This window comes from Malaclemys terrapin, chromosome 21 (assembly GCF_027887155.1).
Source record: "Malaclemys terrapin pileata isolate rMalTer1 chromosome 21, rMalTer1.hap1, whole genome shotgun sequence".
NCBI classification, from domain to species: Eukaryota; Metazoa; Chordata; order Testudines; family Emydidae; genus Malaclemys; species Malaclemys terrapin.
The window spans coordinates 17,500,164-17,571,604 of record NC_071525.1 but is presented as its reverse complement, the minus strand read 5'-3'; the positions used below and the strand labels follow the sequence as shown (position 1 = coordinate 17,571,604).

General features: G+C 49.4%; 3 long non-coding RNA genes across 4 annotated transcripts; all 3 read right to left on the bottom strand.

Annotated features, from left to right (window-relative positions):
- Positions 1-18,449: 18,449 nt before the first annotated feature.
- On the bottom strand, positions 18,450-22,461 carry LOC128827017 (uncharacterized). The gene is made up of 3 exons (XR_008442925.1): positions 22,415-22,461; positions 19,938-19,970; positions 18,450-18,474 (listed from the first exon to the last, which is right to left on the bottom strand). It is a non-coding gene; the product is annotated as an uncharacterized LOC128827017 (long non-coding RNA).
- A 4,275-nt stretch (positions 22,462-26,736) lies between these two features.
- LOC128827451 (uncharacterized) lies at positions 26,737-31,636 on the bottom strand. The gene is made up of 3 exons (XR_008442959.1): positions 31,515-31,636; positions 28,471-28,500; positions 26,737-26,770 (listed from the first exon to the last, which is right to left on the bottom strand). It is a non-coding gene; the product is annotated as an uncharacterized LOC128827451 (long non-coding RNA).
- A 4,280-nt stretch (positions 31,637-35,916) lies between these two features.
- Positions 35,917-41,469, bottom strand: LOC128827446 (uncharacterized). 2 transcript variants are annotated; one of them, XR_008442957.1, is made up of 4 exons: positions 41,167-41,469; positions 39,473-39,659; positions 36,990-37,118; positions 35,917-36,575 (listed from the first exon to the last, which is right to left on the bottom strand). It is a non-coding gene; the product is annotated as an uncharacterized LOC128827446 (long non-coding RNA). The 2 variants fall into 2 exon arrangements; XR_008442956.1 differs by having other exon boundaries at positions 35,917-37,118.
- Positions 41,470-71,441: the final 29,972 nt, after the last annotated feature.

Genomic DNA, 71,441 nt, shown 5'->3' with positions numbered 1-71,441 from the left:
AATTTCTCTTTGAAATGTCCATTGGACTTGGGTTTTCTCTTTTGTGTGTATTTTTCCCATTTGTTATATTTCAGCTCTGTCGGCTATTTCAAATCATGTCAGTAACCGTGGAGCATAATATTCACTAGACTCCGAGATTCCAAGGCAGAAGGGACCATTGTGATCATCTCGTCTGACCTCCTGTGTCACACGGGCCTGAGAACGGCCCTCAAATAATCCCTAGAGCAGATCTTTTAGAAAGACGTCCCATCGTGATTTATACATTGCCAGTGATGGAGAACCTTCCCCCCACCCCCGCCCTGCTTGGTACGCTATTCCAGTGATTCATTATCCTCACTGTTAAAAATCTGCACCTTTCCCAGCTGAATGTATCTAGCTTCATCTTCCAGACATTGCATCATGTTACACCTTCTCTGAGAGATTGAAGAGCTCGTTATCAAACGTCTAATTCTTCCAAGATTCCTCGCAGGCTACAACAGGTGCTTATAAACAACTCCGGGCATGTCACCATGGGACAGAGCAGAGCACGGGACGGATTCTATCCTGAGAACACGACACAGTAGCTGAAATCATCCATTCGTTTTATTTGATTTTGCTCCTAAACTCCATCAGGGCAGCTGCTGCTCAGCGCAGATCGGACACCGGGCCTCTCCTGTCGCTCGGAGCGGCTGCACTCTGGTCTCAGGTGCTAGCTCGCTCCGCGCTCAGGTGGGGACGGCTCTCGAGTGGGGAACCACCCCCCTGCCCGGAGTGTCTCCTGTTCTGTGTGACGGTGAACCAGTGGGGTGCTTTGACACAGATTTCCCATGACATAGTCTCCTCGCAGGGATCGGATCCAGGTGGATCAGCAGAGCAAATGGGCTGTGTTGTCTAGGTCCCGGTTGGAGTGGCCGACCGCGAGATCCCAGGGCTGAGCTAGCAGGGGGCTGTGGGTCGGGAGTGAGGGGCTCCGGCAGAACTGGTTGGGGGCGGGGAGCGTAGAGGAGACCATGTCGAATGTCTCTACCTCGCAGGCTGTCAGAGACCTGAGCTAATAAAGCGGAGCCACGGGCACTGGATTTACACCCTGACAGGATGTGATCAGCCCCCGCCGTAGACAGCACAGCAGGGCAGGGGCATGTGGGCTCGGCAGCGCAAACCAGGGTCCTGCCTTAGGGGGGTAGTGCAGGCCCCCAGCTCTGCGGCTCTTCCAGGCACTGACAATCCCTCTGATACCAGAGGGGTCACACTGCGAATAGGGCTTGCCCCACTCTTTTTTGGCCAGCAACCGCAAGGGGTCCTGAATCCAGGGATAGAGAACCCAGGAGTCCTAACTCCCAGCCCCACCCCCACTAGATCCCATTCCCCTCCCAGAGCTGGTGCTAGGCCAGACTATCAGCCCCTCCCCGACACCCAATGTGTGGCATTCCCAGATTTGCAGCCCCAGAGCCAGGATCTCGGCCTGTTACTGGAACATGCCTGGTTAACGATTAACCCCTGAACCCGCCTGGGAGCCAGGCATGGGCCAGGAGGCTGGATCCTTGCTCTCTGCCCCTCACCCGCTCCCCGCAGGGTGTCGGAGAATTGGGGCCCCCTGGCCTTTGAATTTAGGGGTGTCTGGGGATCTGGGATGTTTTTAATCCAAAGCTAAAGGGGTGAATTTCCCCCCCCCCATCTATGCTGGCTGTGGAATGGGGAGCAGGCTGTGATATCACTTCTGTACATGGCATTAGTCAGAGTCATGGGGCACCCCAACTAACTCCCGGGGTGGGCGGGGGAGATCCACAGGTTAACCCTGCTACTGTCCAGTGACAGGAAGTTCGGGAGTTAACCTCACTGATACCCAGCAGCAGGAAGTCCAACAGGTTAGCACTACAAATATCCAGTGTCAGGGAGTCACGTGAGTTAACCCACTAATACCCAGTGGAAGAGGATCCCACCGTTAAGAGCACCAGTGCATACTGGCACGGAGTCTCACAGGCTAAGACCACTAATACCCAAGGAAAGATAGTCCTGCGATTTAACAGCACCAAAATGTAGTGGGAAGGAGTTCCACAACTTAACCCTGCTAATACTCTCTAGTACCCAGTGGCAGGGAATCCCATGGGTTAACTTCCTAACACACAGAAGCAGCCCTTGAAATCTGAGCATGGCTGGCAGGTGGCCCTGAGCTCAGTCACTGCCACGCGCTCCAAGGCCCCGCGCTGGCCCTACACTGCAGGTGAAGGCGCTGCTCAGCATTTCAATAACTGTGTCAGTCTGTGGTCGAGCTCCGGGCCGACGGGGCCGGGGAATCGCACCGCGGGGCTGCGGGCTGGGGCTGTTTATCAGCCAGACCCTTGGCTGAGCTGTTACAGTGCCGGGGCGGCCTAGATTCACTCAGAGATAGCGAGCTCAGCACAGCCCCTTCAGTGTGAGCATGAGACGGGGGCAGGGTAGAGGACGGGGGCAGACCAGGGCCAGCTGCACCTAGACCCTTCCCTGACTGCAGCCGTCTCTGAGCCGCCCCCTCCCCGAGGGGGAACTCACAAGGCCTAGACTTCACGCCCGGTGGATGAGCTGCATTTGCTCTGCAGACCCGACGGGATCCGATCCCTGAGAGGAGACGTGTCTGAAAGAGCGAGTGTCTCTGGCTGTGTCTGGGCAGAGCCTAGCACAATGGAAACCTGATCTGTCGGGGTCTATCCGGGCACCTCTGTAATATAACTAACGACAAGTCCCCGCAGCACTGGAGTCTGGGGGAGCAGCACCACTGGGAATCTTTTCCAAGCTGATCCAGCTAAATATGGAGTCTGTCAAAATCTGCGACGAACGTCTGAAAATGTTGCCCTGTGTCCTGCAAACAAGAAAGCCAAAGCGTGGAGTGTCTTAAAGAGTGCTCCCTATCCCATCAGCCCAGCTGGGGGGCGGGATTTGCCCCTTGAGCTTTGGCTTAAAAACGTCCCAGATCCCCAGACACCCCTAAATTCAAAGGCCAGGTGGCCCCACTTCTCCGACACCCTGCAGGGAGCGGGTGAGGGGCAGAGAGCAAGGATCCAGCCCCCTGGCCCATGCCTGGCTCCCAGGTAGGTTCAGGAGTTAATCGTTAACCAGGGATGTTCCAGTAACAGGCTGAGATCCCGGCTGTGGGGCTGCAAATCTGGGAATGCCCCACACAGGGTGTTGGGGAGGGCCTGGGAGTCCGGCCTAGCCCCAGCTCTGGGAGGGGAGTGGGATCTAGTGGGGGTGGGGCTGGGAGTCAGGACTCCTGGGTTCTCTAACCCTGGATTCAGGACCCCTTGTGTGCTGGCCTAGAAAGAGCAGGGAAAACCCTACTCGCGTTGTGACCCCATCTGGTTACAGCGGCCGGGATTGTTAGTGCCTGGCAGAGCCGCAGAGCTGGGGGATGCACGTCCCCTCTAACCCAGGACCCCGGTTTATGCGGCTGAGCCCACACGCCCCGGTGGTTGAGTGGGATTTGCTCTGCAGACACGACAGGATCCGAGTCCTGTGAGGAGACTTGTTAGAAACTCGGAATTTCCATGTCACGGGGAACTTTTGTCAAAGCGCCCCCTGGCTCACCGCAACAGAAAACAGAGACACTCTGGGCAGATCCGGGCATTACTAGGAGCATTGCCAGCAGATCCAGGGAAGTGATTATTCCCCTCTATTCGGCATGGTGAGGCCACATCTGGGGTATTGTGTCCAGTTTGGGGCCCCCACTACAGAAGAGATGTGAATACATTGGAGAAAGTCCTGCGGAGGGCAACGAAAATGATTAGGGGCTGGGCACATGACTTATGAGGAAAGGCTGAGGGAACTGGAGTTGTTTAGCAGAAGAGAAGAGTGAGGGGGGATTTGATAGCAGCCTGAAGGGGGGGTCCAAAGGGAATGGAGCTCGGCTGTTCTCAGTGGTGGCAGATGACAGGACAAGGAGCAATGGTCTCAAGTTGCACGGGGGGGAGGTCTAGGTTGGATATTAGGAAACACTATTTCACTATGAGGGTGGTGAAGCACTAGGATGGGTTACCTAGGGAGGTGGTGGAATCTCCTTCCTTAGAGGCTTTTAAGACCCGGCTTGACAAAGCCCTGGCTGGGATGATTTAGTTGGGATTGGTCCTGCTTTGAGCAGGGGGTTGTCCTAGGTGATCTCCTGAGGTCCCTTCCAACCCTAATCTTCTCTGAGTCTATGATTCTATGATCTGCACTGTGAGCTGGATGGGTGGTACCCAGCTTGGAGAGCCGTCCCCAAACAAGTGCTGAGCGAGCTGGTGCACTGAGAACAGAGTGCAGCCGCTCCGAGTGACAGGAGAGACTGGGTGTCCGAGCAGCACTGAGCAGAAGCTGGTCTGATGGATTTTAGGAACAAAATCAAGTAAAATAAATGGACGATTTCAGCTACTGTGTCATATTATCAGAATAGAATCCATCCTGTGCTCTGTTCTGTCCCATGGTGACATACCCGGAGTCGTTTATAAGCACCTGTTGTGGCTTCCGAGGAGTCTTGGAAGAATTAGATGTTTGATAACGAACTCTTCAATCTCTCAGAGAAGCTGTAACATGATGCAATGGCTGGAAGATGTAGCTAGATACATTCAGATGGGAAAGGGGCCGAGTTTTAATAGTGAGAATAATGAATCACTGTAATATTTTACCAAGGGGGTTGGAGATGGGACGTCTTTCTAAAAAAGCCGCTCCAGGGATTATTTGGGGGCCGTAATCAGGCCTGTGTGACACAGGAGGTCAGAAGAGATGATCATGATGGTCCCTTCGGCCTTGGAATCTCAGAGTCTAGTGCATATTGTGCCCCGCAGCTACTGACATGTTCTGAAATAGCCGACAGAGCTGAGAGAACAAAAATAGAAAAAATACAGACAAGAGAAAACCAAGTCCAACCGACATTTCAAAAAGAAATTTTGGAATGACATGAAATGAAGTGAATTTCTTTGTTTCAAAATGTTTCCTCAGCTGCGGTAGGGACTATGTCTGGGCAGCGCCCTGCCCAATGGGACCCTGATCTGTTGGGGTCTATCCGGGCACCTCTGTAATATAACTAATGACAAGTCCCCACAGCACTGGAGTCTGGGAGAGCAGCACCTCCGAGAATCTTTTCCATCGTGTCATCTTGGTTCCAGCAGCAGGTCTGCGAGGGAAGTGGGGTGTAATGGGTCAGAGGAGCGGGGGCTGAGAGCCAGTACTCCTGGGTTCTCTAGGGATCCCAACCCTCCAGGATGTCTCCTGGAATTGAAGATTAAGCTTTAATGAAAGATTATGTCATGTGATGAGACCTCCAGGAATACGTTCAACCAAAATTGGCAACCCTCGTTTTACCCCACTTTGGGGGGGTCTAGCAGACCACTCAGACCACCTGCCTTTCAGACCACCCCCCTCCCATCCTACCAACAACTCCCTCCTTTGAGAATACTCAACAAGCTTTTGGCTGAGTTTTCTCATATTCTATGGACAAGATACGATTGAGTGCCATGGAGCTGGGGTTCTCAATGAGAGGGTATGCCGGGATTTTTGGGGAACGGGGGGCACAAAGCTTACGGAAGAGCATCTTAAAACAAGCCATCAGGAGGAGGGTGACCAGGCACAGTACCACACCTGTGAGAAGGAGACGCACAAGGCTACCCCCCAGTCCTCCTAGGTCAGAGAACCAACTCCAAAGAGAATAGAAAACTGTGGGTTCCCTTTCCTGGGCCTTCCACTGCTCAAAAGCCTGTTGGGCTGACAGGACGTGCTTGTTAATGTCCTGTGAGTTTTCCGGGACATAAGTAGAACATTCACTCCCAATAAGGGCACACACTCCGCCCTGGGAGGCTAAAACATAATCTAAGGCCTGTCTGTTTTGCAGGGACAGCAACCGGAGCTGGTAAAGCTCTGAGTTAGTGCTCTTCTCTGTGGCTAAGGTCTCATTGACAGACTTGGTGAGAAACACAGAGAGTCTATGATAAAATTGGGTTAGCCGTCCCACCCCATAGGATGGGAGGCGGATCATACCCAACCTGTCTCCTTCCGTAATGGGCTCTGGGGTGGCATACAAAGATCTACGCTGTCTGGGGCAGCCAGGGGGCAGTTTAGGGAGGACACGAAGGGGAGGGGCAAGATATCCTAGATAGCAGCTTCCATACCACCGATGCGGTAGCCACTTATAGGCGGAGGTACCGCCTATGTAATGTAAAAGGAGTGGACATTCCCTACCAAGCCATTATAACCGCTACTCCACCTATCTGTTTGTCTGTCATTAAACAGTCCGAACCGGGCGGTAGAGTCGGATTTGCCGTGAACATAGACAGGGATGGAAGCGTCACTGTCAGGGGATAAATAATACTGACAGGTGCTATTCCCAGCGGACGAGGTGTGATGGCTGGACTTGAACTGTCTATAGCACACCAACCCGGGGGCCACTGACCGCAGCCTAATAGGGGAAGGGGTATGCGTTGAGTTGGCCTGCGGCTTCCAGGGGTCGTTCCTTAATGCATACTGGGATTCAATGGTACAGTTTTGTGACAACGGGGTACCCGAGGTATTTCTTCCCCTACTGAACCATCCCCAACAGATATCTGACCAATTTTGGGGGACCACCCTCCAAGGTAACCTTGCCACGTGGTGCGGGATTTGAGAGCATACCCACCAGTTAGAGAGGTTAAACTCTTGGGCAAAGCAAACCTTCAGGGCCTCATACGTATTTGTTTCTAAGATTTTAGGGATTCCTTTCCATCCCGCATGTGCCTGGGGGGAAATGGGAGTCAATGAGAGGAGTGCCTCTATGGCAAAGAGTAACACAGTGGCAGACCCTGGACCTGATTTCATTTTGGGCAGGTGACCCTGGGGTCTAACAATTACAATTCCCCAAATACCCACAAAATAACAATTACCAATAGCAGGCAGACTAAAAACAAAAGGGACTAGGCCACCAGGTTAGGCCGGCCCTGTGAAAATAAACACAACCAATGCTCAGAGTTTTTGCGGGGAGTGTGCTGTGGCTGTCCAAAGAGGTCACAGGGTATTCCCAGTAGACCTTATTGTCTTTTGAATAACAGTTTAAGTCCCAGGTCATCGTTGGCAGTCTTTTCCGTAGGCTGGATGGTCCACCATTCAGGAGCGGGCACTGCCTTCAGACGGGAGTGATGAATCCGGTTCTTGTGTCCCTCGACCTTTGCTGCTGTATGGGAGACCAGCAGGATGGTGTGGGGTCCCTTCCACTTCTCTTGGAGAGGCTCGTCCTTCCAGGTCCAAATAAGAATGGAGTCACCAGGTTGCAGGGAGTGGACGGGGCATCCAGCGGGAGAGACTGCAAATCTCTGGTATACCTGTGGAGAGAACAGAGAACAGCAGACAGAGCACATATAATGAGACAAAAAGCCACAGCCTACCTCCCACTCCCCTGCCAGAACTGGTGTACCGTTCATAGGCCATGTCCTTCCAAACATAATCTCGAAGGGACTAAGCCCTAATCTGCCCTTAGGGAGAGCGCGAACTCAGAGCAAAACAAGGGGCAAAGCATCAGGCCACTGTAGGGAAGCCTCTCTGCCAGTGTGGGTGGTCTGATGTAGTTTCTGTAGCACTAGCCGTATTAGATTCTTTGGTAGGAGGATTTTTCCTTCCATGGAGCGGAGCCATCCCTCCTTTGTCCGTTTGTAACAGTACTACTGCCGTCGGTGTACCACTCATAATCAGCATTCGGGAGGGGTTGATCTTTTAAATCCGGGCGGCTGGAGTATTGGGCATCTATGACCTCCAAACAGTCATGTTCCTGCTCCGGTAACAGGGTGGCTGGGTTAAGGGAGGGACAGGACTGTAGGGTAACTTCAGGATTTTCTAACAGTTTAGCCTGATACCGAGCTACCCAAGCCTGTGTGAGCCAGAGACCACCCTTAGTGTCCAGCAGGGCTTGGACCACATGGGGAGTATACACTTGCACAATTCCCCCCAGTGTCAGTTTCTCAGCTTCCCCAAGCACTAGAGCAGTTGCTGCGACCACCGGTAAACATGCCGGCCACCCCTTGGCAACTTGATCCAGTTGTTTAGAGAAATATGCCACGGGACGTTTCCAGGTGCCTAATAACTGAGTAAGCACTCCCAGGGCCACCCTTTTCCTTTCATTCACAAACAGTTGGAACGGCTTAGTGAGGTCCGGCAGACCCAGGGCTGCTAGGGTCTTTGGTGAGCACTTCTTTTATCTGTGAGAAAAGAAACCTAACACATTTAATTAATGCCTGGCAGTATTTTGCAGATCTCATAGTTGCTTGGGCACATTCAGGCCCCCCTTTTCTTGGTTGTCAGCCAAGTCTTAGCTGTGAACAATGTCCTTAGATGGGGCCAGCATCTTATCTTTGGACTGAGCTTGCTAGCTATATTTTCCAGTTAACTCGTTCTGTTCTTTTTCCTTCTCCCCTTCTTGGCTTCTTTTAACCTACAAAGGAAACTTCCACTCTTCACTCATACACCTTTTCCCAACAATGAACACATACACATTGCCATTATACACCCTTCCAGTAAAATAACTTCAATACAGAGCTTTGGAGCAACAAACCAGGACGAGCACACCCACTATTGAGGATTCCACTCAGTACAACCTCTGGTGTCCAATAGCTTTCCTTTTTAAAACCTTAAATGCCTTGTCGGCTTCTGAGGACCAGTGAATGGGGTCATGATCCGCTCCCTTAACGCATTCAGACAAGGGTTTAGCCCACAGTCCAAACTCTGGCATCCATATTCTGCAGAAGCCTGCCATACCCAGAAACTCCCTGAGCCGTTTACGATTGCTTGGGATAGGAATTTGACAGATAGCTTCCTTCCTTTCGTTTGAAAGCTGACGCTCCCCCTGCCTTATGTGAAACCCTAAGTACAGTAATTCTGGGAGGGCGATCTGAGCCTTACTCTGTGCTACCTGATATCCTCGGAGTCCAACAAAGTTCAGGAGACTCACAGTGGCTTTAAGGTAAGGGATTAGACCCACAGCGGCAATTAACAAGTCATCTACATATTTCAGGAGGAGGACCTTGTCCTCATTGTCCCACTCCTCCAAGTCTCTGGCCAGGGCCTGGCCAAAAAGGGTGGGGGAATTTTTAAATCCCTGGGCCAACACTGTCCAGCAAAGCTGCTTTCTAACCCTCCTTTTGTCCTTCCACTGGCTCCACTCTGGGGCTTGCATGGCTGAGGGCTCAATTGCAAGGATCATTATCCACGCTTTCTCGGGGGGTAAGGTGAGTGTTATTTCATCTTCTTTGACCTCCTTAAATGGTCTCTGCCAAATTGGCTTGATATTGTTCATAAGCTCCCAATCCCAGTTTTTTTTCCCTTCCTTCTCCTCAACAGCAGGGTCCTCACGAGGATATTACAGTTATCCCAGTCAGGCTTATGGCTAGCCAGGCACCCCTCAAAGACCGAGATAAACTTGCTTGGGTTCGTAGAGAATTCCCCTGCCTGTGCCTTAAAGGCTGCTAGGTCCACTGGGTTAAAAGGCACATGCGTATAGACCTGCATAGTAGTGGCCTGATTCCTATCTGAGCCATGTCTGGACACCATGGTCTCGGTGATCAACAGATAAAATTTCACCGAAGGGGCAATCTCTGGGACCTGAGACACCTTGTCTTTATATGGCGTGAGTGTGATAGCCGAAGGGGTCACTGGACCTGCCATTACAGCTCTGGGGTGGGGGGGTTCTGGGGACTAACAGTAACTACTACCGAACCTGTCGGAGTCAAATTACACTTTTGCAAAATATCTGACCTATCTCTTAGCAACATAAACAACTGTACATACATATCAACAGAGGGTCCTGTGGCATCTTTAAGACTAACAGAAGTATTGGGAGCATAAGCTTTCGTGGGTAAGAACCTCACTTCTTCAGATGCAAGACTTGCCCATGAAAGCTTCTGCTCCCAACACTTCTGTTAGTCTTAAAGGTGCCACAGGACCCTCTGCTGCTTTTTACAGATTCAGACTAACATGGCTACCCCTCTGATACTTGTACATACATATGTTCATTCCATTTACCCGTTTGCTGACAAAACAGAAGTAATTGAAGGATCGTGTTATAATTAAGTGATCCTTCCAGTGGCCACCTTTCCTGGTCCTCTAGCTGGTACTAAGGCCAATCTACTGTACAGAACCTTTTAAAACTACTTTTAGTCAACGGATCCAATTCAAACACTTTCCAATTCACCAGAATGCATTCTAAGGGCGTACACATTGCCCCAGTACTCTGTCGCTGCCCCATACCCTAGGGAGACACTGGGCGTCTCCAGGTCAAAACAGGTAAAAGTCCACACCACTGGACTGTTCCTACCTTATCCAAGGGACCGGTTATGCACTGTCACCCTATCCATGGGACCGGTTCTTCACCGTCGCCCGCAGCTGCTTCTCCACTACTCGAGCGCGTTGCACGGTTGTGCCCTCTGGGGTCGACCAAACCACATCTTCGCCGAGGCCCCCGATGAAGTCACCGGTGCGCGCTGGGCGTCGGTCGTCGCCGCAATCCGTCGGCCTCCGAGAGGGGTCGGGCAAGGCTAAATTTCAGCCTCGAGCCCCACGTTGGGTGCCAAAACAGTTGCCGGCACAGAGTGCCCGAGGACAGCAACAGTTGGGTCCGTTGCCCGGTGTGCTTCGCGCCAATGAGCACACCAGGGTGGAGAAGCAATCAAAGTTCATTTTGGATCCCAAAGTGGTGCAAGGAGACAGGCACGTCTCAGATCAAGCACACCAACATAAGCAACCTTTATCTTTTATACATTTTGCAGCTAAGCCTTTCCCTTCTTCCCCCGCCCTTTCTCACCCCTCCTCCTCCATTCGCACCTCTCCCCCTTTCTTCCTCTGGTTACATTACACGATCTTGGCAGTGCAGCTTGTTCTCACTGTTTCTTTCTGCAAGTAATCTTGTCCTCTAGCTAGAAGCATGTAGGTTTCCCTTATCACTACTGCTTCCCAGCTGCTGGCCTGTCAGGTTAGTAAAGTTTAACATGCAGGGGCTTTGATTCACTTTGGCCTAGAGCAGGGGCGGGCTTCATCGACTCTCAGGTCTTCCAACCACCCGAGTTACCTAGGGTGATGCCTAGTGACACCAACAAATATATTTGAAAATGTAGAACACCTCCAAAATATTTAAATAAACGGTATTCTGTTATTGTTTAACAGTGCAATTATTTGTGATTAACTTTTTTAATCGCTTGAGAGACCTCGTTATTACACATTATGTGAACTTTGGTTCCATTTTGAATTTGCCTCCATTCCATTTCATTGAATAACCTCTTGTTCTTGTATTACAGTTAAATGGGCTTGTCTTCACTGCAAAGCTAACTTGAATTATCACTTGAGTGTTGCCCCAACTCAAGTCCAGACCACACACAAATACCCTTACCTTGAGTGTAGTGAGCTTTTCATTGGAGCTGGCTGGCCTGTCATGAGATATAGGCTAAAGCTAGAGTTAGTGCAACTCGCCAGCTGCTAACATGACGTCTCTGTAGTGACGCAGGCTACTCAAGTACTGCTCATCCTCCAGCACCTTCCCACGGTTCCCCTGGTGTGCCAAGAAGGGACAGACAAGTTATCCCACAATTCACTAGGAAGATATCCAAAGAGCAGGTTACTACAGGTCAAAGAACCCTGAGATGTGTCCCCAGCAGCCCTAGCGTCACACAGGGGTGAGTGCAGCGTCAGTGTGGATATAGCGGTGGGAGGGGGATATTACAGCGTGACAAGTCGAGATGCGTAACTTGCATATTCATAACTCAAGTTAACCCTGCAATAAAGATACAATTTAAGGTCCTTTTGAGACTAATGGTGACATAGAATCAGGGTTGGAAGGGACCTCAGCAGGTCATCTAGTCCAACCCCTGCTCAAAGCAGGACCAATCCCCAGACAGATTTTTGCCCCAGATCCCTAAATGGCCCCATCAAGGATTGAACTCATAACCCTGGGTTTAGCAAGCCAATGCTCAAATCATTGAGCTATCCATCCCCCGCTTATATCAAGGAGTATTGAAGAGCTGCCTCTTGAAGGATACCACAGGAGAAATTATCCCTCCTAACCCTGCCCAGGGACTTGAACCATGGACTTTCAGATTAAAAGTCTGATGTTTTACCAACTGAGCTAAACTCATTCCCATTCTAAGGCCCTTAGACAGGAAGCCTTGTCCAGTGGTTAGGGCCCTCACCAGGAGTTGAATTCTTTGCTCTGCTACAGAGCTCTTGTGTGACCTTGGGCAAATCACATAGGCTCTCTGTTTGCCATTCACAAAATGAGGGTAGCAGCACATCCCTACCTCATGGGGATGTTTTCAGGAGAAATACATTAATACTAGCCAGCTGGGGATCGCAAACAGGGGAGTTTGACAGGGTGAGGTGATCTCCCTGCTGAACGAACAATGGGCGAGTACTCATCTTGGGGTGAGTCAGGTTGTTTGGCTGTTCGTATTTCTCTTTCTCTTTCGGGTTATTTAAGTTACAGGGTCAGTTGGGATTGTGTGTCTGAGGACTGTTTGAGCTTTTTTCCCTGGATCATCCTTGATCAGCTTCAATCAGCCTTGTGATCACGCTCCCCTTGTGTGATTAACGAGGGGGTAGGGCTGACCTAGGACAGAAGGCCTTAAAAGCCAGAGGCTAAGTGACCACGGGGAACTAGCGAACAGAGGTGTTTGAGAGGGAGTTTGTGGGAGGAGACGTAATATAATCGCTATGGTTAGGAAGGACCACATCGCCAGTGCCAACGCTGCTCCTGTCTCCTCCACCTGTGCCGGTATCCAGACAGAGAACATAACCATGGATGCCTCTACCCAGATCCTGCTGTGCATTTTCAGAGGCTGTGACCTGCATTTCCCAGTCATAGAAAGCCAGATAATATGAGTCAAGAGTGTAACACTGTTGCAAAAAAAGCGAACATCATTCTGGGATTTATTAGCAGGAGTGTTTTAAGAAAGACATGAGAAGTGATTCTTCCGCTCTACTTTGCTCTGATTAGGCCTCAACTGGAGTATTGTGTCCAGTTCTGGGCGCCACATTTCAGGAAAGATGTGGACGAATTGGAAAAAGTCCAGAAAAGTGCAACAAAAATGATTAAAGGTTTAGAAAACATGGCCTATGAGGGAAGACTGAAAAAACTGGGTTTGTTTAGTCTGGAAAAGAGAAGCCTGAGAGGGGACATGATAACAGTGCTCAAGTACATAAAAGGTTGTTACAAGGAGGAAGGAGAAAAATTGTTCTTAATCTCTGAGGCTAGGAAAAGAAGCAATGGGTTTAAATTGCAGCAAGGGAGGTTTAGGTTGGACATTAGGAAAAGCTTCCTAACTGTCAGGGTGATTAAGCACTGGAATAAATTGCCTAGGGAGGTGGTGGAATCTCCATCATTGCGGATTTTTAAGAGCAGGTTGGACAAACACCTGTCAGGGAAGGTCTAGATAATACTTCGTCCTGCCATGAGTGTCGGGGACTGGACTAGATGACCTCTCGAGGTCCCTTCCAGTCCTATGATTCTAAGATTTTGGAGAGCAAAATGGCATCATCAGCACAGCATGACTCACATGTATGTTGCATGCGACATCACGCCTCATAGACGATGCCAATTTGCTCTACTAAATGGCATCTTCCATGCCGCATGACCTCATACGTGTAGTATGTGCAGGGTCCTGCTGTGTGGAGGATGCCACATCATAGAGCAAAATGGCATTCTCAATGTCTCATGACTTCACATGCATCGTCCATGCAAGTTCACGTTGTGCAGAGGAAAATGGATTGTGGCACCTCTATCTGCTGATGCCTGGGGTCGTGATAAATAGTTAGGGAACCGCTGTGGGGAAGGTTGAAGGCACTTTTCTGGGGAGGGACTAATAGGGCTGTGTTGTTACCTTAAATAATTGATATGGGTGAGATGAGGCACCTGGAGATTTTTCTTTGGGCATTGGTTTTATCATTATTTAAATGTATTTTCAGAAGTGACTAGTGATTTTGGGGGCACAACTCAAAATGCCTTTTGCAGAGCATCCAACCTGTGAAAATCAGCTCTCTTTGAAGGCATGTCAATTTGGGCTTCCCAGAATCACTAGTTACTTTTGGAAAATGTTGGCCTGATATAAAGGGCACTTTAAAATGCCCTCTTTGTGCGAAGATACCTTGTACGTATAAATCACAAATACATGGAGTGTCACCAACAATCAGCCACCACTAGAGGGAGCAGAGAGCCACAATGTCTAATAATGGTGATAATACCCTCATCACCATGAGCTAAAAGCTGCCCTGGCTGCGAAAGCTTGTCCCAACTTTCCGAGTTCCACTGCACCTCAAATCCTCATATGGACCATCTCTTCTGACAAAACTCACCAGGGAAGGAGCCATCGGGGGGGACTGAACCCTGGCTAGCTACATCTGAAATCATGCCAGAGCTGAAAGAGTTATATTTGTTTGTGCAAAGTCAGTTGCTGACTAATATACCTGTATGTTGTCCTGCTGCTAGAGGGCACACAGCCACACAGGGTAGGCATGGGTCCCCAAAGGATTCCCAAGGGAAGGGTGAAACAGAGTGAAGGGCATTGTGTTTAGGATGTTTGTGGGTTTCTATATGATCTGCTCTCTCTGTGTATTTCTTGTGCTTAAGTGAAGTGCAATAGTATTTTAGAATCCCATGCAAAGTCTGTCTCCATGTTACATGTTTCACCTTATCATGGCCCCCCTGGGAGAGTTAAACTGGAAGGCTCCTATCTTCGGTGGGATTTTGGAAGAGGGTGAGTTTAAGCTACGGGGGAGTCAGAGGACTCCGCACTGATTCTAGCAACGGTGTGGTTGGACCCTGTTTGCAACTCTCAGGAGGGGGTGCTAGATAGATCAGCACCCTGGGTGTGTGCATAAGGACCCCAAGACAGGGCCAGTCTCTCGCTCCTGTCTGTTCAGACTCTGGAGGCTTGAAAGACGTGGAAACCAGTGACTGTGTCCCCTCACAGCAGTCTGATGGGGCACCGGATCAAAGCTTTGACAGCTTCCTAACAGGTTGTGTGGAAGTGGCTGCTTTTGCAGTCCCAATCCAGTAGAGTCATGCAAATGCGGAGAGGGTTCAGGAAGAGCTGCCACTTTTATTTCCAGCAGCGGTCGACATGTTGTGAGTGGAGTGATCAAAAAGAGCAGCCCTGCTCCCATCTGCTTTGCAAACTATTATTCTGTTCCCTAGGTTGGGATTTGCAGACAGACCGAAGGAAGTTTGGTATCCAGCTCCCCTAACTGCTTTAGGATTCTTTGCAAAGCCCAACCCCAGTGTCTTTTGGGGAAGAGATATTGTGTCTCACATGAAGGATAGAGGGTGACAGTCCGGACGTAGGGAGCTGGGCTGGAAGAGGCTGAGAAGCCAGTGAAAGGTGCTGAAGCCCGAAATAACTCAGAACAAATTAAACCTTCATATGAATTTATCCCTAATCTGTGTCCTTTGAAGAAGCAAGACTGAGGTGCAGTTTATGGGTTGATTTAATGGGAGTGGTGTCTAGTCTGATGTTCAGGCCAAAAGAGTGTAACTGTTCTGGAAAGGGATCGTTTTATGGAGTGCAAGGAGGCACCTCTAGACTTTAGGGATTGTGTGCTGGAACATCTAACCTGAAAGGAAAACTTGCCACACGTTCTCTCAGTCACAGCCCTGGTAGTGTGGTTCTGTAGCTCAGTTTACAGATACTCTTCCCTCCTGCTCTTCTGGGTTTGTGTGTCACTCCATTATTCATTTTCCCCAGTGCTGCTCCTGTCCCGGTTTCCCCACTGAGGGAGAGGGAGCAATACTGGAGAACAGAGTGTCTTTCCCCCCCGCATACAGTAATCATTGCCTACAAAGAGTTGGGAATTGACTAACAATAGTGTCAGCGTTTACAGTGGAGCAAATCCTATGCCAGCCTGGAAGGAAATTTAATTTACTAAAAAGTAAAAATAAAAACCCAGCTACTGAACATTTTTTGTGCATTTGTATTTATTTTATTTTTTGCAAAGCGCTCGCCATCCCCCAGGGCAGCTGCGGGACAGAGCTCAGTGTCCCTCCGCTCCCTGTTACAGCAAAAAGCATAAAAAATCAAGGACTGTCACAGTAATCAGCTAGAGGCCCATTCAGTATGATTCATGATTTTCAGTCAGCATTTGATTGGTGGGAGAGTTGTGAAGCAGCAGCACAGGAAGCGTAATGGCAGGTGTCGTCATCGAAGTCAGCCAATCCGGTTTCGTCAGCGTTTGAGTTATTAATTCATGATTCTTAGGCCTGGGGAGAGATGGCAAACGGTCATTATGGTCCCAGAAATCCACAGGGAATCAGACAAGAGCCCTCCCCCACTCTCTGAAGGAGTTTAGTCCCTTTCTAGCCCCGTACAGCTGTGTGTGGCAGCCAGCATTTCACTTACAGTATTGTGCATTGTACAGCAGTGTCCTTTACAAACTGCTATTGATGGCATTGGATGGGGAAATGAGCGGGGAGAGGGCAAGGGGAGATTTGGGGGGGCTGGAACTGAGCTCTTGGATTTGTTAAAGGGAAGGGTTATTTTAGAAATTAAAACTTTCTTTGGGGGATTTGAGCTACCACTGGGATTTATGCGCTGGTTCCCACACTCCTCAGATCCCTGCCAGTGTGTCAGTATTTACACACAGTGGGAGGGTTTACTCTGTCTGCCATGGGGATGCTGTTTCAAGGAGACAGCATTGCACTTCCCAGCATTGCATTCAATGGAGAGGGTGACAGGCGGGAAGGGGAAGAAGCCGTGTGTGCTTGAAGGGGGCAGCCCAGTGATGTTGAGAGTAGCCCTCTGCCCTGCTCCTGATCTGTGGGGCATGAACCTGGTGGTGAAGTGGCTGCTGTGAGATCAGGAAAACTGGTTGTGGAGAGGAAGCATGTCACAAAGCCAGTGCAGTACATTCTTCCAGGTTTGGCTAATGGAAGCCCCAGAACACCCACGGAATTGGCGCCTATGCTCCTGAGAGGCAACAACCACACTGTTCCCCAGTTCTTCTGGGCCCCTATTCTAGGGCCTCCACATCTCCGGTGATTCTCCATCCTTCTAACCTCTCTTCTTCCACAGCCCTCAGTTCAGGTCTTCTGCGAGAGGGCTCCCCACAGTGTTCCACACTTCAGGCCCCTTTGCCTGTGAGTCCTTCCCCTGCTAAGCAACATCTCCTGAGAGCCTCGATCTAGAAACAACCCTCTGCTTCTTGGCTCAGCCTACCCTGACTCAGCTAGTTTGTCCCCTTTACCTAGGGACCTCTGCACACACCTTCTGTCCACGAGGGTTTCCCTGCTCTGGCCAGTTCTCTCCAATGGCCTCCATCCACAGCACTATGCTAGCAGCTCTCGGAAGTTCTCTCTCTGCACAGGTCTCTTCCCCAACATCTTCCACTGCTGCCTTCTCAGATCTCAGACAGTTCTCTCCTAGCAATTCTTAATAGCTCCCTGCTTCTCCAACCTGACTCCTTTCTCAACTGCTGCCTGAGTCTTTTTAGAGGCCAGGAGCCCTCTATCAGGACCCACTGGGAGGGACTTAACTAGGAACAGGTGAACTGGAGACATTCCCTTTTACATGAACACAACCATCAAACGGGGAAGTTACCAAGGGACAAGGTGGATTCTCCATCACTTGAAGTCTGTCAATCAAGTCTTGGCATAAAATTTGCATGAGCAACTAGGTGACATGCATCCGAAGAAGTGGGCATTCGCCCACGAAAGCCCATGCTCCAAGACGTCTGTTAGTCTATAAGGTGCCACAGGACTCTTTGCTGCTTTTACAGATCCAGACTAACACGGCTACCCCTTTGATAAGTGACTTAGGAGTCCAAGTCCAAGTCCCACATTCAAAATTGACGTAAGCATTTAGGATCCTGAGTCCCAGTGAAAGTCCGGGGATATGAAGTGCTGAAATGAACCTCACTTTTGAAAACGCAACTTACAGTCTTAAAACATGTAGGCGCTGGTGAGGACTTTACACAGGATATCTTTCTTTAAGGTGTGCCCTAGCTCACCTAGAAATCATGGGCTTGTTGCAGGAATGACTGGATGAAATTCCCTGGACTGTATTATGCAGGAGGTCAGACTAGCTGAATGGAATGGTCCCTTCTGGCCTTAAAATGTATGAACAAAATCTGTGAATTGTGCTAGTGGTGTTCTCTGTTATTAACATGAATTTGAGCCTGGCACTCACCCATCCCCTCTCTAACTACAGACAAGCAGGAAAATGACCCCTCATAAACTAAAAGGTAAAGCTTTGTTTCTGCTCGCTAGTTGTTACTCCTTGGCATGGACTAAAGGCAGCAGCTGAAACAAACAGTTTCAAACCATTCACAGATGCTGCTCGGTGGGGGACCCTTCTGTGTCATGGCTGGTGGGCAGCAGCAAGAGAGGGGGCACTTCTTTCCTTTCACTGAGGTTGTACTGTGATATATACTAAGGGTGCCTCCTTTAACTCAAATGGCTCCAGTCTCAATTCCCATTATGAGAGCTGCCAAGATAATGCAAGAGATTCTCCAAGAGAAAGAACTTGAGATACTCACCAAAGATCATTTCCACCAGAAACGCTTTAGAGAGAAAAAAAACAAGAAAGTTATTTGTTTCCATTGACTTCCTGTGTCATTGGGATGAGGCTGGTTAGCTCCTATTCCTGGCAGAAGCAGCTGAGGTGCTTGTGTCATGGCAAATTGTCCCAGAGCCCCTACTGACTTCTGCTGTAGCCCAGGGTGCTTGGCACCTTTTGAAATCGAGCCTCAGGCATCTGTACTTGAAACCCACAACTGTGAGACCCCCTAAATGAGTGACAACTTTTCCTCCTGTTGGACTAAATGCATAAGGGAAACGGCATAGTAAGCTAATGTCAGTCAGTGAAGGCCTCAATATGGGGATAGTTGAAATCCACCATTATTATTGAGTTGTTTTTTTTTTATAGCCTCTCTAATCTCTCTGAGCACTTCACAGTCGCTACCACTATCTTGGTCAGGTGGTTGGTTGTATATGAAATTACTATCCATAGAGATTCTATGGTTTGGTTCATTTAAGATTTTTACTTCATTTGACTCTGTTTTTTTCACATCTAGTGCCACTCCCTCACCAGCACGACCTGTTCTGTCCTTCCGATATAAGAAATAGTATTTTTCAATTCACCTCATACAAGGGCTGTAATGCAATCTCTTTTGTGTGAAAGTGCAACTTTCAAATGTAGATTTTATTTTAAAATAACTGCACTCAAAAACAAAACCATGTAAAACTTTAGAGCCTACAATTCCACTCAATCCTACTTTTTGTTCAGCCAATCGCTAAGACAAACAAGTTTGTTTTCATTTACGGGAGATAATGCTGCCCACTTCTTATTTACAGTGTCACCTGAAAGTGAGAGAGGTGTTCACATGGCATTTTTGTAGCCGGCACTGCAAGGTATTTACGTTTCAGATATGCTAAACATTCGTATGCCCCTTCATGCTTCAGCCACCATTCCAGAGGACATGCTTCCATGCTCATGACACTTGTTCAAAAAAAATAACGTGTTAATTAAATTTGTGACTGAACTCATTGTGGGAGATTGTATGTCTCCTGCTCTGTTTTACCCACATTCTACCATATATTTAATGTTATAGCAGTCTCAGATGATGACCCAGCACATGCTGTTTGTTTTAAGAACACTTACATTGCAGATTTGACAAAATGCAAAGAAGGTACCAATATGAGATTTCTAAAGATAGCAACAGCGCTCGACCCAAGGCTTAAGAATCTGAAGTGCCTTCCAAAATCTGAGAGGGACGAGGTGTGGAACATGTTGTTAGAAGTCTTAAAAGAACAACACTCAAATGTGAAAACTACAGAACCCGAACCACTCAAAAAGAAAATCTACCTTCTGTTGGTGGATCTGATTCAGGTGATGAAAATGAACGTGTCAGTCTGCATGTTGCTTTGGATCATTGTCGAGTAGAACCAGTCATCAGCGTGGAAGCATGTCCTCTGCTGTCAAGCTGTTCTATATAATCATTCCAAAGTAATTTTGAGTACTCACCCCTACAAGACCTTCAACTGGATCCACAACCGCCTGTAAGGAAATAGAGCAGGATCAAGAAGCTCCTTCTCCAATCACTTCAAGGTTGTGAATTCCTCCCAATGGCAATAGCGTTACCAGCCAGTTCTACACTAGGAGCGCTTTGCCAGTGCAGATCTACCAGTGTACTAGTGTGCTTTTGCTGGTATCGCCTATTCTCCTCTGAACGGGAAATGAGGCCCTGTCTACACTACAGAACCTGTGCCTGCATCGGCCCTAGGGGAGAGGATCCACATGCTGATATAAACTTTTTTACATCCCATAGAGATGGAGCTATGCCAGCAGAAGTCTGTATTGTAGACATGGCCCCAGAGAGTTCTGTGAAAGGAAACAGCCCCCCTATCCTTGCTTCACAGGGGTGAGTTTAACCTCCAGAATATGGACTATGGAAGCTTCCTTTCGTGACTCTGATCCCTCAAGATAAGAATTAGAGATGATCAACATTTTTCGTAATGAATTAAAAAAAAATTTTAGTTTTTTTTCCAGAAAACTAATTAATACTTTTTTAAACAAAAGTTTTACTTTTTTTTTTTCATTTACTTTCACCCCCTTTTTTTTCTTCTTTTCTGGAGCTCTTTGAAAAATTATAAAGGTGTAAATTTCAAAGAAAGATCGCATTTCAAAGAAAAATAGCATTTCAACTCTAATTGGAAATTGGACCGTGGGGAATGAAATGACAAAATTCAAAACTTGTTTTGGTTTTTATTTTCATTATTTTCATTGAAAAAAATCAGAAAAAATGGAAGAAACTTCTTTCATTAAAATTTTCATATTGAAACAAAATCTTTTTTTCATGAAAAATAAAAAATATATTAAGTGACAAATTTTCAACTTGCTCTGCATTTTTCTCATTTCAAAAATGACGAAGCATCCAGTTTCTAGCTTTCAAAAAAGATAAGAAACATATGAGGGGAGCTCAATGCAGAGCTGAGTGTAGTCACCACTTTTGGGAATGAAGTCTAAGTCATCTCTGCTTGAGCCCACGAAGAATGAGATCCCCTAGATCAAGGGTCTCAAACACGCGGCCCGCGGGCCGGGGCTCTTCTGTGCGGCCCGCCAAGCTCCCTGCGCCCCCACCCCTATGCCTATATCCAGGCCAGGGCTCCCTGAAGTGGCTGGCAGAATGTCCCTTCGGGCTGGGAGGGACAGGGGAGGAGGCAGAGGGCTCCTGCGTTGCCTCGCTTCAAGGTACCGCCCCCACCAGCTTCCATTGGCCAGGAACAGGGAACCGCGGCCAGTGGGAGGTACCTGGAGGAGCAGCAGCAGGGAGCCCTGTACCCACCCCTGCTCTCCCAGGGGCCGTGGTTCCGGCTGCTTCCTGGAGCTGAGCAGCGCAGGGCCAGGAGCCTGCCCTGGCCCCGATGCGCTCCGCTGCCACCCCGGCGCCACTCTAGCTAAGTGGCGCCAAGCCGGAGCTCGCAGCCCGCACCCCTCCTGTACCACAACCCCCTGCTCTGAGCACCCTGCCACATCGCACACCCATCCTGCATCCCAATTCCCTGCCCTGAGCCCCCTGGCACATCCGGCACCCCTCCTGCACCCCAACTTCTTGCTCTGAGCCCCCTGCCACACCCCACACTCCTCCTGCACTCCCTGCCCTGAGCCACCTGCTGCACCCTGCACCCCTCCTGTACCGCCTGGTGGCAGGGAAGGGGCAGCGTTGGGGTGGGGACTTTGGGAAATGGGGTGGAAAGGGGCGGGAAAGGGGTGGGACCTCATGGAAGGGGTGGAGTGGGGGCAGGGCCGGGGGCAGTGAGGTGGGGGTATCAGTGATGTGGCTCTCGAGCCAATGCACTAGTCCTCATGTGGCCCTCATGGTCATTTGAGTTTGACACCCCTGGACTAGAGTCTAAACAAACGAGGAAAACAAGATATCAGAATGACCTATGTATGAACAAAATGCAGCTGTTGCTCATTATTGTCTGTAACAAAAGGTATACATGCTTGCTGTAATTGTTTACCTGTGGAGAGACCTGTTTAGCTCTCTCCCTCTGCGCAATTGCTTGAGAAAATAAAGTATCTTACTTGTTGTACCCAAACAAAAAGTGAGAACTCTGTTATTCTCTGACACTGTCCATAGTGATACTATTATCCCCGCTCCAGATGTGCAGAATGACAGCATTTGTTGCCAATCACAGCTCCCAGTGTGTATGATCCTACTAGGCAGTGGTTCTTAACGTGGGTATAAAGAACAGGTCCCACGGAATCCCCACAAAATGGCTACTAGTAGAATAGAAGAATTGACACTGCAAAGGACATTTGGATTGATTCTGACACACCCTTTGGGATTTAGACACCTATTCCTTCGTCTCTTGCTCCAATCCTGGCAAATCTGTCCAGGCTATTCCAACTGACCACTGGCTTAGGGTCCAGGTTTGCTAAGAGCCACTGCAGGAATAGAAAACAGCCTGACAGCAAATCAAATTTGGAATACTCACCCCAGGACTGCTCCCAAGTACGTCCTCAGCAGTCTGTAAGGAAAAAGCTGGGAGTTATTTGATCCTACACTTTCTCCAGTATCATTAAAATATAGCTACTTCCCTCCCATTGTCCATAGGTTAACCACACCGTGTCAGGAGCACCTTGTCAGTACAGCTATCCCAGTGTACTAGTGCGATTTTCTGGGTGTAGGTTATACTAGCGCATTCTGAGCTAAATAATCGCTACAGGGAAAAGTACAGTTTTGCTACTATAACTGTGTCTGCACTAGGGGCTTTTGCCAGCAGAGCCTTGTCAGCCAAGGACCAAACATCTACACACCCCAGACCAGCACCGCTTTGCCAGGGAAGTCTGTAGTGTAGACATGTCTCCAGACAGCTCTGTGATGGGCAGCCTTCCCACTGCCCTTCTTTCTCAGTGCTGGGATTCACTTCCAGAGTTTGGGGATTTCCTTACTGCTCGGGATAAGAATTAGAGCTGATTGAAGTTTATCCACATGAATTTTTTTAAAGCAATTGTCAATTGTTTTTCAGCTTTTTGGACAAAATCAGAAATGAAAATGGTTTACAATTTCCTCATTTAAGCTTCCAACCCCCTTTCCTAGATTTTCACTCCATATTTCCCTTTGACTAGAGCTGTTTGAAAAAATGGTGTGGTTTAGGACATTTAGTACACAAAATAATTGCGTACGTCAACATTTTTGAAAGTGTTTTTTTTAAAGAAAAGCTGAAAATTTCCTGCCTTTACTTTCTCACTGAAAAAGTGGTTAAAACTGGGGGGAAACGGTGTGTGAAGAGAAATGGAGGATTAAGAACCAAAACTTTACCCATGTTCAGGGCCAGTGCTACCATTAAGGCAAACTAGGCAGTTGCCTAGGGAGCCAAGATTTGGGGGCGCCAAAAAGCTGGGGGTGAGCTGGGGTGGGGAGCTGCTGCACGGCTCCCCGGCGGGGGAGCTGCCGCGGGGGCGGCCCCTCAGGGCGGAGCGGGGGCGGGGAGCTGCCGCAGGGCTGGGGGGGCGCAAGGTGGAAGTTTCACCTAGGGCTTTCACTTCCCTCCCATTGTCCATAGCTTAACCACACCATGTCTACACCAGGAGCACACTGTCAGTACAGCTATCCCAGCGTACCAGTGCGCTTTTGTGGGTGCAGGTTATACTAGCGTATTCTGAACTATATAATCTATAGGGGCACAAGCAGAGTTTTGCTGCTATAACTGTGTCCCGGGGCTTTTGCCAGCGCAGCCGTGTCGGTCAGAGATCAAACATCTTCACACCCCAGACCGACACCGCTATGCCAGCAGAAGTCTGTAGTGTAGACAAGGCCTCAGATAGTCAACATTCCCACTGCCCTTCTTTCTCAGCGCTGGGATTAACCTCCAGAGTTTGGCAGTTTCCTTACTCCTCCAGATAAGAATTAGAACTGGTTGAAATTTTTCCAAATGAATTTATATAAATATATTGTCCATTGTTTTTCAAATTTTTTTCTTCTTTGGAGAAATTCAGAAGTGAAAAACGTTTGCAGGTTTTTTATTTATGATTCCCACCCCCCTTTTCGTTTCAGCAATTATGTCCCTTTTTTTGGAGGGGCTCGAAAAATGATGTGTGTTTTAGAAATTAAAAAATAATTGCGAGTTTCAACATTTTTTACAAATTTTTTTGGAACTTTGTTTTTTTAATGAAAAACTTAAAATTTTCCCCCTTTACTTTTCCACTGACAAGGGCGGGAGATCTAAAACCAAAGCTTTCCCCATGTTTTGGTTTTCATTCTTTGTGTTAAAAATCAGAAGAAATTGGAAGACACAAATTTTTCCACGAAACTTTTCATATTAACCAAAAAATGTATTTGGTTCACTAGAGCTGGTTGAAATTTTTTCATTCAAATAATTTTTTGACTTAAAAGTTGTTTTTCAGACAAGGTTTTGTAGAAAAAAAACCATTTAGATGAAAAATATGAAACTAAAAAAATTGGGTGAAAAATGTTGGTGATTTTGGTTTTCAAAAACTAAATATTTGTACTGAAACTTTCATAATGTGTTTTGAAAACCAAAACTGTATGGTTCTCTTTTTCAATTAAGAAACCAACAATATTCCCTGGGCTCTTTTTAAAACTAGAAGAAAAAGATGAATTTAGAAGCTCTTTTATTGAACTTTATTTCTCCTGAGGAGAGATGACGGTCTTTCCTGGACTCTCACGGAGGCTAGGAGGAGATTTTGAAAAACACAGTGAGCAGTTATGCACCCAGCACTCCTCGGGGGCAGTGTCGTTCAGTGGCTAGGTCACTGGATCATGAGTTAGGAGAGCTGTACAGGTGGTACTGTCATACAAATAATAATAACTGACTGCCCAGGTTACTCCAGCCAAACACCGGGCTCAAGATTGGGGCTTCTTAGAGACAGCACGATAATATAAGTGTTCCTGACAGCGAAGTAATTTCTGAATAGTCATTTGCAGGCACTAGGGATATCCCCACCATCTGACAAGAAATCAAACCAGAATGAATTGATCCTGCTCTTTCTGCATTATCATCCAAACAAAGCTAATTTCCGCCCAGTGCAGGCAGGAAACGTTGGTTTTAGAAACATTCCACCTCCCCATTATTCTTCCCATCAGAATTAATCGCTAGGATCTATGAGAACTGGATCTCTTTTATTTAGTCTGACATCCCATGGTGAGAAATAATATTCCTAGGTTTTAAGGCCAGAAGGGGTCATTAGAATCATCTAGACTGACCTCCTGCATAACAGACTCTACCCAGTGACTCCTGCATCTAGCCCATAACTTCTGTTTTATTTAGTGCATTATTTTTAAAAAGATCCCATCTAGATTTAAAGATTTTCAGGGATTAAGGCCACGTCTACACTCCCACTTATGTCAGAAAAACTTATGTCTCTCGGAAGTGTAAAATAAATACCCACCCCCCCCCCCGAGTGACAGACATTTCGCCAACATAAGCGGCAGTGTGCACAGCGGTATGTTGGTGGGAGAGCTTCTCCGGCTGACATCTCTACCGCCGCTCGTTTGGTGTGCTATAATTACAACAACAAGACAGATCTCTTCCATCGCCATAGAGCAGCTACATGACCTGTTACGGTGGCACACCTGCATTGGTACAACTGTGCCCCTGTAAGGTCTCTAGTGTAGACATAGCCAGAGACTCCACCACCTCCTAGATTAATCGTTCCAAAGGTAATTTAATACTGTTAAAAACTAGCACCTTCTTTCTTGATTCAATTTGTCTAGTTTCAGGTTTAGATGATTGGATCTTGTCTTCCTTTGTTTGATTAAAGAGCCATCTCCCATCAGAAATCTCTTTCCCCTGCAGTTAGGTGTATACCAGGATCAAGTCAACTCTTAACTCTCTCTGTGGTAAATTAGATTGCACTGCTTGTGTTTGCAGTCCCCAGGCTCTCTCAGTTAGCCTAACCTCTGACCCACCTCTGGAGGCCAATGGGCTTCCTATGTTTAATCTGGCTAATGTAAAAGCTCCAAAGGAGAGTAAATTCTGAATACTCACAGACAAATCACCTTCATGGCTTAAATCAGCCTAAAAGGAAAAAAAAAACTATTACTAAAACATTAATTCCTTGTTGCTGCTCTTTCTCTGGGAGCAGTGAAATGAAAATGATCTCCTGAAAGGAACTGGACTCAAAACATCTGCCAGTTGGGAAAGGGAGCCAGTGTGGTCTGGTAAAAAGGGAGCTGGGCTGGGAGACAAGAGCTCGGGGATCTGTTCTGGGCTCTGCTGCTGACTTTCCTGGTGAGTTTAGGTGAGTCACTTCCCCTCTCTGTGCCTTCCTTTCTTCTCTTTGCCTTCCTTCATTTAGTCTGATCGGTCGCAGCTAAATGCACCAGAATCACGTTACAGACTCTCAGAGTCAAGTGTCTTTGGAGAGCACCAGGAGCAGGGCTCAATGTGAATTTTTTTCTAGACTGACCTCCTGAATGACACAGGGCGAATCTCAGCCAATGATTCCTGCGTCTAGCCCATAACTTCTGTTCTATTTCAAGCATAACTTTCCTAAATATATCCCATCGAGATTTAAAGACTTTCGGTCACTAAGGCCATATCTACATTACCGTTTATGCTGGCAAAACTTATGTCACTCAGGGGTGTGAAAAATATACCACTGTGAGTGACATAAGTTTTGCCAGCAGAAACAGTAGTGTGCACAGAGCTATGTTGATGGGAGAGCTTGGACTCCCTGGGCTCTCTCAGCTAACCTAACCTCTGAATCCACCTCTGGAGGCCAAGGGGCTTCCTATGTTTAATCTGAATTAAGGCTAATGTAAAAGCTCCAAAGGAGAGTAAATTCTGAATACTCACAGACATTCTCTGTCTAAATCGTCTAGGAACCTACAGGAAAAAATCAAATTAGTAAAACATTAAATACTCGTTGCTGCTCTTTCTCCGGGAGCAGTGAAATGAAAATGATGTCCTGAAAGGAACTGGACTCAAACGTCTGCCGGTTGGGAAATGGGAGCCAGTGTGGTCTGGTAAAAAGGGAGCTGGGCTGGGAGACAACAGCTCGGGGATCTGTTCTGGGCTCTGCTGCTGACTTTCCCGGTGACTTTAAATGAGTTGCTTTCCCTCTCTGTGCCTTTCTTTCTTCACTTTGCCTTCCTTCATTTATTCTTATTGGTCACTGTTAAATGGGACTCCAACTGGCAGGGCTGTGCGCATGGGGGAGCAATCAGGGTCACAGCCCTCCCCCCCAATAATCATTGGGGTCACAAAACTTTTCTGGCGCAGGGCCACAGAGGCAGGGAATATCGAGTTCCTGCCAGGGCTGGGGCCGGGTGCAGGGAGGGGGGGCAGGAAGATCCTCCCAGGGCCAGAGAAGATTTCTGCCCCCAATGATTATTGGGGGGGAGGGGGACTGTGACCCTTATTGCCCCCCCCATGCACACACCCCTGCCAGTTGGAGTCATAGATACCAGCGTCGTGTCAGTATGGTGATCCCAGAGTACTACTGCACTTTTCTCAGTGTAGCTTATTCTAGCTGACTCCCAGTGAAATAATCTCTATGGCAAATGCACGGTTTTGCTGTTATGAATGTGTCTCCACAAGGGCAATTTGCCAAGGGTCACAGCCCTCCCCCCCAATAATCAAATATCTTCAGTTCCCAGACCGACACCACTTTGCCAGCTGAACTCTGTAGTGTAGAGACTACTCCAGACAGTTCTGTGATGGGCAACGTTCCCACTGCCCTTCTTTCTCAGTGCTGGGATTTATCTCTAGAGTTTGGCAATTTCCCTACTGCTCAGGAGAAGAATTCAAGCTGGTTAGAATTATTAAATTTTTTTTCTAGACTGACCCCCTAAATGACACAGAGCACAGAATCTCCTTTTCTGAAGATATCCCATCAAGATTTAAAGACTTTCAGTCATTAAGGCCGTATCTACACTACCATTTACATCGGCAAAATTGATGTGGCTCAGTGGTGTGAAAAAAATACCTCCTGAGTGACATACGTTTCGCCAGCACAAACAGTAGTGTGCACAGCGCTATGTTGGTGGGAGAGCTTCTCCCGCTGCTCGTTGGGGGTGGTTTAATTACGTGGATGGGAGAGCTCTCTCCCGTCAGCATAGAGTGGCTACATGAGATGTTACAGTGGCAGAGCTGCATTGGAACAGCCGTGCCGCTGTAAGGTCTCTGGCATATATGTAGCCAGAGACTCCACCACATCCTGGGTTAATCGTTCCAACGGTTAATTAATACTGCTAAAGGTTTTCACCTTCCCACTTGATTCAATTTGTCTAGCTTTAGCTTTAGACGATTGGATCTCGTCTTCCTTTGTTTGATTAAAGTGCCATCTGCCATCAGAAATCTCTTCCCCCCGCAGTTACGTGTATACCAGAATCAAGTCACCTCTTAACTATTTCTGTGGTAAATTAAATAGATTGTGCTTCTTGTCTTTGGACTCCCCAGGATCTCTCAGTTAGCCTAACCTCTGACCCACCTCTGGAGGCCAATGGGCTTCCTATGTTTAATCTGATTTAAAGGTCCCAAGCTAATGTAAAAGCTCCAAAGGAGAGTAAATTCTGAATACTCACAGAAACGCCCCCTCCAGATCCTCCATCAGCCTACAGGAAAAAAAGGAAGTTACTAAAACATTAATTATTTGTTGCTTCTCTTTCTCTGGGAGCAGTGAAGTGAAAATGATGTCCTGAAAGGAACTGGGCTCAAATGCCTGCTGGTTGGAAAATGGGAGCCAGTGTGGTCTGGTAAAAAGGGAGCTGGGCTGGGAGAGAAGAACTTGGGGATTTCTTCTGTTATTCCCTGTAAGCCAAGTCAGGATGAGCTCTACCCTGACATCTGGTGGTGAAATATGGCGAGTATGGAAAAGAACTCCAGGGGCTGATCTTGTTTGCATAGGCACACCCACTCGCCTGGCATGAAACAACAGCAACTGAAAATGGTTACTTCGGCTGGTGTGGGATCCCCAGTTTCTCTGTTATTGGGGCAGGGAGAATAAAGTTTTGTTACCCTGATTCTGTGAATCAAGGCCAGTGGAACTGTTGTATGACAGAAGGACTCACCATTACCTAAGTAGCACTTGCTTGACAAGGGGCATGGGTTACAAAACTTAGTGAATTGAGAGAGGTTGGGGGTGGGTATTTGTACTGGGTGGTGTGGGTGTCTTTTCTGAGCCTGAAAAACCAATTGTATCTCTTTTCTTGCCACTGTAGAATGTCAGAGCTAACTTTGATTCCATTAGGAGTCTAGATAGAGGCTGCTGAACTCATATGGGGCCACTAGTGCACCAGCACTGGGGCTCCCTTACTAAGAGCTGAAATCACAAAAGAGCTAAAGTTACCAAGAGCTGAGATCACTGAGGCTGTGTTAACTAGTGGGGGAACTTGAAGCTATATTGCTAAGTGGCTGGCAGAGTAGTTTGCGGAGACAGCTGGTGGAACAGCTAGCAGAGTGGAGCCTTGTGGGGTGGTTGGAGCACAGCGGAGCTGAGCAGGGCGGCTGGAGGAGCAGCTAGCAGAGTGGAGCCTTGTGGGAGTGGCCCAAGGGACAGCTGAAGTGGAGTGGAACTGAGCGGCGCACAGATTGGTGAGCAGAGCAGAGCAGCTGGCAGAGCAGTTTGTGGGACGGCAGGATCGGCTCACGGGACAGCTGGTGGAGTGGAGCGGCTCATGGTGAAGGCTGCGGTGGAACCCCATGGAGAGGCAGCCGGTCGGCCTCGGATCACGTAAGGTGCCCCTTAACACACTGCACGCCCCCCCTTGAACTCTGGGGCTGCACTGACCAGGGACAGAGACTTTGGGGGGTTGTTGGACTTTTGGGACTTTGGTGATTCTTGGGTTGCTGGACCCAAGAGACTTTGGGGTTGTTGAACTTTTGGGACTTTGGTGATTCTTGGGTTGCTGGTTTCAAGAACCAACGGGAAAGGACACAGCCCAATCTGCTGGGGTGGGTCTTCGCTCATAGTTTGGTCTATGAACTCTAGTTGTGGTGTTTTCCCAATTTAATGCTATGTCATTTACCTCATGTTATTAAACATTTTCTGCTACACCAAGGCTCTGTGCTTGCGAGAGGGGAAGTATTGCCTCTTCGAGGCGCCCAGGGTGTGTGTAAGATTTTCCCAGGTCACTCGGTGGGGGCTCGAGCTGGTTCTGTGTCACGCTGTTGGGAAGGGACCCCTATGTACTGAACCCGGCCCTTGCTGCTATCAACTGGCCTGGCAGAAGGGTTACATTCCCTCTCAGATGACATGTGGCAAAATTAATCTGATAGCGATGGAGTCAGCCTAGATATCCTTGATAAGATACAGTTTACAGTGAGTTCCTATGACTGTTGCCAAGAGCAGTGCATTCTGTGTCACTTTGGAAGGATCTCCTGTGAGATATTTAGTGGGTACCCAAAGGAATTGTGGAACACTTCATGCGTGTCCAGTGGACTTGTAGAAGAAGAGATCATCCTCCCATGAAGCCCCAATCAGGGCACAGCTGACCCTATAAGAGGGCTGGGCAGCAGGTGGCATTTCTAAATTGCCTTTGTAACATGGAAAAACTGCGGGAAATGCTCCTTGCTTGGTAACCTTTACCAGACAAGAAACCAGCTGGAGCAGGGTTGATTGACCTGATATGTATAAAGCTGCATGAGGTGAGGAGGGAATCACATGATATTTATGCTGTTGTCATTAAAGCTGCTATTACCAACTTTGTCGTTATTGAAGCTACCCGAGCCCTGTAAAATGAGGGGTATTTATTATGTGTATTACACACTGCTGACACTTCCATTTAGGTGACCTAGGCGGTCGCTTAGAGCACCAGGATTTGGGGGGGCGGCATTTTGCTGCCCTCGGTGGCAATTCGGCGGCAGGGGGTCCTTCCACGCTTTGGGTCTTCGGTGGCAATTCTGCGGCGGGTCCTTCACTCGCTCCGGGACCCACCGCCAAAGTGCCCCGTGTACCGGGAGTGTGGAAGGACCCTCCCACCGCAGAATTGCTGACGACAACTGGGAGCGCAGAAGGACCCCCGCTTAGGGCGCCAAAAACCCTGGCGCCGCTCTTGGTATTACGGTAACTTCTAGAGGCCCCCTCCTGACTATCCATTGACCAAATGGAGCTACAGACAATTTACATCATCTGGGGGACCTAGCCTCATCGACTCCAGTAGTTCTATGGACCATTTACAACAGCTTGGCCGTGCTCCTAAAATCATTCTACCCAATCCTGGAAACCTGTTCAGCCCCACACCAGGCTACCAGAAGTCAGGTCATGCAGTAACTTAAGAACTGCTGTTCTAGATGAGACCGATGGGCCAGTGTAGCCTGATATCCTGCCAGGTCTGAAACGGAGGAATGGGCCCTTTAGTCTGGTATCCTGCCCAAACATAGGCCAGTTTTGCAGTGCTGCCCTCATGGTGTGTCTGTGCAGCACCTGGCATAAGGGGCCCTGATTCCAGTTGGGTCCAGGTCTGTCCCTCGCTGTGTCTGTTGAACACACGGCACAGTAAATCCTCACCAGAGTGTGGGCAGGGACTGTCTCTCCTGTGTCAGGGCAGCGCCCAGCAAAACGGGGTCCTGATTTCAGATGGACCCTCTAAGTGCTACTGTAATACAAATAATAAGTACATCATCTCACCAATGGAGCTGCTCTGGTGCTCGCCAGGGAGAGGAGCCCTATGAGGAAAGCAGCCACGTACGACACCTTCATCTTTGCGTCTTTACTCTCTCTGGAGCGGAGTTGTTTCTGGTCTGGCACGCTCAGTGAGAGATGGCAAGGCTGAGCACTGTATTTATACTGTATGCTGGGCTGGGCACTGCACACCTGACTGTTCCAAGCCCAATAACGTGATTGCAGTGAGAGACAATTTCTTCCTTCTCCTCCCCTAGTCCCTCCCATTCCCCCTTCACCCCATCACATCCTCCTTCCCTCTTAATCATTGCTCCACCACACCCTGCTGTAGCCCAGACTTTCATACTCACTTTTTCATTCTGCAGCAGTCCCAGGTTTTTGAGACTCTAGAGAGGCTGAGCTAGGTCAGACCGTAGGAAACAAGTCACAACCCCAGGATTCGTTGGTCTGGAGCACACAGTTGAAAATGGGAAGTAGGTTCCTAAGTCGCCCGGGCACTTTGTGTTGATATAATTGAAGTGGTACAACTCCCCTAATGGTGTTGCTTATTACTATACGGAATTATTATGTAAGCTATGTCTACACTACTGCCTATGTCAGCAAAACGTATGTCGCTCAAGGGTGTGAATATTCCACCCCTGAGTGACATAAGTTACATTGACATAAGCGCTAGTGTGCACGGCGCTACATCAGTGGGAGAGTTTTTCCTCCTGACATAGCTTATGCTGCTCGCGGGAGTGGTTTTTTATGCTGGCAGGAGAGCTCTCTCCCGTCGGCATAGAGTGTCTTCACCACACATAAGTGTAGACATGGCCTAATTGTTCCTTCTCACTCCTGGAATAAGTGGTTTTATGAGACTGTGACGTTGCCATCTATATGTTTATGGAAATATGCTTATGAGTGTAAATATAACATAACTGAAGTATACTTTGGGCTAGATATGCCATGTAACGTATCTTTGCAAAGGTTATGATCTACTGAATATATTCATCCTATTTGTAGGCATGTATCCTTTTTATATCTGAAGTTAGGAGTGTTGGCTCTATGCTTGTATTTGAAGTGTTTGCTGTAAGGGAGGTTTGGCCAACATATTGTGAAGGGACAATTCAAGTATTGGGTGTACTTAAATAACAATGAACTTGGAGAGACATCAATCCACATCTGAGCTTTCCTGGCAACGTTCAACCTAATATGTAAATAATGGCATCAGCCTGCAAAAAGCTGAATCATTCATGGACATGTGACTTGCCCAGGTAGCTACAAACTCCATCTTGTTGTTGTGATTTTGCACAAAAGAACAAAGGGGTTTCTGTCCACAAGAAAGAGAATATAAAAGGCCCTGGAAGCCTCTCCATTTTTGTCTTCAGCTGGCTCAAGAGATGGTCTCTCCACCCCAAAGAGATGCCTGAAAGAAACTGGAAAAAAAGGACTGTAACTACGGGGGTGTAAGTGATTGCTGGACCCAGGCCATAAACTACAATGTTAGCCTCAAAAGGATTGTACCTGAGATAACATCTAGGGTGAGAAGTTAGTATTTGTAACTAGATCCTTAGTGTATTAAGTTAGCCTTGCATATTTTTTTTTATTTTGCTTGGTAACTTACTTTGTTCTGTCTGTTATTACTTGAAACCACTTAAATCCTACTTTTTATACTTAATGAAATCACCTTTGTTTATTAAAAAGAAGAACAGGAGTACTTGTGGCACCTTAGAGACTAACAAATTTATTAGAGCATAAGCTTTCGTGGACTACAGCCCACTTCTTCGGATGCATATAGAATGGAACATATAATGAGGAGATATATATACACACATACAGAGAGCATAAACAGGTGGGAGTTGTCTTACTAACTCTGAGAGGCCAATTAATTAAGAGAAAAAAAAAAAAAACTTTTGAAGTGATAATCAAGCTAGCCGAGTACAGACAGTGTGATAAGAAGTGTGAGAGTACTTACAAGGGGAGATAGTCAACGTTTGTAATGGCTCAGCCATTCCCAGTCCTTATTCAAACCGGAGTTGATTGTGTCTAGTTTGCATATCAATTCTAGCTCTGCAGTCTCTCTTTGGAGTCTGTTTTTGAAGTTTTTCTGTTGTAATATAGCCACCCGCAGGTCTGTCACTGAATGACCAGACAGGTTAAAGTGTTCTCCCACTGGTTTTTGAGTATTTTGATTCCTGATGTCAGATTTGTGTCCATTAATTCTTTTGCGTAGAGACTGTCCGGTTTGGCCAATGTACATGGCAGAGGGGCATTGCTGGCACATGATGGCATAGATCACATTGGTAGATGTGCAGGTGAACGAGCCCCTGATGGTATGGCTGATGTGATTAGGTCCTATGATGATGTCACTTGAATAGATATGTGGACAGAGTTGGCATCGGGGTTTGTTACAAGGATAGGTTCCTGGGTTAGTGGTTTTGTTCAGTGATGTGTGGTTGCTGGTGAGTATTTGCTTTAGGTTGGGGGGTTGTCTGTAAGCGAGGACAGGTCTGTCTCCCAAGATCTGTGAGAGTAAAGGATCATCTTTCAGGACAGGTCTGTCTCCCAAGATCTGTGAGAGTAAAGGATCATCTTTCTCTGATCCCACTGAGGATTACCTAAAGAAACTACACCATCTGCTAAAAAAACTCCCTGACAAAGCACAGGAACAAATCCGTACAGACACATGCCTAGAACCCCGACCAGGGGTATTCTATTTGCTACCCAAGATCCATAAACCTGGATATCCTGGACGCCCCATCATCTCAGGCATTGGCACCCTAACATCAGGCTTGTCTGGTTATGTAGACTCTGTCCTAAGACCCTACGCTACCAGCACTCCCAGCTATCTTCGAGACACCACTGACTTCCTGAGGAAACTACAATCCATCGGTGATCTTCCAGAAAACACCATCCTGGCCACTATGGACGTAGAAGCCCTCTACACCAATATTCCACACAAAGATGGACTACAAGCTATCAGGAACAGTATCCCTGATAATGTCACAGCTAACCTGGTGGCTGAACTTTGTGATTTTGTCCTCACCCACAACTATTTCACATTTGGGGACAATATATACCTTCAAGTCAGCGGCACTGCTATGGGTACCCGCATGGCCCCACAATATGCCAACATTTTATGGCTGACTTAGAACAACGCTTCCTTAGCTCTCGTCCCCTAACGCCCCTACTCTACTTGCGCTACATTGATGACATCTTCATCATCTGGACCCATGGAAAAGAAGCCCTTGAGGAATTTCACCATGATTTCAATAATTTCCATCCCACCATCAACCTCAGCCTAGATCAATCCACACAAGCGGTCCATTTCCTGGACACTACTGTGCTAATAAGCGATGGTCACATCAATACCACCCTATACCGGAAACCTACTGACCGCTACACTTACCTACATGCCTCCAGCTTCCATCCAGGACACACCACACGATCCATTGTCTACAGCCAAGCTCTAAGATATAACCGCATTTGCTCCAATCCCTCGGATAGAGACAAGCACCTACAAGATCTCTATCAAGCATTCTTAAAACTACAATACCCACCTGCTGAAGTGAAAAAACAGATTGACAGAGCCAGACGAGTACCCAGAAGTCACCTCCTACAAGACAGGCCCAACAAAGAAAATAACAGAACACCACTAGCTGTCACCTTCAGCCCCCAACTAAAACCTCTCCAGCGCATCATCAGAGATCTACAACCTATCCTGAAAGATGATCCTTTACTCTCACAGATCTTGGGAGACAGACCTGTCCTCGCTTACAGACAACCCCCCAACCTAAAGCAAATACTCACCAGCAACCACACATCACTGAACAAAACCACTAACCCAGGAACCTATCCTTGTAACAAACCCCGATGCCAACTCTGTCCACATATCTATTCAAGTGACATCATCATAGGACCTAATCACATCAGCCATACCATCAGGGGCTCGTTCACCTGCACATCTACCAATGTGATCTATGCCATCATGTGCCAGCAATGCCCCTCTGCCATGTACATTGGCCAAACCGGACAGTCTCTACGCAAAAGAATTAATGGACACAAATCTGACATCAGGAATCAAAATACTCAAAAACCAGTGGGAGAACACTTTAACCTGTCTGGTCATTCAGTGACAGACCTGCGGGTGGCTATATTACAACAGAAAAACTTCAAAAACAGACTCCAAAGAGAGACTGCAGAGCTAGAATTGATATGCAAACTAGACACAATCAACTCCGGTTTGAATAAGGACTGGGAATGGCTGAGCCATTACAAACGTTGACTATCTCCCCTTGTAAGTACTCTCACACTTCTTATCACACTGTCTGTACTCGGCTAGCTTGATTATCACTTCAAAAGTTTTTTTTTTTTTTTCTCTTAATTAATTGGCCTCTCAGAGTTAGTAAGACAACTCCCACCTGTTTATGCTCTCTGTATGTGTGTATATATATCTCCTCATTATATGTTCCATTCTATATGCATCCGAAGAAGTGGGCTGTAGTCCACGAAAGCTTATGCTCTAATACATTTGTTAGTCTCTAAGGTGCCACAAGTACTCCTGTTCTTCTTTTTGCGGATACAGACTAACACGGCTGTTACTCTGAAACTTTGTTTATTAATTAACCCAGAGTAAGTGATTAATACTTGGGGGAGCAAACAGCGGTGCATATGTCTCTATCAGTGTTACAGAGGGTAGACAATTTATGAGTTTATCTTGTATAAACTTTATACAGAGTAAAACAGATTTATTTGGGGTTTGGATCCCATTGGTAGCTGGATGTCTGGGTGCTGGAGACAGGAGCGCTTCTTAATCTGTTTTCAGTTAAGTCTGCAGCTTTGGGGGCGTGATTCAGATCCTGGGTCTGTGTTGCAGCAGGGTAGCGTGTCTGGCTCAAGAAGGCAGGGTTCTGGAGGCCCAAACTGGCAGAGAAAACGGGCTCAGAGGTAGTCTCAGCACATCAGGAGACAGTCCCAAGGGGGTCTCTGTGACCGAACCCATCACAGTGGCGTAGTCGGCAGGATCTATGCACAGCTGATTGCTTTGAGATACTGGTAGTGATATTAAGTGAGTTTTGAGTGTGGTGGCTGGAGAACAAAGAAAGTGGTTACTGGTTTATTATTTTCTGTTTGTTTATTTCTGGTAAGTGAAATTAACACAAAAAATCAGGAAAATGACTACCAGTGAGGCAGCTAGAAAACTAGAGCTGGCCAGAGTGGAAGCGGAACAGAAGGCAAAGGCCCGTGAGTTTCAAATGAGGCTAAAAAGAAGCAGAGGCAGCCAGGGAGGAAGCTGCTCACAAAAGAACAATGGACTTAAAAGACAAAGAAATTGAGGCACAGAAGCTGCCCAGGAGGAGAAGGAAAGAGAGATGCAATATGCTCAGGAGGAGAAGGAAAGAGAGAGGCAGCTAGCCCTGGAGTTAAAAGACAGAGAAATAGAGGCCCAAATTGAGACCCAGAAGCATGAACTGGCTGTAATGGAGTGGAAGAGACAGAAACCTTCAGCAGCTGGCTGTGCTTCCCCCAAAATCCACAAATGGGAACAATTCTGGCCGCAGGATGATGAATCCAGTGATATTGCTGAATATTTCATCACCTTTGAGAGACTGTGCACTCTCCATGCGATTCCTGAAGATCAAAAATGACTACCTGAGTTGCAAACTTGACTGGGAGAGCTCTGGACATATTCAATAAGATGCCTATTGCTGATTCTTCAAACTATGGTAAATTTAAGGAACTGGTTTTGAAACAGTTTCAGATTACACCTGCAACCTACAGGGTTAAATTCAGGAGTCTTAAGAGGGGATCTGGATTAAGTAATGTGGCCTATTGAAATGAAATGAGAGATTTGTTAGACAAGTGGGTGAGGGGAAAAGGCATTACAAGCTTTGAAGTAATATGTGATTTGGTTACTCAGGAACGGTTCCTGAATATGTGCAGTGGTGATGTAAAACAGTATTTGTGGGAGAAAAAGGTGGGCGCAGTGGGGGAATTAGCTGAGTTTGCACACTCTTACGAGCAGTCACAAGCTGCAATTAAACAAACCACTGGCAGAGGGAAACCACTTGTCCCAAGTCTCCTGTACAAGCAGAGGAGCCCAAGAGGTGCTCTCATTGTAAGTCCACTGAGCCGCTGAGAACTAAATGTCCAAGGCTAGGTGGGAACAGGCAGCAAGTAACACATGAATCTGCTGCTTCTCAGAGCACAGGGGTATCCCGGGCTACTGCCTCTTTCCACACAGGATTTATAAAGGTTGCTTCTACACAGCCAAGCAGGGAGCATATGCATGCTGTTAAGTGTCATGGCAAAGTGCTCCAAGGATGGAGAGACACTAGTGCAGAAATTTCTGTGCTCAGGAGGGACCTGATCCAGGAGAAGGAGTTGTTACCAGGAAAAATGGCAGAATTAGATCAGCTGGGAGGTTACAAAGTCCTTGCACCTTTAGCTAAGGAACACATGGACACTGGTGATTAGCAGGCTGAACTGACTGTTGCAGCGGTGGCACACATTTTAGCACCGCTTCTACTGGGGAATAATTTTTTTGATGTGGCAGAATCTGCCCCAGGGTTTGTTATCAGGAAGAAGGAATCTTGTCCTGAAAATCCCAGAGGGGAGGGTAAAGTCACAAGTGCTGCTGGGGGAATAGGAGAGTGTTTCTTTAATTCCTCGGTAGCAGCAATGATGGTGGTAACCAGTTCCTACAGCCCTGGGGCTCAAGGCAGGTCCCTGCAGGAAGGGCTGGATAGAGCCAGCTCCTGTCCTGTGATCGTCTCCTTGGAGGAGGGGAATGTTCCTCCTTGTAACATGGAGGCCGTCCCAGCTGCTGACCGCCAGGAAGTTGCAGGTCAGCATGGGACAGGTCGTGCCATGGGGTGCACAGAGACATGTATCCCAGAGATGTAAGTTGGGGTCTCTTCCCACCACAGTGGTCACCAAGGGCACTGTACCTGGAAGCAAGCCCAACCTGAGGGAAAGGGGGGGATTGTGCTAGCCAGTGAAGGGTCTGTCATAGCTGGTAGCTGTGAAACCACAGCTGGATCAGGGTCACCTTCCCTTTTCGGGGACACAGGGGTGTCTGCATCAGAGGGGAGCCCAGAGAGGAAAGTCCAGAAGGAAGGTGAGGGGGGACAGGAGGGTCTGCCCACCTTTTGTATGGAGGCTTTTCCTCAGGAGGACAGTGAAGGATCTGCATTTAAATGCCAGACCCCTCACCTGTGGGTCAGGTTTTAAGGGATCAGATCTCCTGGAGGGGAGAGTTCTCCCAGCTGCCATTTTGGGAACAGAGAGTGGGGTAACGGAGGGGATCTTACTGATCCAAAGCACTCCATTAAAAATGTTGTTCCTGCTACGCTTGTAAAAGATAACACTTTGCATTTGGGAAGCTTCACAAGGGAGTGGGGTCCAATCCAACAAAATTTCAGAGGGTGGGGCCGAGGGCAGGCATGGTTGCTGTGAACCCTTTCTTCACCAAAACCTCAAACACATGCCTGAATTGAGAGCCTTCTCCAGAAGGGCAGGAGAATCTGTGTCTGAGCCCCCATCATGGTACACAAAGGGATTAAAATATACAGTGGACAGTGGGCAAGCCGGACTGTGTAAACGGAATCTGTCCATCATAAAATGGCAGTCAAGACAAAGGAATTAATACTGTAGAAAGGTCACGGGGCCACGTGCCACATTACCCATCCCCTGGCTCAGGCCCAGCTCCCATCCAGCTCTCCCTGGGGCTCCCACAGGCCCCCGCCCCGGGCAACGAGCAACGGGTCACCACAACTCCCCACTGCCCTTCCCTGCCATGCAGCAGGCAGCCAGCAGGGGCAGGGGCAGGGGCCGGGGCAGGGGCAGGGACAGCCCTGCTCAGAGCATGTCTAGCTCGGGGGCTGCAGAGGAGGCAGCAGGAGCGGTGGGCAGGCGGTGCCAAGTGCCTCAGTGTGGATCTGGTACAATGACCCAGGAGACTGGACTGTACCAGAGCCCCTTACCCCTGGGCATCTGCTGAGGGTCCAGAAGGGGCAAGCAGGGTCCCATTCACTCAGGACGTGTCCATGGAAGGCCATGAAATCCTCGGTGTGAAGAGGGCAGAATGTGCGTCATCCACAGGCTGCATCCGGATCTGGTTTCCCTTCCTGGCCGGGTCACCTGCTGAGTCACCTGCAGAGTTCCCTGAAACTGAGCGAGAGGGAAGGACAGAACCGAGCTGTGAAACGTGTCAAGGGATTTCGCTCCTACCCACCTGAGAGCTCTGAGGAACTGCACCCGGACACTAACTCATCTGTGTCCAGGCAGGTATCAAACCGCTCCCTTCTGGGGAATGCAGGACATTGCTCTTGGAAAGGAGACAGTCTCACTGCTCCCATAGGTGATGTTTCTGGGCTGCTGCAGCTCCTGGGGTGCGAGATGCCCCTTCCCGCTCGGCTGCTGTTCAATGGGGGAGGTATTAATTGGGGAAGTCTCACCCCAGCCTGCCAGGGCCCCATAACCCTCGCCATGCCCGGAATCCCCCTGCAGCACTGGCTGTGATGTTCCTAGGCTTGCAGCTCTACATCACCCTGCGCCTTCAGGCTCTGACCTCCAGGGCAGCGTGCCAGGTGGGCAACCCCAGAGAGACAGACCCCACGACCTTCCCTCTCATGGCAAATTTCAGCAATTTCAGCTTCTGCCCCAAATGGGAACCAAGCCGGGTTTAGAGGTAGCGACTCCTCCCGGCAGTGCAATCACCGTTCCCCACACAGCTCTGGCAGCCGGGCCTGCTCCTGATCACAGCTGGGGTTAGACACCGGGAGAGTCAGGCACTGGCAGTGCCAGGGATATGTTTGGACCCTGCAGTGCTGGCAGGGGCTGGGCTGGCGCCCGGCATCGGCAGTGCTGAGGAAGAGCGTTAGGGCAAGAGCAAGAGGCACCGTGAGCATCTGGCCCGGCACCCACCATTGAGCAATGGCTAGACCCAGTCTCCAGAAACTCGTCCTGGATTCCAATCACCTGGTCCCTGCAGCCCGGTCTGTGCCGGCCTCTCTTGGGCTGAGGGAGCTGAAGGCTGCAGCACGCTGGCTATGGGAAGCTCAAGCCTCTGCTGCCCTTCGCCCCCATCCATCTGACCTCGCACCTGGGCAGGGCAGGGAGACCGCACTGACCTCGCCGATCACAGAGCTTCTGGCGCTGAGCAGAGAGCGGGCGTCTGCCCTCAGCCCACGGAGGGGCCCCTCACTCTCACGGACCCCATCTGCCCTATCTGGGCAGCCTGGGGAGGGGAACCTGGATATCTGAGTCTGGGGCTCTGTCTGCTCCCACTTTGTGCACCGTTAGTGACAAGAGGACCGAGGGTTTGTGTCTGGGGGGAAGCAGGAATTCTCTACAATGTTTTTCTGGATGAGATGCCTGGCAGGGACTGACAGGTCTAGGGCTGCTACCCAGAGGGTGCCAAAGGGTTAAACAGCTGGCTGTGGGGCAGAGCAGGAGACTGAGGGGTTTGTGTCACTGTCTGGGGTGGGAGGAACGGGTTGTTAAAGGACAGGCAGAAACCTCAGCCCCCACCGATCTCACTTACCGCCTCAATAATACACAGATCTTATTAGCCACTGAACACCCCAATCACCCCTCACTGGGACACAGACCACCCCCCAAGCACCCATACCCCAAGCACCCTTTTACTGAAAAACCGATCATCCCATTCACCTACCCCTCTAATGGAGCTATTGCTGCAGGCTGGCTGGCTGCAGATGGAGGCCTCAGTTCATGCTCCACTCACGCTTTCAAGGTTCTCTCAGCAGCCCTGAAGGGGAGGCCGGGGGGTTACAATCCCCTCGTGGGACCCCAGGTTGGGACCCTGTGAGTCAGCCCAGCGGGGTCCGTCCTTCCTAGGTTGACACCCAACAATATTACTGCAGAAAGGTCGCGGGGCCACATTACCCATCCCCTGGCTCAGGCCCAGCTCCCATCCAACTCTCCCTGGAAATCCCACAGCCCCCCAAGGCAGCAAGCAACGGGTCACCACAACTCCCCACTGCTCTTCCCTGCCATTCAGCGGGCAGCCAGCAGGGGCGGGGCAGGGACAGCCCTGCTCAGAGCACATCTAGCTCGGGGGCTACAGAGGAGGCAGGTGGCACCAAGTGCCTCAGTGTGCATCTGGACAATGACCCGGGAGACACCGCGAGTCCATGGGGCAGAGTAGCCCCCAGGTCCTGGACTGTACTGGAGCCCCCTACCACTGGGCATCTGCTGAGAGTGCAGAAGGGGCGAGTAGGGCCCCATTTGCTCAGGACGTGTCCGTGGGAGGCCGTGAAATCCTCTGTGTGAAGGGGGCAAAACGTGCGTCACCCACAGGCTGCGTGCATATCTGGGTTCCCATCATGGCCTGGTCACCTGCTGAGTCATCTGCAGAATTCCCTGGAACCGAGCGAGAGGGAGGGGCAGAACCGAGCTGTGTAACATGCCAAGGGATTTCGCTCCTACTCCCCTGAGAGCTCTGAGGAACTGCACCCGGACACTCTAACTCATCCATGTCCAGACAGTTATCAAACCACTCCCTTCTGGGGAATGCGGGACATTGCGCTTGGAAAGGAGATGGTCTCACTGATCCCATACGCGACGTTTCCGGGCTGCTGCAGCTCGCGGGGTGGGAGATGCCCCTTCCCTCTCGGCTGCTGTGCAGGGGAGGTATAAACTGGGGGTGGCAGATTATTGCTTAAAATCGCCCCCCCCCCTTTTTTTTTTCCAATATACACACAAATTCCTTTGTTGATTGCAGGAAAACAGAGGAATTACCCCCATGCTTTCCTGTGTTTTTGGTTTATAGGCAGGCCAGCTTTTACTGGCTTCTACTTTTTAATGGTTTAGGGGAAATTATTCCATTGTTTAGTTATTAAATGTTTGAGGTGGTGTACCTCAGTTTTTATTAAAGTTTAGTATTAAAGATATTATGAAGCTTTATTATACCACTTCTCCACCAAAAATGTTATGCTTATAAGAAGCAGACAGGATCTTTTTCAGGGGAAAAGACAATACGCTGCATTTAGTGAAGATACAACAATTAGCATATGCATTCAATCACACACACACACACAAGTCAAAACCGTAGTTACCAGGTCAGAGTCTGGATCAACCTAGTGGCCAGCTAGGTTGATCACGGGTAGGGAGGAACCGGGTTCTGTTGGTCGCGACACGATGCTCCGGCGAAGTCTTGGCAGGACGAACCCAAAGGTTCCTGGCAAGGCCCCGTGTTTATATGGTGAATTCTTTTATTGGGATTAATGAGTTTTGCACCGTTATGCTGTAATCAATGGTTGTTTTGATGAGTGCTTGTTTTTTGGGTTTTTTAATTATTCTTTATTTTGTTTTTTTATTACTTTTTTAGGGAGTTGTTTTATGCTTGTTTTGATTACAGTTATTTTGTTTTCATTGATAGGTACCGGTTTTATTTTTAGAGTTCTTAATTTGCCTTTTCTGATATTTTAGTAGGGGCGTGTTGCAGCCTCCTGGCGCCCTTGCGTTTGTCTCCGGTTCCTTCCTTTTACATCTGGTTCAGCGACGGCCTTGACAGTTATTTTTTAACACACGTTCCTTATTCACACACAAAGCAGAATTAATTTACACAGAACATTTTGAACAGGAACATCAAGTTGCAATGCAAAAGAAAAAACAATCATGGCATTCTTTTACTTACTTTAAAATGCTAAACCTGCAACAAAGTGGTGACCCTCAAAGGTCTGTTACTGCCTTGAAATTAGCTCAAATACGGAATTATACAAAATACAAATATGAACTCCTCCTACTACACAATCACACCTCACTGAGACACAGATCATTCAGCAACCCCAACCCAGTCACCTCTCACTGAGACAAAGATTCCCTAATCACCTCTCACCGAGAAACAGACACCCCCAGCTGCACCTCACCCCAATAACACTTTACTCAGAGAACCCCCCCCAAAACCGCCTGCCACCTCAATCACCCCTCACTGAGACACTGACCCCCCGGCCACCCCACCCCAATCACCCTTGTACTGCAAAAAAAATCATCCCATTCACCAGCCCTCTGAGAAATATACCTCCCAACCGGGCCCTACCCTGTCACACAGTGAGAGGCAGTCCCTGCCCCAGCTGAGATCAGGCCCCGTTGTGCTAGGTGCTGTACAAACACCCCTCCGTATCTCTCCTCCCACATACAGCACCTCCTCACCCTGCCTCTGTCTGTTGTGGCCCCTGAGCTCTCGGAGTTGCTACCTCAGGTGATAGCAGCTCTCACTCCCCCAGACAGCCTCTCTCAGGGTGTTCACACAGGCAGCAGGACGGGGGTGCTGGGCCCTGTAACACGCCTCGCTGGGGGTCTGGGCAGGGCCTGCAGCTGGGGTCTCGGGGGAATGGAGCAGCAGGAGGCTGAATGGCCTGAGCTGATGGAGCAGGCGTGAGGCCTGCAGCAGGAGCTGGCTCCAGTCCTTGGTGATAAGGGGGCAGAAAATGCGTCATCCACAGGCTGCGTGCAGATCTGAGTTCCCCTCATGTCCGGGTCACCTGCTGAATCATCTGCCAAGTTCCCTGGAACTGAGCGAGAGGGTGGGACAGAACCCAGCTGTGTAAAGTGCTAAGGGATCTTCCCCTAATCCCCCATGAGAGATCTAAGGAACTGCACCCAGACACTCTAACCCATCCGTGTCCAGGCAGCTATCAAACCGCTCCCTTCTGGGGAATGCAGAACATTGTGTTTGGAATGGAGACGGTCTCACTGCTCCCATAGGTGATGTTTCTGGGCTGCTGCAGCTCCCGGGGTGAGAGATGCCCCTTCTGCTCTGCTGCTGTGCAGGTTCTTGTTGGGTAGAGCCGACCCTCTCCTCCTGCCATTGTCACGGCTCCTCTCCAGGCCTCGGCAGTCTTTGGGGATGATAATCTTGCCCAGTGTCTCTCAGCCCTTTCCGTCCCAGCATCCCCCTTCCATCCAGCTGGGACCTGCAGGCTGGGTGGCTAACGACCCCAGTGTCCTGGCAGGCGCTTGTCTGCAGGGAATGGTGCTGCCTGGGGAACGGGCTGAACTCTATGGCCAGGGAACAACACCCACCTCTCAGAGCACAGACTGGCAGAGCCCCCAGCCTGGGCTGAGATCCGTGGGCCAGGGCTTGTGGAGTTATTGCTGCAGGCTGGCCACAGATGGAGGTCTCAGTTCATTACACAGTTCTGTTCTTTCCCTCCCTCTCGCTCAGTTCCAGGGAAGTCTGCAGGTGACTCAGCAGGTGATCCGGCCATGAAGGGAACCCAGATCCGCACGCAGCCTGTGAGTGATGTACGTTCTGCCCCATTCACACTGAGGATTTCACAGCCTCCCACGGACATATCCTGAGCAAATGGGATCCTGCTTGCCCCTTCTGCACCCTCAGCAGATGCCCAGGGACAGGGGGCTCCTGTACAGTCCAGGCCCTGGGGGTTACTCTGCCCCATGGACTCGTGGTGTCTCCCGGGTCATTGTCCCAGACGCACACTGAGGAACTTGGCGCCACCTACCGACCCCTCCTGCTGCCTCCTCTGCAGCCCCCGAGCTAGACGTGCTCTGAGTAGGGCTTTCCCTGCCCTTGCGCCTGCTGGCTGCCCGCTGCATGGCAGGGAAGGGCAGTGGGGATATGTGGTGACCCATTGCTTGCTGCCTGGGGGAGCCGTGAGAGCCCCAGAGAGAGCTGAATGGGAGCTGGGCCTGAGCTGGGCCTGAGCCAGGGGCTGGGTAATGTGGCCCCGCGACCTTTCTGCAGTAATATCGTTGGGTGTCAGCCTAGGGAGGTCAGACCCCGCTGGGCTGGCTCACAGGGTCCCAACCTGGGGCCCCACCAGGGGATCGTAACTCCTCTGCCTCCCCATCAGGGCTGCTGAGAGAACCTCGAAAGCGTGAGCGGAGCATGAACTGAGGCCTCCATCTGCGCCCAGGCTGCAGCAACAGCTCCACTGGGCCCAGCCCATGGATCTCAGCCCAGGCTGGGGCTCTGCCAGTCTGTGCTCTGAGCGGTGGGTGTTGTTCCCCGGCCACAGAGTTCAGCCCATTCCCCAGGCAGCACCATTCCCTGCAGACAAGAGCCTGCCAGGACACTGGGGTCGTTAGTCACCCAGCCTGCAGGTCCCAGCTGGATGGCAGGGGGACCCTGGGACGGAAATGGATGAGAGACACTGGGCGAGATTATCATCCCCAAAGACTGCTGAGGGCTGGAGAGGAGCCATGTCGATGGGGGGAGGAGATGGTCGGTTCTACCCGAGGCAAGAGCCGGCCAAGATGAGGGGCTGATATTCCCCCCAAGACTCCATTACTGGGGCTATACCTTCCTCTGCCTCAGGACGCAGAGGATACTGGGGAACTCTTGGCAAAGCTTTAGAAGGATCAATAAAAATCTTAACTGGTTCAGCGGTCCGAATCTGTCCCACTTCATTAGCATGCTGAGACCAGAGATGAGGAGGAACTTGTGATAACAAATGCACAAGGTCAGGGCTTCGAGTTGTTGGTAATTTAGCTGGCTCCTCTATGTGGAGTGTAGCCAACACTAGATTGGTATTCTCATCAGGAACCTGTAAGAATACGCCATCTGGTGTGCAATAGATAGTACAACCTAATTTACACAAAAGATCCCTTCCCAGCAGATTCACAGGAGAGGAGGGGCTGAGCAAGAATGCATGCTTGTCAGCAAGGGGCCCTAGTGAGACAGCAAGGGGTTTTGTGACAGGATGCGAAACAGGTTGATTTCAGGGTCCTCCCCTTACGCTGCTTTGCCCGCCCACTTCCCGGAACCCAATATGTATAGAGACAAAAAGGCATCTTTTAAAAAGTGGAAGTCAAATCCTAGTGAGGTAAATAGAAAGGAGCATAAACACTGCCAAATTAAGTCTAAAATGTAATAAGAAATGTCAAACAGGAGTTTGAAGAACTGCTAGCTAAAAACTCCAAAGGTAATAACAAAATGTTTTTTAAGTACATCAGAAGCAGGAAGCCTGCTAAACAAACAGTGAGTCCCCTGGAGGATCGAGATACAAAAGGAGCGCTTAAAGACGATAATGTCATTGCGGAGAAACTAAATTGGATTCTTTGCTTCAGTCTTCATGGCTGAGGATGTGAGGGAGATTCCCAAACCTGAGCCATCCTTTGTAGGTGACAAATCCGAGGAATTGTCACAGATTGAAGTGTCACTAGAGGAGGTTTTGGAATTAATTGATAAACTTAACAGTAACAAGTCACCGGGACCAGATGGCATTCACCCAAGAGTTCTGAAAGAACTCAAATGTGAAATTTTATTGCGGAACTATTAACTATGGCTTGTAAGCTGTCCTTTAAATCAGCTTCTGTACCCACTGGCTGGAAGACAGCTAATGTAATGCCAATATTTAAAAAGGGCTCTAGAGGTGATCCCGGCAATTATAGACCAGTAAGTCTAATGTCAGGACCGGGCAAATACACATAGAAGAACATAACTTGTTGGGCAAAAGTCAACATGGTTTCTGTAAAGGGAAATCATGTCTTACTAATCTATTAGAGTTCTTTGAAGGGGTCAACAAACATGTGGACAAGGGGGATCCAGTGGACATAGTGTATTTAGATTTCCAGAAAGCCTTTGACGAGGTCCCTCACCAAAGGCTCTTATGTAAATTAAGTTCTCATTGGATAAGAGGGAAGATCCTTTTATGGACTGAGAACTGGTTAAAAGACAGGGAACAAAGGGTCAGAATAAATGATAAATTCTCAGAATGGAGAGGGGTAACTAATGGTGTTCTCCAAGGGTCAGTCCTAGGACCAATCCTATTCAACTTATTCATAAATGATCTGGAGAAAGGGGTAAACAGTGACGTGGCAAAGTTTGCGGATGATACTAAACTGCTCAAGATAGTTAAGACTAAAGCAGACTGTGAAGAAGTTCAAAAAGATCTCACAAAACTAAGTGATTGGGCAACAAAATGACAAATGAAATTTAATGTGGATAAATGTAAAGTAAAGCACATTGGAAAAAATAACCCCAACTATACATACAATATGATGGGGGCTAATTTAGCTACAACTAATTGGATAGTTCTCTGAAGACATCCATGCAGTGCGCAGCGGCAGTCAAAAAAGCAAACATGATGTTAGGAATCATTCAAAAAGGGACACAGAATAAGATGGAGAATATATTATTGTCCTTATACAAATCCATGGTATGCCCACATCTTGAATACTGCATACAGATGTGGTCTCCTCATCTCAAAGAAGATATACTGGCATTAGAAAAAGTTTAGAAAAGGGCAACTAAAATGATTAGGGGTTTGGAACAGGTCCCATATGAGGAGAGATTGAAGAGGCTAGGACTTTTCAGCTTGGAAAAGAGGAGACTATGGGGGGATATGATTGAGGTATAAATCACGAGTGGAGTGGAGAAATTGAATAAGGAAAAGTTATTTACTTGTTCCCATAAAATAAGAACTAGGAGCCACCAAATGAAATTAATGGGCAGTAGGTTTAAAACAAATAAAAGGAAGTTGTTCTTCACACCATGCACAGTCAACTTGTGGAACTCCTTGCCTGAGGACGTTGTGAAGGCTAGGACTATAACAGCGTTTAAAAGAGAACTGGATAAATTCATGGAGGTTAAGTCCATTAATGGCTATTAGCCAAGATGGGTAAGGAATGGTGTCCCTAGCCTCTGTTTGTCAGAGTGTGGAGATGGATGGCAAAAGAGAGATGACTTGATCATTGCCTGTTAGGTTCACTCCCTCTGGGGCGCCTGGCATTGGCCACTGTTGGTAGACAGGATACTGGGCTGGATGGACCTTTGGTCTGACCCGGTACGGCCATTCTTATGTTCTTATGCTATAAATATAATGTAACTGGAATATGCTTCATGCAAAAGGTCTCTTGTAAGGTATCATTACAAAGCTTATAATCTACTGAGTGTGATCATCCTATTTTTATAAATGTATCACTCTGGTATCTGAAACTAGAAATGTGAAATATAACTCTGAGGGCCTATTGTCATTATGCAAAGTGTGGGCCATTAATGGTGGTTTGGAATCTTGATGACCCATTAACCAGGACCATTGTCTGCAGATGGCTCTGTTTTACCTATAAATCTCCCTGTATACATGTGTGCTGGCAAGTGGGTAATGAAGTCTTACAGTAACATGTGATCATGTCACCTGAACTGGAATCCATCTTTAACCTGGTGCTTTTCCATTGAGAAGGAGGGGTGGGAACCCAGAAAGGGACAAAGGGTTCCCGCCTTATGCTAAAGATATATAAAGGGGTGGAAGAGAACAAGGGAGAGAGGAGCCATCATGAAGAATTCCCTAGCTATCACCTGAGCTGCAACAAGAGCTGTACCAGGGGAAAGGACTGTGCCCAGACTAGGAAGGCATCCAGTCTGTGAAAGAAACTTATTGAAACATCTCTGATGGTGAGATTTTATCTATATTCAGTTGTATTACTGTACTGTATTAGGCTTAGATTTGCGTGTTTTATTTTATTTCACTTGGTAATTCACTTTGTTCTGTCTGTCACTACTTGGAACCACTTAAATCCTACTTTCTGTATTTAATAAAATCACTTTACTTATTAATTAGCTCAGAGTATGTATTAATTATTCTTTTGCATAGAGACTGTCCAGCAACATCCCATACACCATCCCAGGAACCGATCCTTGCAACAAAGCCTTATGCCAACTCTGTCCACATATCTATTCAAGTGACACCATCATAGGACCTAATCACATCAGCCATACCATCAGGGGCTCATTCACCTGCACATCTACTAATGTGATATATGCCATCATGTGCCAGCAATGCCCCTCTGCCATGTACATTGGCCAAACCGGACAGTCTATGTAAAAGAATAAATGGACACAAATCTGACATCAGGAATCATAACATTCAAAATCCAGTAGGAGAACACTTCAACCTTTCTAACCACTCAGTGACAGACTTGAAGGTGGCAATTTTGCAACAAAAAAGCTTCAAAAAACAGACTCCAATAAGAACAAAGCCCCAGACCCAGGTCAATATACAAATCAGATCTTACCCACAAATCATGCTGTTGCCAATCCTTTAGAATCTAAAATCTAAATTTTTATTCATAAAAGGAAAAAGATCTAGGTGAGAGCTAGAATTGGTTAAATGGAATCAATTACATACAGGAATGGCAAAGTCTTGGTTCAGGCTTGTAGCAGTGATGGAATAAACTGCAGGTTCAAATCAAGTCTCTGGAATCCTTCCCAGCTGGGATGGGTCCTCCGTCCTTTGTTCAGAGCTTCAGTTTGTAGCAAAGTCCCTCCAGAGGTAAGAAGCAGGACTGAAGATAAGATGGAGATGAGGCATCAGCCTTTTATAGTCTTTTCCAGGTGTAAGAACACCTCTTTGTTCTTACTGTGGAAAATTACAGCAAAGTGACTCCAAACTACATATGGGCCAGTCCCTGCACATTTTGCTGAGTCACAAGGTGTATCTGCCTTCTCTCTCAATGGGTCAATTGTGTAGCTGATGGTCCTTAATGGGCCATCAAGCAGGCTAGGCAGATCTGACATCATAGCATAAGTTTGAAATACAGACAGTAGAGAGACAATATTCATAACTTCAATTACAAAAACGATACACGCATATAGACGGCATAATCATAACCAACAAACCATAATCTCTCCATAGACCCCTCACACGACAACCTTTATGAAATATTTGCTGTAAATATAGCACAGTGGTCGCAACTGTGATCTATACAATTACAGATTATGTCAATAATGTCACACACACCCCCAACGCAAAATTGATGCAGGAAGGGATGACACAAACATCACTGACTGCATCCCAAGAGCTCCCCATCCTTGGGTCTGTCTTACTACAGCTAGTATTGGGTTAGAAGCCGTATCAGTGTATAACAGAAATGGTTTATCAAAGTCATGTTCAATAACATGGTTGAATCTCTTTACAAACGCATGGTAAAACTTGACTAGAACAATAGTGGGTTGGATCTGCTCTTGCAGCATGGTTCCTGTATGTCTCATGCGATCTTGCCAAGAGCTAGAGTATATAGCTACTTTATCCACACAAGCTCTGGCAAATGTTTGGAACCCAATTAACATTAAGTCAATGTAGATAGTAATGTTGTCTATAGTACAGGAATCTTGGCATATAACCATGAAAGCACTATAGTAGTGTGCCTCAGTTTCCCTTTTCATATAACCCATCATGTCTGGAATGTCTTTTCTCCTGTGAAAAGTTCCAATACTTTTTCAGGCATTAACTGTGCAACAGCAGTATAACAAGGCCTTTTAACATAAAGTGTGTTCTCATGTATTCTTTTTAACATGTTCAAGGGCTTTTTCAAAAGATTAGGCACATTGTACACAAGGACTCCTCGTTCTTTTCGATGATACAGACTAACACGGCTACCACTCTGAAACAAAAGAAACAGTTACACCTTATGTAAAAATTGATATGGCTAATGTTATAGAAATTAAATTATGGAAGGAATGTGCATTTTCCTCAGAACATGTGCAGTGTATAATGTAAAAGGGGTAAAAGAAATGCAAAAACATACCATACTACTTAATTAAAATCCTATTAGGGCTCCAAAGGAGGTTGTGTTTTCTTTTTCAGATTGCTGTGCATTTTGGAAGCAGGAGTTAAAAGTTAAAAGTAATCAGAACTCTGCTGAAAGTTGACTGTGTCCCTTTTAAGACAGAGTCTCTGAGCTGCTGATGGCTTTGGATCCAAAAGCAAGCCAGAAAGCATCTGTGTTAATGCAAATTACCTAACTGATAAAGGTAGAAGCCTTTGAAACCTGGCCTGCCTATAGAACAAACACAGGGAAACACGGTGGTAATTCCTCTGTTTTGCCTGCAATCAGTAAGGATGGGTTAGATCACAGAAACCCCCTTGGGAGCTGCCACCCAATGTACCAAAACTACCTCTGCTCCTGTTTTCCCTACCAGCTCAGGACTTCAGCACCCTGTCTTGCTGAGCCAGACACATCCATCTGCTCCAACACAGACCCAGGGTCTGAATTACTTGTCCCAAAGCTGCAGGTTTCCCTGAAAAGAGCTCACAGAAGTGTGCTTGTCTTTAGCACTCAGATGCCCAACTCCCAATGGGGTCTAAACCCAGATAAATCCGTTTTACCCTGTATAAAGCTTATACAGGGTAAACTCATAGATTGTTCACCCTCTGTAACACTGATAGAGAGATATGCACAGTTGTTTGCTCCCCCAGGTATTAATACATACTCTGAGTTAATTACTAAATAGAAAGTGATTTTATTAAATACAGAAAGTAGGATTTCAGTGGTTCTAAGTAGTAACAGACAGAACAAAGTAAGTCACCAAACAAAATAAAATAAAATGCGCAAATCTATGTCTAATCAAACTGAATACAGATAATCTCACCCTCACAGATGCTTCAGTAAACTTTTTCTCAGACTGGACACCTTCCAGGCATGGGCACAGTCCTTTCCCCTGGTACAGCTCTTGTTGCAGCTCAGGTGATAGCTAGGGGATTCTTTGTGATGGCACCTCTCCTTCCTTGTTCTCTTCCACCCCTTTATATATCTTTTGCATAAGGTGGGAACCCTTTGTCCCTCTGGGTTTCCCCCCACTGGAAAAGCACCGTAACGATACCTTACAAGAGACCTTTTGCATGAAGCATATTCCAGTTACATTATATTCACTTATTATCATATTTTTATAAAACTATTCCAGTTACATTATATTCACTTCTTATTATGTTTTTATGGAACCATACAGACTGCACAACGTCACAGCCTAACTGATAAAGGTAGAAGCCATTGAAACCTGGCCTGCCTATAGAACAAACACAGGAAAATATGGGGGTAATTCCTTTGTTTTGCCTGCAATCAGCAAGGGTATTTGTAAAAGAAAGGAATATTTTAAGTGTAACCCTTCTGCCCGTCTGAGTTGGCAGCAACAAGGGCCGGGTGCAGTATCTAGGGATTCCTTTTCAATAACACCATGCAAAACCAGCTCGAGCCCCCACCCAGTGACCTGGGACAATTACATACCACCCCCTGGGTGCCTCTAAGAGACAACACCTCCCCACTCGCAAGCACGGAGTCTGAGTGTAGCAAAATCCTTTTCATAAAGGAGGGAAACAATGCAGCATTATGTTGGGGGAAACACCACAAACAGGATTCATAACACAAACCATGAGCAAAAGACACCCCCCCCCCCCCCCCAAGTAAGTTTGGCAATTTCCTTTTCCCCTCAGGGTCTTAAGTCCAGCAACCCAAAAATCACCCAAAAGTCCAACCACTCTAAAGTCTCTGTTCCTGGTCAGTGCAGCCCCAGAGTTCAAAAGTTTATCTGCAGAGTTTTACCTCCCAGCCTGGGGGGAGGGGGGAGCAGACAGCAGTGTTAAGGGGCACCTTACACAGTCTGAGGCCGACTGCCCAGCCTCTCCATGGGGTTCTGCTGCAGCCTTCACTCTAAGATACTCCACCAGCCATCCCATGAGCCCCTCCAGCCATTCCATTAACTGTTCTGCTCCACCAGCTGCTCAGCAACATAGCTTCAAGTTCCCCACAGCACTCAGTAATTTTAGCTCTTTAGTGATGTCATCTTAGTACTGGTACACCATTGGCCCAAAATGAATTCAGCTCAGCAGCCTGTAACTAGACTCCTAATGGAATTAAAATTAACTCTGATATTCCATAATAGAGAGAAGGTACAATTGATGTTTCAGACCTTCAAAAAAGACCCCATAGCATCAGGTACAAATACTTGTCTCCAGCCTCTCTCAAGTCATTGGGTTTTGGAACCCATGTCCCTTGTCTAGCAAGTGCTATTTAGTTGATGGCGAGTCCCTCTGTCATAAAACAGTTTCATTGTCCTTGATTCACATAATTAAGGTAACAACACTTTATTCTTCCTGCCCCAATAACAGAGAAACTGGGGATACCACAGCAGCCAAAGTGACCATTTGGGCTCATGCTAGGCGGGGTGGGTGTGCCTATGCAAAGATCAGCTCCTGAAGTTCTTTTCCACAACTCACCACAATTCACCACCAGATGTCAGGGTAGAGCTCATCCTGACTCTACTTACATAAACAATAATCTGCCACCCCGAAAAGGGTAGAAACATGTTCTTTTTATCTTTCAGAAAATCAGGAAAAGCTGATATCAGCTGAAGAGCAACCCAAAATACCATGAATCTACGGTCACAATAGAAATTGTGTTTTGTGTTCTATGTCTTGTCTTGTGTTGTTTGTCTTGTTGCTAGCAGTGTTGGCTACCCCAGACCTTGAGCCAGTGGACTGGAGAAGATGGAAGTGTATGTTGCAAAAGCTGGGGAAGGCGGCCCACACTCCGGACGCCAAGTGGATGGGTCCGTACCCCATTGTGAATCGCATCTCCCTGGCAGGGTACCAGCTTCAGCTACCAGGCAAACTAAAATGGGCACATGCCAATCAGCTCAAAACATATGTTTCTCCCTAGGTTTTTGGTCATGGCATCGTGGGCCTCGGTTGTGGACTTGCCATCTGCCTGAATGATTCGGGTTTCCATCTGTTTATGGGATTATCTGGATAATTATAATTATAAGGAGGGAAAATACCTCCAGAGGCTCTCCCTGGTTCGAGTGGCTGATGGGGCCCGAGCCACAGTGTGGCATAAGGGTGGAGGGGAGGAGCCGTGGGGGCTATGCATAGACCGGATAGACACAGTAGGGCCAGAGCAAAATACCTGGTGGGTGGTGCTGAACATTCCATGGATCCCTGGGGGACAAACCCTGTTCCCCATGTGGTGGCCTGGAGCGGAACGGGAAGGCCTTTGGCAAGCAATAGCAGCCCCTTGATCCCTGGACAGAATATTGTTGTTGCAACCTCCTAAACCAGGCAAACGACATCCATGACAGAAGCCAGGAAGAGCCATAACGGGGCAACTAATGACTTCGAGAGTTTTATATGTGCCTCAATTTCCCCAATAGATGCATTTTTGTTGCTTTATTTTTTTTTCCCTTTTGCTTTGTTAACAGGGCAAGGCAGTAACAGCGATAGCCCAGGGACAGCCCGAGCAGGAGTGGTGGGACTGGTCTTGCTGCTTCGGGCCTGCAGAATTTGTCAGCACGATACGATGTATGGATGGTGGTACATATCGGTGGGGATTTTCAGGTGTCCAACACTTGGTCATCCTTTGTTAACTTTACCACTGGTCAGAATTGGCCATGGTGGGTGTCACTCAGAAGCATAGCATCAGTTTGAAATACAAACAGTATAGATTCAATATTCATAACTTCAACTACAAAAATAATACACAGATATAGACACCGTAATCATAACCAGCAAACCATAGCCTCTCCATAGACCCCTTGCTTGACAACCTTTATACAATGTTTGCTGCAAATATAGAACAGTGATCGCAACAGTGATTTATACAGTTACAGACAGGGCCGATACAAGGATATTTTGCGCCCTAGGCGAAACGTCCACCTTGCGCCCCTCCCCCCCAGGATCGCTTATTAAAAACTTTCAAAAATGAATACTGCATAATGTGGCATTGTTCATTAGAATTAATACGTTTGGCTTGAAAATTTATTAATGTAATTATTTAGTCTACATATTTAATGAAAATAAATGAATAACCTGACAGTGCTGACGTTGTTGTTGTTTTCACTTTGCACAACATAGCATGGATCTTAAAATAAATCACATACATTATACACAATACACTGTCACAGAGTAACACATTATAATTTAGAATTTATTTTTCCTAGGGGAAGGGGAGCAGACTGGGTTCAGTCAGTGGGGGTTCAAGTTTGGCCTGGAGGAGAAGGAAGCAGACTGGGTTCGGGTCAGTGGGGGACTGGGTTTGGTGGGGAGGGGAAGGGAAGCAGACCAGGTTCGGTCAGTGGGGTTCGGGTTTGGCTGGGGAGTACAAGGAGAGCAGACTGGGTTCAGTCACTGGGAGGATCGGGTTTGGCTGGGGAGGGGAAGGGAAGCAGACCAGGTTGAGTCAGTGGTGTATCGGGTTTGGTGGGGAAGGGAAGCAGACCGGGTTGAGTCACTGGGAGGATCGGGTTTGGCTGGGGAGGGGAAGGGAAGCAGACCGGATTCAGTCAGTGATGGTTCGAGTTTGGCCGGGAGGAGAAGGAAGGAGACTGGGTTCGGTCACTGGGAGGATCTGGTTTGCCTGGGGAGGGGAAGGGAAGCAGACCGAGTCAGTGGGGTATCGGGTTAGGTGGGGAAGGGAAGCAGATCAGATTCAGTCAGTGACGGTTCAAGTTTGGCCAGGAGGAGAAGGAAGCAGACTGGGTTTGGGTCAGTGCGGGATTGGGTTTGGCTGGGGAGTGGAAGGGAAGCAGACCGGGTTGAGTCAGTGGTGTATCGGGTTTGGTGGGGAAGGGAAGCAGACCGGGTTGAGTCACTGGGAGGATCGGGTTTGGCTGGGGAGGGGAAGGGAAGCAGACCGGATTCAGTCAGTGATGGTTCGAGTTTGGCCGGGAGGAGAAGGAAGGAGACTGGGTTCGGTCACTGGGAGGATCTGGTTTGCCTGGGGAGGGGAAGGGAAGCAGACCGAGTCAGTGGGGTATCGGGTTAGGTGGGGAAGGGAAGCAGATCAGATTCAGTCAGTGACGGTTCAAGTTTGGCCAGGAGGAGAAGGAAGCAGACTGGGTTTGGGTCAGTGCGGGATTGGGTTTGGCTGGGGAGTGGAAGGGAAGCAGACCGGGTTGAGTCAGTGGTGTATCGGGTTTGGTGGGGAAGGGAAGCAGACCGGGTTGAGTCACTGGGAGGATCGGGTTTGGCTGGGGAGGGGAAGGGAAGCAGACCGGATTCAGTCAGTGATGGTTCGAGTTTGGCCAGGAGGAGAAGGAAGCAGACCGGGTTGAGTCACCAGGAGGATTGGGTTTGGCTGGGGAGGGGAAGGGAAGCAGACCAAGTCAGTGGGGTATCGGGATAGGTGGGGAAGGGAAGCAGATCGGATTCAGTCAGTGATGGTTCGAGTTTGGCCAGGAGGAGAAGGAAGCAGACCGGGTTGAGTCACTAGGAGGATCGGGTTTGGCTGGGGAGGGGAAGGGAAGCAGACCAAGTCAGTGGGGTATCGGGTTAGGTGGGGAAGGGAAGCAGATCGGATTCAGTCAGTGACGGTTCGAGTTTGGCCGGGAGGAGAAGGAAGCAGACTGGGTTCAGGTCAGTGGGGGATTGGGTTTGGCTGGGGAGGGGAAGGGAAGCAGACCGGGTTGAGTCAGTGGTGTATCGGGTTTGGTGGGGAAGGGAAGCAGACCGGGTTGAGTCACTGGGAGGATAGGGTTTGGCTGGGGAGGGGAAGAGAAGCAGACCGGGTTTGGATGTGGAGGGGGGCGGCGGGCAGGGTAGGATTCAAAGAGCCGCAAGCTGAAATGGGCGCTCTCCTCTCCCGTCCCTGGCATGCAGCAGCAGCAGGCCAAGTGCACTTGCAACTGGGCAATGGGAGCGTGTCGCCTGCTTTGCCTTCACGAGTCCGTCCTGTGCCCGGGCTGGGGAGTTGAATGCTGGGGGCAGGGGGTTAGGGCAGGCAGGACTGTGAAGGCAGAGAGTGTGTGGCCCTCACGCCAAAGCAGGGTCGGGAGGGTAGAAAGCCGGGGCACAGGGAAATGGGTTAAAGCGGCTTAGCCGTCCCTTCACGCAAGAGAGCCCACAGAGCTGCCAGCCGCGGCCTCCTTCCCGTCTCTCCCCAGGGAGCAGAGCCTCTGCCCTGGAAATCCTGCAGCCCGCTCTCCAAGGAGCTACCATGTGCAAGCCGGCCCCGGCCTGCACTGCACTGACAGCACCACCCAGTGGGGGTCTTACACTTCCCTCCGCAAGCTGCTCCACTCTCCTTCTGGCTCTGCTGTGCAATCTACAAGACAGAGGTGCTAGTCCTGTAATAATGGACCTACCCACACAGCAATCTGTACAAATATCAAAGGACTTCGCTGGCTTTCTAATGGCAGGAGTCGGAGAGCAATTGGGAGCGTGGTTTTTATCACATCCTCCCTAGAGTCTGCGATCTAATCAAGGACGTCCCTAATTGCTGGCTGTCTAAATGGCAGGAGAGCAATTCATTGGGAGCACGGTTCTTATCTACATCCTCCATACAGTCAGTGATCTGCAGCCTGCATCTTGATTGCTATCTGGTCCTATTTTTAGGCACCGCATTTCAGCGCCCCCCAAATCATGGCGCCCTAGGCGGCCGCCTAGTTTGCCTAGTGCTTGCACCGGCCCTGGAGCAGAGCCTATTACAATGGAAACCTGATCTCTTGGGGTCTATCCGGGCACCTCTGTAATATAACTAATGACAAGTCCCCGCAGCACTGGAGTCTGGGAGAGCAGCACCTCTGGGAATCTTTTCCAAGCTGATCCAGCTAAATATGGAGTCCGTCAAAATCTGCGATGAACGTCTGAAAATGTTGCCCTGTGTCCGGCAAACAAGAAGGCAGATCATGGAGTGTCTTAAAGGGTGTTCCCCATTCCCCTGTCAGCCCAGCCTGGGGGGGCATTCGCCCCTTGAGCTTTGGATTAAAAACAGCCCAGATCCACAGACACCCCTAAATGCAAAGACCAGGTCACCCCACTTCTCCGACACCCTGAAGGGCAGAGAGCAAAGATCCAGCCCCCTGGCCCATGCCTGGCCCCAGGTGGGTTTAGGGGTTAATAGTTAACCAGGCATGTTCCAGTAACAGGCCGAGATCCCGGCTCTGGGGCTGCAAATCTGGGAATGCCCCACATGGGGTGTCGGGGAGGGGCTGGGAGTCTGGACTAGCATCAGTTCTGGGAGGGGAGTGGGATCTAGTGGGGCTGGGAGTCAGGACTCCTGGGTTCTCTACCCCTGGATTCAGGATCCCTTGTGTGCTGGCCGAGAATGAGCGGGACAAGTCCAACTCGCGGTGTGACCCCGTCTGGTTACGGCGTCCGGGATTGTCAGTGCCTGGCAGAGCCACAGAGCTGGGGGCTGCACCTCCCCTCTAAGGCAGGACTCTGGTTTGCGCTGCCCCCTCGGTCACCCGGGTCCTGTTGAAAGCTGCCGGGGAAATGCCAAAGGGCATCAGACCCCAAAGGCAGAGGAGGGAATAGGGTCTGGCTGGCTCAGGCAATGGGACACAGGGCTGCTTGACTTTAGAGGACAGCGGCTCTGATCCGGCTGGCTCAGGGGCAGGGACTGGGACAGGGGAATTTTGTGATTTCAGGATCTTTGCAAGTTAAATGGTGAGTAAGCAGGAAATCTGGCTGCAGGTGAAAGCGACGAGGCTGCACTAATGCTCCTGACCACCAGGGGGTGCTGTGACACTGCGGGCAGCTGTGGAGTCCAAGGCTGTTCCTGGGGGCGGTGTGCACTGGTCAGACTGGGAGGTGATAGTGATGCCGGTTATTGATCATTGCAGGGAGGAAGCAGCGCCTCTTCTACAATCCTTGTATTGGGAAGCAGTGGGGTCTAGTGGTTAAAGCGGAGGGAAGGGGGGGCTGGGAGTCAGGACTCCTGGGTTCACTCCCCAGCTCTGGGAGGGGAGCGGGATACAGGGCATAGAATGTGGGTTCCCAAACTGGGAGGCGTGAAGAAATTCCAGGGGGGCACGAGGCTGTGTAATTTTCAAAGTGAATTTTTTTTTTTAGCCTAAACATTATTTATTCATTTATTTATTTAATAGATCAGAGGTGGACAAACAACGGGCCATGGGCCGCATCTGGCCCATGGGACCAGCCTGCCTGGCCCTTGAGCTCCCAGCCGGGGAGGCTAGCCCCCGGCCCCTCCCCTGCTGTCCCCACTCCCTCGCAGCCACAGCGCCGCGCGGGCAGCACGACTTGCGCCTGCCCACCTCCCAGGTTTTCCAATAAGCCAGTCCTGCCGCTCTGAGTGGCATGGTAAGGGGGAAGGGAGGGGGGGGAGGAGGAGTTGGATAAGGGGCAGGAGGGCCCAGGGAGCAGTCAAGGGACAGGGAGCAGTTGGATGGGGCGGAGGTTCTGGGGGAGCGGTCAGGAGACGGGGAGCGGAGGGGGTGCATGGGGGGGATCCCGGGACGGGGTGCTCAGGGGACAAGGAGAAGGGGGGATTGAATAGGGGGTGAGATCCCAGGAGAGGGCGATCAGGGTCAAGGAGCAGGGGGAGTTGGATGGGGGTGGAGTCCTGGGAGGGGGCAGTGAGGGAACAAGGAGCAGGGGGTTTAAATCATGAATTGAATTTATTAAAAGGGGGGATGGATGATGGTAAAGGAGAGGTGGGGGAAGTGAGGGTTTCTCAAAAGTTAAAAAGGGGCCATGATGCCAAAAAGTTTGGGAACCAATGACATAGAACAAGGGTGACTGGGACTCTTCCATTGTGTTACCCGACTTACCATTGAGAGGTGTTATCTCAAGCAAATGTCCTAAGTTCTCTGCACTTGCAGTCAGTGGCACTGTGAGAGGGGCCCTCACTTTGCAGTCTGTGCTGGCCCCACTGCACCAGCATGGCACTAGGGAGCGCTATGCTGCAGGGGGCAGGATGGGGTGGGGGCTCTCTCCTGGCAGTCAGGGCTGGCTCCAATGCCCCAGAGCGGTGCTAGGGGGCGCTGTGGTGCAGGGAGTGGGGTCGGGCACAGCCCCACAGGAAATGGGTTACAAGCACGTGGCACGTGAGAATAAAGACACAAACTCCATTTCTAGGCAGACACTTTATTGGGGCTGAGCAGGAGGGTTAGCGTCCGCCCTCCCCGAACCCAGTCACTCGGTGCCAGGCGATTTCGGCCCCAGGCTGGCTTGGATCTGCTCCCAGGCAGGGCTTGGGAGTCTCGCAGCGCCCGCAGGGTGACCGGCAAAGGGGCTTATGAGGAGCAGCAGAACCCAAAGCCACGGTTCCCAGGACAGCAGTTATAGCAGAAGCGACAAACGAAATCCTGAGCCTTCTGGAAGAGATGGAGAGACTAGAGTGAGGCCTGCCCTTAACCGACCCCCCGACTACCTTCTCCCAAGCCGCTTTCCCCTCCCAGAGCTGGGGAAACAATGCCGGAGTCCTGATTCCCAGCCCCCCTCTGTGCTAACCACTAGACCCCACTATTATTCCCATGTGGTGTTGGAGGCACTTTTTGATCTGGGAGGGGAGTGGGGTCTAGTGGTTAGACCGGAGTGGGCGGGAGCAGAGGAAGGACAAGCTGGGAATCAGGACTCCTGGGTTCTATTCCTGACTCCCAGCAATGCGTGAGCACTAAAGGGTTATGTTCTCTGCAGGATATCAGAGTTCACGGACCAACCACTACTGCACTTTGCTGGGCAGGAGTGATACTTGTTGGTGGGATATTATTGAGATTAACCCATAGGATAGTGTCGGTGTTAAACCGTAGAACTCATTGCCGCAGGCTATGTAAGGGTTAACCCATGGGACTCCCTGCCACGGGGTTTCCTGGGGTTAGCCTATCGGACTCCCTACCACTGGATATTAATTCAGTCAACATTGGGGACATTTTAGACATAAATCTGTTGAACTTCCTGCCACAGGATATTATTGGGGTGACTGGGACTCTTCCATTGTGTTACCCGACTGGGACTCTTCCATTGTGTTACACAGCACATGGCACACAGCATACCCCTCCCCTCCCTCCATCAGTCCCAGCAGTGACACAAGCAAAGCCACTTCCTGCTACTCACCGCTTCTCTCTTCACCATCACCTTCAACTCGCCTCGGCCTTCCTCCGAGTGCTGGGACTCCAAGCCCTGTCAGAGCGGGAGAGCAGGGAGTCACTTGTGCCCAACGTGTTTGTTTCACCAGCAGTTGCGGCTCCGGAGGGATCATGGGGAATCTAACGCCCGTCTCTAAAGCACGTCCTAAGAGGACTGCTGGGCTCTGTCCCCAGCTCTGGCAGGGGAGCGGGGTCTAGTGCTCAGAGCAGGGGCGCTGGAAGTCAGGACTCCTGGGTTGTATCCCCGGCTCTGGGAGGAGAGGGAAATCCACTGCATTAGAGCAGCGGGGGGCAGAGGGTCTGAGAGACAGGACTGCTGAATTCCGTTCCCAGCTCTGCTGTTGCCTTACTGTGTGACCAGGAGAAACTCACTTCCCCGGGCAGTGCCTCAGTTTCCCCTCCCACCCTTTACTGCATTGGAATCTCTTTGGGGCAGGGTCAGCCTTTTGCTGTGTGTCTGGGCAGCGCCTGGCACGACAGGAATGGAACAGGGTTCCCCACTTACCCCAGCCAGGGACGCTCCATGGATTCCCTCAGCGCAAAGGAGGGTCACAAACAGGAGCAGGACAGCCAGCATCTGGACTCTCATCTTCTCTCAGGGTTGGGTCTTTTCTGCGATCAGCTGAGTGGAGCTGGGAGCTACAGGGGCCTGTATTTATTCACTAGCTCAGAGCCATCCTAGCCAGTGGAGTCAGTGATTGGCAGGGAAGGGGAGATTCCAGTAAGCCCGGGGCTGGATGAACAGCTGTTTACCTACGATCCACATCCTTATGGGAAAAGACTCTTGTGGTTACAAAATATGGGACGTTTTTACCAAAATGCTTCCGTCTCTAACCAGGTGACAGCACCCTCTGCCAGTCAGTCCTGATTCTCAGCCCCCTGCTCTGACCTGCTCGAGCCCCCAAAGTGGGGTAGAACGAGGGTTGCCAATTTTGGTTGAACATATTCCTGGAGGTGTCATCACATGACATAATCTTTCATTAAAGCTTAATCTTCAATTCCAGGAGACATCCTGGAGGGTTGGGATCCCTAGAGAACCCAGGAGTACTGGCTCCCAGCCCCCCCTTCTCTGACCCATTACACCCCACTTCCCTCCCAGACCTGGTGCTGGAACCAAGATGACTTGATTCCAATTCCCTTTAACAGCCTTTCACACCACTCCACAGTCCGGCTGTCTTGTTTGGAGGACACAGGCCAATATTTTCAAAATTGGCCAGAGATTTTGACTGACTCCATGTTCAGCTGTATCAGTTTGGAAAAGATTCCCGGAGGTGCTGCTCTCCCAGACTCCAGTGCTGTGAGGACTTGTCATTAGTTATATTACAGAGGTGCACGGATAGACCCCAACAGATCAGGGTCCCGTTGGGCTGGGTGCTGTCCAGACACAGAGAGAGACAGTCCCTGCCCCAGCTGAGGAAACATTTTGAAACAAACAAATTCACTTCATTCCCCTATGGGACCCTGATCTGTTGGGATCTCTTGGAATTGAAGATTAAGCTTTAATGAAAGATTATGTCATGTGATGAAACCTCCAGGAATACCCAGAAATCACCTACTACAGGACAGGCCCACCAAGGACAATAACAGAACACCACTGGCCATCACATACAGCCCCCAGCTAAAACCTCTCCAGCGCATTATCCACGATCTACAACCTATCCTGGAAAATGATCCTTCACTCTCACAGACCTTGGGAGGCAGGCCGGTCCTCGCTTACAGACAACCCCCCAACCTGAAGCAAATACTCACCAGCAACTACACACCACACCACAGAAACACCAACACAGGAACCAATCCCTGTAGCAAACCTCGTTGCCTACTCTGTCCCCATATCTACTCTGGCAACAGCATCAGAGGACCCAACCACATCAGCCACACCATCAGGGGCTCATTCACCTGCACATCCACTATTGTGATATATGCCATCATGTGCCAGCAATGCCCCTCTGCCATGTACATTGGCCAAACTGGACAGTCCCTCCGCAAAAGAATAAATGGACACAAATCGGACATCAGGAATGGTAACATACACAAGCCAGTAAGTGAACACTTCAATCTCCCTGGTCATTCTATTACAGATTGAAAAGTCACTATCATTGAACAAAAAAACTTTAGAAACAGACTTCAAAGAGAAACAGCAGAACTAAAATTCATTTGCCAATTTAACACCATTAATCTGGGCTTGAATAGGGACTGGGAGTGGCTGGCTCATTACAGAAGCAGCTTTTCCTCTCCTGGAATTGACACCTCCTCATCTATTATTGGGAGTGGACTACATCCACCCTGATTGAATTGGCCCTGTCAACACTGGTTCTCCACTTGTGAAGTAACTCCCTGCTCTCCATGTGTCTGTATATAATGCCTGCATCTGTAATTTTCACTCAATGCATCTGAAGAAGTGAGGTTTTTACCCACGAAAGCTTATGCCCAAATAAATCTGTTAGTCTTTAAGGTGCCACCGGACTCCTTGTTGTTTTTCTAACCCTCTAGACACACACACACACACCCCCACAAGGATTGTGGAAGAGGCGCTGCTTCCTCCCTGCTCTGACTCCCTGCAATGATCAATAACCGGCATCACTATCACCTCCCAGTCTGACCAGTGCACACCGCCCCCAGGAACAGCCCTGGACTCCCCAGCCACCTGCAGTGCCACAGCTCCTCCTGGTGGTCAAGAGTGTTAATGCAGCCTCGTCACTTTCACCAGCTTTCCTGGCTACTGGCATCTTAACTCGCAAAGATCCTGAAATTGCAGAATTCCCCTGTCCCAATCCCTGCAGCAGCTGGAGCACAGCCTGCGCCCCCTGGAGAGGAGACAGTCCCTGCGCCTGAGCCAGGCCCCTACTCCCTCCTTTAACCTTTGGGGTGTGATGCCTTTTGGCATTTCCCAGGCAGCTTTCGAAAGGATCGGGGACAGGAGTCTCTTATCAGCTGCACGCCCAGGCTGAGCGCCCCCAGCAGGGCTATCGTCACAAGGTCGAGGCCAGCCATCAGGGAGGGGGGCTCCTGGCTCTGCGGGGCTGGAAGGGGAAAGCCAGGGGCAGGTGGACGCTCCCTCAGTGCCGGGGGGGGGGGCGATGAGGGAGTCGCTCTGCTCCTTGGAGCAATCCTGCATATGGGAACACGCAACCCCCCTGCGCCATGGGCAGGATTCCATCTCTCCCCTCACGGTACCAGCCCCTACAGGCACCTCGGCCCAGCCCTAGGTCCTTCTGTTGTGAACAGCCAGAAACACAGCTAGAATTATCCCTTCCTCTGGGAACCATACAATACCAGGGTTGGAAGGGACCTCAGGAGGTCACCTAGTCCAACCCCCTGCTCAAAGCAGGACCAATCCCCAGACAAATTTCTGCCCCAGATCCCTAAATGGCCCCCTCAAGGATTGAACTCACCACCCTGGGTTTAGCAGGCCAATGCTCAAACCACTGAGCTAGCCCTCCCAAGCTGCCTGGTTAGTTGGGAAAGGGCACAGACTGTCTCTCGCCGTGTGTCTGGGCAGCTCCTGGTACAACAGGCGATTTCTAGTTGTTATTGTAATACAAAGAAGCCTGGCTCTTGGCAATCCCAGCGCTAGGGGACAGGGACGGGAGGTTGGGGGTTATTCTGTTTAGAGGAATAGTTGAGGGTCGCACACTGTGTTGTTTTTGCAGGGTGTGCACCCCCACTCCCTGGGTGCCCACCTCGATTTTCGGGCTCCCTGCAACCCCCCACCTCCTACCTCAAGCCAGGGGCTCCGTGTGCCTCCCTCCTCCCCTCCCCCATGCCAAGGACTCTGTGTCAGAACCGATAAAATCGAACCCCTCCAAGGGTACTTGGAGGCCACGACGGGTTTATAACCGACCAGGGGCCCGTTATGCTGTGACAGAACAGAGCACGGGACGGATTCTATTCTGAGAACACGACACAGTTGAAATCTTCCATTCTTTGTGTTCGTAAACTCCATCAGGGCAGCTGCTGCTCGGCCCTGATCGGACACCCGGCCTCTCCTGCCGCTCGGAGCGCCTGCACTCTGGTCTCAGGCGCTAGCTCCGCGCTCGGGTGGGGACGGCTCTCCGAGCGGGGTACCCCCCCTCCAGCGCAAAGTGGGGATCTGCCCGGAGTGTCTCCTGCTCCTGTTGGGGTGAACTAGTGGGACGCTCTGACACTAATACCCTGTGACCTGGAAATTCTCAGTTTCAAACATGGAATCAGATCCCGTCGGGTCTACGGAGCAAATGCTGCTCATCCACCGGGAGTGCGTCTAGGCCCCGGTCAGAGTGGGTGAGCGTGAGATCCCAGGGCTGGGCAAGCAGGGGGCTGCGGAGGGGAGGGGGGAGTGAGGGGCTCTGGCAGAGCTGGGTGTGAGGAGCCCAGGGCTGGGCAGGCAGGGAGCTCTGGGTGCATATTAAGGGGCAGCAGCAGAGCTGGGAGTGGGGGACCTCAGTTCTGAGCTAGCAGGGGGCTGCAGGTCGGGAGTGAGGGGCTCCACCAGAGCTGGTGGGGGCAGGGAGCCCAGGGGAGCCCCGTGCCGTATGTCTCTACTTTGCAGCCTGTCAAAGACCTCACAGGATGTGATCAGCCCCCGCCGCAGACAGCACAGCAGGGCAGGGGGCGTGTGGGCTCGGCCACGCAAACCGGGGTCCTGCCTTAGAAGGGACGTGCAGCCCCCAGCTCTGCAGCTCTGCCAGGCACTGACAATCCCAGCCGCTGTAACCAGACGGGGTCACACTGCAAGTAGGGCTTGTCCCACTCTTTCTAAGCCAGCACACAAGGGGTCCTGAACCCAGGAGTCCTGACTCCCAGCCCCACCCCCACTAGATCCCACTCCCCTCCCAGAGCTGGGGCTAGTCCAGACTCCCAGCCCCTCCCCGGCACCCCATGTGGGGCATTCCCAGATTTGCGGCCCCAGAGCCAGGATCTCGGCCTGTTACTGGAACATGCCTGGTTAACGATTAACCCCTGAACCCGCCTGGGAGCCAGGCATGGGCCAGGGGGCTGGATCTTTCCTCCCTGCCCCTCACCCGCTCCCCACAGGGTGTCTGAGAAGTGGGGTGACCTGGCCTTTGAATTTAGGGTGTCTGTGGATCTGGGCTGTTTTTAATCCAAAGCTCAAGGGGCGAATGCCCCCCCAGGCTGGGCTGACAGGGGAATGGGGAGCATCCTTTAAGACACTCCATGCTCTGCCTTCTTGTTTGCAGGACACAGGGCAACATTTTCAGACGTTCGTCGCAGATTTTCATGGACTCCATGTTTAGCTGGATCAGCTTGGAAAAGATTCCCGGAGGTGCTGCTCTCCCAGACTCCAGTGCTGCGGGGACTTGTCGTTAGTTATATTACAGAGGTGCCCGGATAGACCCCGACAGATCAGGGTCCCATTGTGCTAGGCTCTGCCCAGACACAGCCAGAGACAATCGCTCTTTCAGACACGTCTCCTCTCAGGGATCAGATCCCGTTGGGTCAGCAGAGCAAATGCTGCTCATTCCCCAGGAGTGTTGTCTAGCCCTCGCGAGATCGCCCTCGGGGAGGTGGCGGCTCAGAGACGGCTGCAGTCAGGGAAGGGTCTAGGTGCAGCTGGCCCTGGTCTGCCCCCGTCCTCTACCCTGCCCCCGTCTCATGCTCACACTGAAGGGGCTGTGCTGAGCTCGCTATCTCTGAATGAATCTAGGCCGACCGGCGCTGTAACAGCTCAGCCTGGGGTCTGGCTGATAAACAGCCCCAGCCCGCAGCCCCGCAGTGCGATTCCCCGGCCCCGTCGGCCCGGAGCTCGACCACAGACTGACACAGTTATTGAAATGCTGAGCAGCGTCTTCGCCTGCAGTGTAGGGCCAGCGCAGGGCCTTGGAGCGCGTGGCAGTGACTGAGCTCAGGGCCACCTGCCAGCCATGCTCAGATTTCAAGGTCTGCTTCTGTGTCTTAGGGGGTTAACCCATGGGACTCCCTGCCACTGGGTGCTAGAGGGGTTAGCACGTAGGACTCTGTTCCAGTGAGTATTACCAGGGTTCATCTGTGGGACTCCTTCCCACTACATTTTGGTGCTGTTAAATCGCAGGACTATCTTTCCTTGGGTATTAGTGGTGTTAACCTGCGAGACTCCATGCCAGTATGCACTGGTGCTGTTAAGCGGTGGGATCCTCTTCCACTGGGTATTAGTGGGTTAACTCATGTGACTCCCTGCCACTGGATATTAGTGGGGTTAACCTGTAGAACTCCCTGGTGCTGGGTATCATAGATTCATAGATTCATAGATTCTAGGACTGGAAGGGACCTCAAGAGGTCATCGAGTCCAGTCCCCTGCCCGCATGGCAGGACCAAATACTGTCTAGACCATCCCTGATAGACATTTATCTAACCTACTCTTAAATATCTCCAGAGGTGGAGATTCCACAACCTCCCTAGGCAATTTATTCCAGTGTTTAACCACCCTGACAGTTAGGAACTTTTTCCGAATGCCCACCCTAAACCTCCCTTGCTGCAGTTTAAGCCCATTGCTTCTTGTTCTATCCTTAGAGGCTAAGGTGAACAAGTTTTCTCCCTCCTCCTTATGACACCCTTTTAGATACCTGAAAACTGCTATCATGTCCCCTCTCAGTCTTCTCTTTTCCAAACTAAACAAACCTAATTCCTTCAGGCTTCCTTCATAGATCATGTTCTCAAGACCTTTAATCATTCTTGTTGCTCTTCTCTGGACCCTTTCCAATTTCTCCACATCTTTCTTGAAATGCGGTGTCCAGAACTGGATACAATACTCCAGCTGAGGCCTAACCAGAGCAGAGTAGAGCGGAAGAATGACTTCTCGTGTCTTGCTCACAACACACCTGTTAATACATCCCAGAATCATGTTTGCTTTTTTTGCAACAGCATCACACTGTTGACTCATATTTAGCTTGTGGTCCACTATAACCCCTAGATCCCTTTCTGCCGTACTCCTTCCTAGACAGTCTCTTCCCATTCTGTATGTGTGAAACTGATTTTTTCTTCCTAAGTGGAGCACTTTGCATTTGTCTTTGTTAAACTTCATCCTGTTTAACTCAGACCATTTCTCCAATTTGTCCAGATCATTTTGAATTATGACCCTGTCCTCCAAAGCAGTTGCAATCCCTCCTAGTTTGGTATCATCCGCAAACTTAATAAGCGTACTTTCTATGCCAATATCTAAGTCGTTGATGAAGATATTGAACAGAGCCGGTCCCAAAACAGACCCCTGCAGAACCCCACTCGTTATGCCTTTCCAGCAGGATTGGGAACCATTAATAACAACTCTCTGAGTACAGTTATCCAGCCAGTTATGCACCCACCTTATAGTAGCCCCATCTAAATTGTATTTGCCTAGTTTATCGATAAGAATATCATGCGAGACCGTATCAAATGTCTTACTAAAGTCTAGGTATACCACATCCACCGCTTCATCCTTATCCACAAGGCTCGTTATCCTATCAAAGAAAGCTATCAGATTGGTTTGACGTGATTTGTTCTTCACAAATCCATGCTGGCTGTTCCCTATCACCTTACCACCTTCCAAGTGTTTGCAGATGATTTCCTTAATTACTTGCTCCATTATCTTCCCTGGCACAGAAATTAAACTAACTGGTCTGTAGTTTCCTGGGTTGTTTTTATTTCCCTTTTTATAGATGGGCACTATATTTGCCCTTTTCCAGTCTTCTGGAATCTCTCCCGTCTCCCATGACTTTCCAAAGATAATAGCTAGAGGCTCAGATATCTCCTCTATTAGCTCCTTGAGTATTCTAGGATGCATTTCATCAGGCCCGGGTGACTTGCAGGCATCTAACTTTTCTAAGTGATTTTTAACTTGTTCTTTTTTTATTTTATCCGCTAAACCTACCCCCTTCCCATTAGCATTCACTATGTTAGGCATTCCTTCAGACTTCTCGGTGAAGACCGAAACAAAGAAGTCATTAAGCTTCTCTGCCATTTCCAAGTTTCCTGTTACTGTTTCTCCCTCTTCACTGAGCAGTGGGCCTACCCTGTCTTTGGTCTTCCTCTTGCTTCTAATGTATTGATAAAAAGTCTTCTTGTTTCCTTTTATTCCCGTAGCTAGTTTGAGCTCATTTTGTGCCTTTGCCTTTCTAATCTTGCCCCTGCATTCCTGTGTTGTTTGCCTATATTCATCCTTTGTAATCTGTCCTAGTTTCCATTTTTTATATGACTCCTTTTTATTTTTTAGATCGTGCAAGATCTCATGGTTAAGCCAAGGTGGTCTTTTGCCACATTTTCTATCTTTCCTACCCAGCGGAATAGCTTGCTTTTGGGCCCTTAATAGTGTCCCTTTGAAAAACTGCCAACTCTCCTCAGTTGTTTTTCCCCTCAGTCTTGATTCCCATGGGACCTTACCTATCATCCCACTTCTCAGACACCCTGCGGGGAGTGGGTAAGGGGTGCAGAGCAAAGATCCAGCCCCCTGTCCCATGCCTGGCCCCCAGGTGGGTTCAGGGGTTAATCGTTAACCAGGCATGTTCCAGTAACAGGCCGAGATCCCGGCTCTGGGGCCGCAAATCTGGGAATGCCCCACATGGGGTGCCGGGGAGGGGCTGGGAGTCTGGACTAGCCCCAGCTCTGGGAGGGGAGTGGGATCTAGTGGGGGTGGGGCTGGGAGTTAGGACTCCTGGGTTCAGGACCCCTTGTGTGCTGGCTTAGAAAGAGTGGGACAAGCCTTTGAATTTAGGGATGTCTTTGTTAAATGCAAAAAGAAGAACAGGAGTACTTGTGGCACCTTAGAGACTAACAAATTTATTAGCGCATAAGCTTTCGTGGACTACACATTACAGGCTTCAGTCCACTTCCAGACCTTGTTCTGCCCAAGGAGTTCATGAAGTGGTTTTAGCAGTGTGGCTAATTGTGAGATAAATTCAAAGGCCAGATCGCCCCACTTCTCAGAAACCCTGCAGGGTGGAAGTGAGGTGCAGAGAGCAAAGATCCAGCCCCCTGGCCCATGCCTGGCTCCCAGGCGGGTTCAGGGGTTAATCGTTAACCAGGCATGTTCCAGTAACAGGCCGAGATCCCGGCTGTGGGGCTGCAAATCTGGGAATGTCCCACACGGGGTGCCGGGGAGGGGCTGGGAGTCTGGACTAGCCCCAGCTCTGGGAGGGGAGTGGGATCTAGTGGGGGTGGGGCTGGGAGTCAGGACTTCTGGGTTCTCTACCCCTGAGTTCAGGACCCCTTGTGTGCTGGCCAAGAACAAGCGGGACAAGTCCTACTCGCGGTGTGACCCCGTCTGGTTACAGCAGCCGGGATTGTCAGCACCTGGCAGAGCCGCGGAGGTGGGGGCTGCACATCCCCTCTAAGGCAGGACCCCGGTTTGCGCGGCTGAGCCCACATGCCCCCTGCCCTGCTGTGCTGTCTGCGGCGGGGGCTGATCACATCCTGTCAGGGTGTAAATCCAGCGCCCGCAGCTCCACTTTATTAGCTCAAGTCTCTGACAGCCTGCGAGGTAGAGACATTCGACATGGGCTCCGCTCCCCCCCCCCCAGCTCTGCCGGAGCCCCTCACTCCCAACCCACAGCCCCCTGCTAGCTCAGCCCTGGGATCTCACGGCCGGTCACTCCAACCGGGACCTAGACAACACAGCCCATTTGCTCTGCTGATCCACCTGGATCCGATCCCTGCGAGGAGACTATGTCATGGGAAATCTGTGTCAAAGCGCCCCACTGGTTCACCGCCACACAGAATAGGAGACACTCCTGTCATAACAGCTGTCCTGTGTACAGTACTATAAAATCCCTCCTGGCCAGAGACTCCAAAACCCTTTTCCCTGTAAAGGGTTAAGAAGCTCAGGTAACCTGGCTGGCATCTGACCCAAAGGACCAATAAGGGGACAAGATACTTTCAAATCTTGGGGGTGGGGGGGAAGGCTTTTGTTAGTGCTCTTTGTTTGGGAGTTCATTCGCTCTTGGGACTGAGAGGGACCAGACATCAATCCAGGTTCTCCACATCTTTCTAAACCAGTCTCTCCTATTTCAAACTTGTAAGTAAATAGCCAGGCAAGGCGTCTTAGTTTTACTTTGTTTTCTCAACTTGTAAACGTACCTTTTACTAGAGTGTTTATCTTTGTTTGCTGTATTTTGAACCTAAGGCTAGAGGGGGGTCCTCTGAGCTCTTTAAGTTTGATTACCCTGTAAAGTTATTTTCCATACTGATTTTACAGAGATGATTTATACCTTTTTCTTTAATTAAAAGCCTTCGTTTTAAGAACCTGATTGATTTTTCCTTGTTTTAAGATCCAAGGGGGTTGGATCTGTATTCACCAGGAGTTGGTGGGAGGAAGGAGGGGGGATGGTTAATTTCTCCTTGTTTTAAGATCCAAGGGGGTTGGATCTGTATTCACCAGGGAATTGGTGAAAGGTTTCTCAAAGCTATCCAGGGAAGGGAATTAG